Genomic DNA, 72,089 nt, shown 5'->3' on the forward strand with positions numbered 1-72,089 from the left:
TCGTTACAAAATCTTTTGGATAAATTACTTGGAACTTGTGTATTTAGTGACAGCTTTGGTGCCTTCGCTCACAGCATGCTTGGCCAATTCACCGGGCAAAAGTAGACGTACAGCTGTTTGGATTTCCCGACTAGTGATAGTTGAACGTTTGTTGTAGTGAGCTAAACGCGATGCTTCGGCAGCAATACGTTCAAAAATATCATTTACGAAACTGTTCATGATACTCATGGCTTTTGATGAAATACCAGTATCGGGATGTACTTGCTTCAATACTTTATAAATGTAAATTGCATAACTTTCCTTCCTCTTGCGCTTCTTCTTCTTGTCATTTTTGGTAATATTCTTCTGGGCCTTACCAGCCTTCTTCGCTGCTTTTCCACTAGTTTTAGGAGGCATTTTTTTTTTCACTATTTATTTTCCTTCACTTTGCACACTTCACACTTCACACTTCACTTGATTATAATATAGTGTAAAAGTGACACGCTTAAGTACTATTTTGCTGGCAAAGAGTTCGTTTATTCGGTCAATTAGGCACGAAGCGCCATCGGCCCGAGTGTGCGCAGCTGTCTGTACAACAAAAAAGTATATATACAGCGACTGTGTTAGCATGAATGGCATATAGTGCTAGTGTGCAGTGCAGTTCATAGTGTAATATTCTTTGTGTGAAATAATAATTGTGCTAAATCAAAAATGTCCGGTCGCGGTAAAGGTGGTAAAGTGAAGGGAAAGGCAAAGTCGCGGTCAAACCGTGCTGGTCTTCAATTTCCCGTCGGTCGTATACACCGTTTGTTGCGCAAAGGCAATTATGCCGAACGTGTTGGTGCCGGTGCTCCAGTATATTTAGCTGCTGTTATGGAATATTTGGCAGCTGAAGTTTTGGAATTGGCCGGTAATGCTGCCCGCGATAACAAAAAAACAAGAATTATTCCTCGTCACTTACAATTGGCCATCCGAAATGACGAAGAATTAAATAAATTATTGTCGGGAGTGACCATTGCTCAAGGTGGTGTTTTGCCCAACATTCAAGCTGTACTTTTACCAAAGAAGACGGAGAAGAAAGCATAAATACATATACATACACAGTATACATCGCTAAAGTAAAAAAGTGTAAATCGACAAAACCGTCCTTTTCAGGACGACAAAATTCCCATACAAAGAGGTTAATAATATTATTTTGTTAAAAATTTACAAAAATAAATATTTATTTGATGCATTATTAATACACAATATATATATGTATATATGTATATGTATGTGGGTTCCATACGTTTATATGTATGCAGATATGTATATATGTATAGAGGATACATATGAATGTACATGTATACTAGAAACAGTCATCTACGTACAGTACAGTTTGTAGACGCTAAGTGTGTAGGGTAGATATGTACATATGTATATGTTGTGTGCATCTACATATGTACATTAAATACATATTAAAAATTATTTGATGTGAATTTTTGATCATATTGTTTTAGAAATTGTGGTCCTGAAAAGGACCGTTTTGGGTATTTATTTGATTTAATACAATTAAGCACGTTCTCCACGAATACGTCTGGCCAATTGGATATCTTTTGGCATAATTGTTACACGTTTTGCATGAATGGCACACAAATTGGTATCCTCAAACAGTCCAACCAAATATGCTTCACTAGCTTCTTGTAGAGCCATAACAGCTGAACTTTGGAAACGTAAATCAGTTTTGAAATCTTGAGCAATTTCTCGAACTAATCGTTGGAATGGCAATTTGCGGATTAATAATTCGGTACTTTTTTGATAACGACGAATTTCACGCAATGCCACTGTACCAGGACGATAACGATGAGGCTTCTTAACACCACCAGTTGCCGGAGCACTCTTACGTGCTGCTTTTGTTGCCAATTGTTTACGAGGTGCTTTACCACCGGTCGACTTACGGGCTGTTTGCTTTGTACGAGCCATTTTTCTCACTGCACTATATTTTACTATTTAACACTCACTGTACTACACTATTCACTGCACTAATATTTCCATGCAAAATAAACGCTTAAGTAAGAAAATGCCTAAAATTGTTCCATAAGTTCATAAAATCGGGGTGTGTGTTAGAAAGAGATAAAAATCATTGATTGCTGTAGATTTTTTGTATAAATACACGTGCGTTCGCTAGAGCACAACACAGTGAATAGTGAACAGTGAGTGAGTGAACATACTTGGTGCAAACAAAAAAATAAGTGAATAAAAATGAGCGTCATCGTAAGGTTTTACGTGATAACATCCAGGGTATCACTAAACCAGCTATTCGGCGTTTGGCACGTCGTGGAGGTGTAAAACGTATATCTGGCTTGATATATGAAGAAACTCGTGGTGTTTTAAAAGTATTTTTGGAGAATGTTATTCGTGATGCAGTTACTTATACTGAACACGCCAAAAGGAAAACAGTTACAGCAATGGATGTTGTATATGCTTTGAAGAGACAGGGACGTACCTTGTATGGATTCGGCGGTTAAACAATTTTTACTAACATATGTATGTACGTGTACAGCATAAACAAAACGGTCCTTTTCAGGACCACGATATACATTCAACGAAGATTCAAAATAATTTTGATTTAACATATATGTATTATATATATATATATATAATTTAAAAATTTTTGCGTATACTTATGTAATATTATATCTTTAAAATTCTTAATTTGACAGTACTTGACATTCAATCAAATGATAAATATTAATTTTTAACGATATTCTATTTTAATATATATTTCTATTTTATTATACTTTAATAATTTAAAATAATGAATGACGGAAAAAAACCAAAACCACTATATTAAGTACGTATATGCACATATAAGATGGGGTTAAATTTTTTCATGCGCCAGTAATTAGCATTATATCCAATTGAATATTAGTTATTAAATATGTAAATACTCGAATACGTTAATCATTTTCATAATTTTTCGTCGTTTATACCTAACCTAACCCTGATTATACGAAATTAGGTTTCAAATTAATGAAATATTAGTTGATATACAAATTTCATCATATATACACACATGCATATGTATGTATGTATGTATATATGTATTTAATAATTTACTATAAATATATTATTTTGGTATACATTTATGCAATAATATATATATAAATTGTATATTTAACTAGTAATCATTATAGTCTTATTATTATTTTCATTTTGTGTTGAAAATTTGAGTCTATCGCCTGTATACACTTCATAGTTAATGAATAACAGCAAAATGGCCCCAGTGATAACCACTAGAAATTTATTAAATTTTATTTTTATTTATTTCTTAAAAAAATCTTGTTGTAACTTGTTTAGATCATTAATTATATGAATTATTTATAATTTGTAAAATAATATTAGGAATTAATTTGAAAATTCTTGAGAAAATCGAAATTTAAGAGGAAATTTTTGACTTTTAGAGCACAAAGTTTGGACAAAATCTCATTTTACATGAAAAATATATATTGCAAAGAAAAATGTGTAATAGATTATCAAAGCAACACATTTAGGCTATATAATTACATTTAAAACATTTTGATAAATTCAATATTCGATTTTTAGTCAATTAAATAAACTTCAAAGTTTGTCATATTGAGATGTTAATTTGCACTGGATCAGAAATTTTTGTCACACATCTTTTCTACTGGCGTCTCAAATTTTAAAGGGATAACAATTTTAAGATGTACATGGAAATTTTAGTGCTTAAAGTGTGTATATTATTATAACATCAATATCAATAAAGTGAAAATGTCTGATACAATTGCTGTTGCGAGTGTTGGTTCTCCGGTAGCGGGCTCCTCTGCTATTTCTGAGAAAAAAGTTCCTGCCAAAAAGGTAGTTAAGCCAAAAAAGCCTTCCGTTGCTCCTACTCATCCGCCGACACAACAAATGGTCGATGCATCAATTAAGAACTTAAAGGAACGTGGTGGCTCATCACTTTTGGCAATTAAGAAATACATCAGTGCTACATACAAATGTGATGCCCAAAAATTAGCACCATTCATCAAGCGGTATTTGAAGTCGGCTGTTACTAGTGGTAAATTGATTCAAACTAAAGGAAAGGGCGCATCCGGTTCTTTCAAACTATCAGTGGCGGCTAGTAAATCCAGTAAATCTGGAGAAGGTAAATCAAAGGCACAACAGAAAGCAGTGAAATCCACCGAGAAGAAGCCCAAAAAGAAATTGGCGAAATCGGCAGATGGTGTGGTGTCAAAGAAGAAGGCAGCGGTTGGTGGTAAGAAAGTTAGTGGCGAGAAAAAAGTGAAGAAAGCTGTTGCCAGTAAGAAAACAGCGGAGAAGAAGAAAAGTGAAGAGGTTAAAGCGAAAGATGCGAAAAAGACTGGATCAGTTAAAGCCAAACCAGCTAAAGCTAAATCGACTCCAAGCAAATCAAAGGCATTAAAAGCGAAAACGCCTAGTGTGAAAACCAAGAAAGCCGCGGCCAATAAAAAACCAGTCGCCAAGAAAGCGCCAGCCAAAAAGTAAACTATACAAAACAAAACTAAAGTGGCGTATAAGAAGTAAATAAGCCCTTTTCAGGGCTACAAAAAACCTTAACATATCGATCAAAAAATTATATTTAACAAAATCATTCGAAAAATTATATATATTTTAGAAATCCAATTAATTCATAATGTTCAAATTGTATTTTGCGCTCTCCACATATCACATCTAGGGATGGCAAAAAAATTTTTTTAATCGATTAAATAATCAAATGATTAATTGCAAGATATAAAAAAATAATTGCAATTAATTGCAATTAATGTAAAAAAATCGATTAATCTATTAATTCCAATGATTTCAAATAATACTAAATTGCATAAAGACCACCACCAGTTTCAGCGCCGAATCTTCTATTATAATGCTCTATCACAGAGTCCCAGACATATCCAAAAAGAGAAAATGGCCTACATTTGAAGTTAAGTAGCACAATGCCATTAAATTTTTCAAAATATGCACAGAAATCTTAAAGTAAAATAATTGCCTCTTGCTTGAAATACTATGTTTTGCAACTTTGCGTAAAAATAAAACCAATAAAATATAGGAGACTATATTCTTATTTCAGACATTCAAATTGTGTTGGTATATACACAAAAACAAAAACGGAAATAAAATTCAAATATCGTATTAAAAATTCATTTGTCTTAGCATAAAGGAAAATATATTTATTGAAGTCAAGAAAATTTAGAAGTCTGTTCAACCAAGTTTGAAGAAAAAGCAATTTCGATAAACGTTTTGTTGTCAAAAGATTGCGTTTTTCGGTCGCAGTTGCACCCGCTTTTGATATTTGAGTTGATATTTAACGTAGTTATTGCTTATTTTATTAAAAAATGTCCATACTTCGCTTTTAACTGGCGCCATTGCACTTCAAACAACTGAACGTAAAATGCGTTTGACTTAACTGTAAATGCAGTGTTACCAGACTTTCATTTGTTGATATTAAACTACCATGACATATTAGAATTTAACTATGTTTACAACGTTTGCAGTCATTAATGACTGATGTGACCAATTTCGACCCTTGCAAGGTAACTTAGATGAACATAAAATGTATTATATTTCAAAATACTGTTTGCGATTATTTTGCAATTACTCGAGTAATAGTCGAGTAATTAGAAAAGGTGTTTCGATGCAATTAAATCGTAAATTGAATGAAAATAATCGATTAATTTAATCAAATGATTAATCGTTGCCATCCCTAATCACATCACCTATATATATGTACATATATGTATATTATATGTTATTAAATTATATCGCTATACGTAACAGTCATTCCATTCATTCATAATATGTACATATATAGGTATTGTATAATAAATTAGCTATATCTCTTTGTTGATTTATATATTGTGGCCCTGAAAAGGGCCTTTTTGCCATTCGTTACAAAATCTTTTGGATAAATTACTTGGAACTTGTGTATTTAGTGACAGCTTTGGTGCCTTCGCTCACAGCATGCTTGGCCAATTCACCGGGCAAAAGTAGACGTACAGCTGTTTGGATTTCCCGACTAGTGATAGTTGAACGTTTGTTGTAGTGAGCTAAACGCGATGCTTCGGCAGCAATACGTTCAAAAATATCATTTACGAAACTGTTCATGATACTCATGGCTTTTGATGAAATACCAGTATCGGGATGTACTTGCTTCAATACTTTATAAATGTAAATTGCATAACTTTCCTTCCTCTTGCGCTTCTTCTTCTTGTCATTTTTGGTAATATTCTTCTGGGCCTTACCAGCCTTCTTCGCTGCTTTTCCACTAGTTTTAGGAGGCATTTTTTTTTTCACTATTTATTTTCCTTCACTTTGCACACTTCACACTTCACACTTCACTTGATTATAATATAGTGTAAAAGTGACACGCTTAAGTACTATTTTGCTGGCAAAGAGTTCGTTTATTCGGTCAATTAGGCACGAAGCGCCATCGGCCCGAGTGTGCGCAGCTGTCTGTACAACAAAAAAGTATATATACAGCGACTGTGTTAGCATGAATGGCATATAGTGCTAGTGTGCAGTGCAGTTCATAGTGTAATATTCTTTGTGTGAAATAATAATTGTGCTAAATCAAAAATGTCCGGTCGCGGTAAAGGTGGTAAAGTGAAGGGAAAGGCAAAGTCGCGGTCAAACCGTGCTGGTCTTCAATTTCCCGTCGGTCGTATACACCGTTTGTTGCGCAAAGGCAATTATGCCGAACGTGTTGGTGCCGGTGCTCCAGTATATTTAGCTGCTGTTATGGAATATTTGGCAGCTGAAGTTTTGGAATTGGCCGGTAATGCTGCCCGCGATAACAAAAAAACAAGAATTATTCCTCGTCACTTACAATTGGCCATCCGAAATGACGAAGAATTAAATAAATTATTGTCGGGAGTGACCATTGCTCAAGGTGGTGTTTTGCCCAACATTCAAGCTGTACTTTTACCAAAGAAGACGGAGAAGAAAGCATAAATACATATACATACACAGTATACATCGCTAAAGTAAAAAAGTGTAAATCGACAAAACCGTCCTTTTCAGGACGACAAAATTCCCATACAAAGAGGTTAATAATATTATTTTGTTAAAAATTTACAAAAATAAATATTTATTTGATGCATTATTAATACACAATATATATATGTATATATGTATATGTATGTGGGTTCCATACGTTTATATGTATGCAGATATGTATATATGTATAGAGGATACATATGAATGTACATGTATACTAGAAACAGTCATCTACGTACAGTACAGTTTGTAGACGCTAAGTGTGTAGGGTAGATATGTACATATGTATATGTTGTGTGCATCTACATATGTACATTAAATACATATTAAAAATTATTTGATGTGAATTTTTGATCATATTGTTTTAGAAATTGTGGTCCTGAAAAGGACCGTTTTGGGTATTTATTTGATTTAATACAATTAAGCACGTTCTCCACGAATACGTCTGGCCAATTGGATATCTTTTGGCATAATTGTTACACGTTTTGCATGAATGGCACACAAATTGGTATCCTCAAACAGTCCAACCAAATATGCTTCACTAGCTTCTTGTAGAGCCATAACAGCTGAACTTTGGAAACGTAAATCAGTTTTGAAATCTTGAGCAATTTCTCGAACTAATCGTTGGAATGGCAATTTGCGGATTAATAATTCGGTACTTTTTTGATAACGACGAATTTCACGCAATGCCACTGTACCAGGACGATAACGATGAGGCTTCTTAACACCACCAGTTGCCGGAGCACTCTTACGTGCTGCTTTTGTTGCCAATTGTTTACGAGGTGCTTTACCACCGGTCGACTTACGGGCTGTTTGCTTTGTACGAGCCATTTTTCTCACTGCACTATATTTTACTATTTAACACTCACTGTACTACACTATTCACTGCACTAATATTTCCATGCAAAATAAACGCTTAAGTAAGAAAATGCCTAAAATTGTTCCATAAGTTCATAAAATCGGGGTGTGTGTTAGAAAGAGATAAAAATCATTGATTGCTGTAGATTTTTTGTATAAATACACGTGCGTTCGCTAGAGCACAACACAGTGAATAGTGAACAGTGAGTGAGTGAACATACTTGGTGCAAACAAAAAAATAAGTGAATAAAAATGACTGGTCGCGGCAAAGGTGGAAAAGGCTTGGGTAAAGGTGGTGCTAAGCGTCATCGTAAGGTTTTACGTGATAACATCCAGGGTATCACTAAACCAGCTATTCGGCGTTTGGCACGTCGTGGAGGTGTAAAACGTATATCTGGCTTGATATATGAAGAAACTCGTGGTGTTTTAAAAGTATTTTTGGAGAATGTTATTCGTGATGCAGTTACTTATACTGAACACGCCAAAAGGAAAACAGTTACAGCAATGGATGTTGTATATGCTTTGAAGAGACAGGGACGTACCTTGTATGGATTCGGCGGTTAAACAATTTTTACTAACATATGTATGTACGTGTACAGCATAAACAAAACGGTCCTTTTCAGGACCACGATATACATTCAACGAAGATTCAAAATAATTTTGATTTAACATATATGTATTATATATATATATATATAATTTAAAAATTTTTGCGTATACTTATGTAATATTATATCTTTAAAATTCTTAATTTGACAGTAATTGACATTCAATCAAATGATAAATATTAATTTTTAACGATATTCTATTTTAATATATATTTCTATTTTATTATACTTTAATAATTTAAAATAATGAATGACGGAAAAAAACCAAAACCACTATATTAAGTACGTATATGCACATATAAGATGGGGTTAAATTTTTTCATGCGCCAGTAATTAGCATTATATCCAATTGAATATTAGTTATTAAATATGTAAATACTCGAATACGTTAATCATTTTCATAATTTTTCGTCGTTTATACCTAACCTAACCCTGATTATACGAAATTAGGTTTCAAATTAATGAAATATTAGTTGATATACAAATTTCATCATATATACACACATGCATATGTATGTATGTATGTATATATGTATTTAATAATTTACTATAAATATATTATTTTGGTATACATTTATGCAATAATATATATATAAATTGTATATTTAACTAGTAATCATTATAGTCTTATTATTATTTTCATTTTGTGTTGAAAATTTGAGTCTATCGACTGTATACACTTCATAGTTAATGAATAACAGCAAAATGGCCCCAGTGATAACCACTAGAAATTTATTAAATTTTATTTTTATTTATTTCTTAAAAAAATCTTGTTGTAACTTGTTTAGATCATTAATTATATGAATTATTTATAATTTGTAAAATAATATTAGGAATTAATTTGAAAATTCTTGAGAAAATCGAAATTTAAGAGGAAATTTTTGACTTTTAGAGCACAAAGTTTGGACAAAATCTCATTTTACATGAAAAATATATATTGCAAAGAAAAATGTGTAATAGATTATCAAAGCAACACATTTAGGCTATATAATTACATTTAAAACATTTTGATAAATTCAATATTCGATTTTTAGTCAATTAAATAAACTTCAAAGTTTGTCATATTGAGATGTTAATTTGCACTGGATCAGAAATTTTTGTCACACATCTTTTCTACTGGCGTCTCAAATTTTAAAGGGATAACAATTTTAAGATGTACATGGAAATTTTAGTGCTTAAAGTGTGTATATTATTATAACATCAATATCAATAAAGTGAAAATGTCTGATACAATTGCTGTTGCGAGTGTTGGTTCTCCGGTAGCGGGCTCCTCTGCTATTTCTGAGAAAAAAGTTCCTGCCAAAAAGGTAGTTAAGCCAAAAAAGCCTTCCGTTGCTCCTACTCATCCGCCGACACAACAAATGGTCGATGCATCAATTAAGAACTTAAAGGAACGTGGTGGCTCATCACTTTTGGCAATTAAGAAATACATCAGTGCTACATACAAATGTGATGCCCAAAAATTAGCACCATTCATCAAGCGGTATTTGAAGTCGGCTGTTACTAGTGGTAAATTGATTCAAACTAAAGGAAAGGGCGCATCCGGTTCTTTCAAACTATCAGTGGCGGCTAGTAAATCCAGTAAATCTGGAGAAGGTAAATCAAAGGCACAACAGAAAGCAGTGAAATCCACCGAGAAGAAGCCCAAAAAGAAATTGGCGAAATCGGCAGATGGTGTGGTGTCAAAGAAGAAGGCAGCGGTTGGTGGTAAGAAAGTTAGTGGCGAGAAAAAAGTGAAGAAAGCTGTTGCCAGTAAGAAAACAGCGGAGAAGAAGAAAAGTGAAAAGGTTAAAGCGAAAGATGCGAAAAAGACTGGATCAGTTAAAGCCAAACCAGCTAAAGCTAAATCGACTCCAAGCAAATCAAAGGCATTAAAAGCGAAAACGCCTAGTGTGAAAACCAAGAAAGCCGCGGCCAATAAAAAACCAGTCGCCAAGAAAGCGCCAGCTAAAAAGTAAACTATACAAAACAAAACTAAAGTGGCGTATAAGAAGTAAATAAGCCCTTTTCAGGGCTACAAAAAACCTTAACATATCGATCAAAAAATTATATTTAACAAAATCATTCGAAAAATTATATATATTTTAGAAATCCAATTAATTCATAATGTTCAAATTGTATTTTGCGCTCTCCACATATCACATCACCTATATATATGTACATATATGTATATTATATGTTATTAAATTATATCGCTATACGTAACAGTCATTCCATTCATTCATAATATGTACATATATAGGTATTGTATAATAAATTAGCTATATCTCTTTGTTGATTTATATATTGTGGCCCTGAAAAGGGCCTTTTTGCCATTCGTTACAAAATCTTTTGGATAAATTACTTGGAACTTGTGTATTTAGTGACAGCTTTGGTGCCTTCGCTCACAGCATGCTTGGCCAATTCACCGGGCAAAAGTAGACGTACAGCTGTTTGGATTTCCCGACTAGTGATAGTTGAACGTTTGTTGTAGTGAGCTAAACGCGATGCTTCGGCAGCAATACGTTCAAAAATATCATTTACGAAACTGTTCATGATACTCATGGCTTTTGATGAAATACCAGTATCGGGATGTACTTGCTTCAATACTTTATAAATGTAAATTGCATAACTTTCCTTCCTCTTGCGCTTCTTCTTCTTGTCATTTTTGGTAATATTCTTCTGGGCCTTACCAGCCTTCTTCGCTGCTTTTCCACTAGTTTTACTAGATCACGTTGTGATAGACGGAAGACATGTCTCCAGTGTTTTAGACGTGCGTACGCTCCGAGGACCAAACATTGACTCGGACCATTATCTAGTAGCAGCAAAGATACGCACTCGCCTCTGTGCAGCAAAGAACGCCCGTCAACAAACACAAGGAAGGTTCGACGTCGAAAAGCTGCAATCACAACCGACAGCCGAACGATTTTCTACTCGACTTGCACTCCTGCTCTCGGAGAGCACTCATCAGCATCTCGATATAAGGGAGCTGTGGAACGGCATCTCAAACTCATTGCATACCGCTGCAGCCGAAACAATTGGTCTCCGGCAACGCCAAAAAACCAGTTGGTACGATGAGAATTGTCGTTCCGCAGTGGAGAGAAAACAGACTGCCTACCTCGCAACGTTGCGATCGACCACAACACGTTCGGGGTGGGATAGATATCGAGAACTGAAGAGGGAAGCGAGACGCATTTGCAGACGTAAAAAGAAAGAGGCCGAAATGCGTGAGTATGAAAAGCTTGAAAAGCTGGCCGACATGGGTAATGCTCGAAAATTTTATGAAAAGATGAGGCGATTAACAGAAGGTTTCAAGACCGGAGCATTATCATGTAGGGACCGAGAAGGTAATCTGGTAACGGATGTCCAGAGCACACTGGGATTATGGAGGGAACACTTCTCCGACCTGCTCAATGGCAGTGAAAGTACAACACCAGGAGATGGCGAACCCGATTCCCCAATCGATGACGATGGAATAGATGTTCCATTACCCGACCATGAAGAAATTCGAATAGCAATTACCCGCTTGAAGAACAACAAAGCGGCGGGGGCCGATGGATTACCGGCCGAGCTATTCAAATACGGCGGCGAAGAACTGATAAGGTGCATGCATCAGCTTCTTTGTAGAATATGGTCGGAAGAAAGCATGCCTGACGATTGGAATCTTAGTGTGCTCTGCCCAATCCATAAGAAGGGAGACCCCACAATCTGCGCCAACTACCGTGGTATAAGTCTCCTCAATATCGCATATAAGGTTTTGTCGAGCGTATTGTGTGAAAGACTAAAGCCCACCGTCAACGAACTGATTGGACCTTATCAGTGTGGCTTTAGACCTGGAAAATCTACAATGGACCAGATATTCACCATGCGCCAAATCTTGGAAAAGACCCGAGAGAGAAGAATCGATACCCACCATCTTTTTATCGATTTTAAAGCTGCCTTCGATAGCACGAAAAGGAGCTGCCTTTATGCCGCGATGTCTGAATTTGGTATCCCTGCAAAACTAATACGGCTATGTAAGCTGACGTTGAGCAACACCAAAAGCTCCGTCAGGATCGGGAAGGACCTCTCCGAGCCGTTCGATACCAAACGAGGCTTCAGACAGGGTGACTCACTATCGTGCGACTTCTTCAATCTATTGCTGGAAAAAATAATACGAGCTGCAGAACTAAATAGAGAGGGTACAATCTTCTACAAGAGTATACAGCTCCTGGCGTATGCCGATGATATTGATATCATCGGAAGCAACAACCGCGCCGTTTGTTCTGCGTTTTCCAGACTAGATAAAGAAGCGAAGCGTATGGGTCTGGTGGTGAATGAGGACAAGACGAAATATCTCCTGTCATCAAACAAACAGTCGGCGCACTCGCGTCTTGGCTCCCACGTCACTGTTGACAGTCATAACTTTGAAGTTGTAGATAATTTCGTTTATCTGGGAACCAGCATTAACAACACCAACAATGTCAGCCTTGAAATCCAACGCAGAATCACTCTTGCCAACAGGTGCTACTTTGGACTGAGTAGGCAATTGAAAAGTAAAGTCCTCTCTCGACGAACCAAAATCAAACTCTATAAGTCGCTCATTATTCCCGTCCTGATGTATGGCGCTGAAGCGTGGACGATGACGACATCCGATGAGACGACTCTTGGGGTTTTCGAGAGAAAGGTTTTGCGCAAGATTTATGGTCCTCTAAACATTGGCAACGGCGAATACCGCAGACGATGGAACGATGAGCTGTACGATTTATACGACGACATTGACATAGTTCAGCGAATAAAAAGACAGCGGCTACGCTGGCTAGGTCATGTTGTACGGATGGAAGAAAACACTCCAGCTCTGAAAGTATTCGATGCAGTACCCGCTGGAGGAAGCCGCGGAAGAGGACGACCTCCACTCCGGTGGAAAGACCAAGTGCAAAGTGACCTGGCTTCACTTGGTGTTTCCAGTTGGCGCCAAAAAGCAAAAAGGAGGAATGAGTGGCGCGCTCTGGTGGATTCGGCTATAATCGCTTAAAGCGGTTCCTACGCCAAATATATATAATTAATTCATAATGTTCAAATTGTATTTTGCGCTCTCCACATATCACATCACCTATATATATGTACATATATGTATATTATATGTTATTAAATTATATCGCTATACGTAACAGTCATTCCATTCATTCATAATATGTACATATATAGGTATTGTATAATAAATTAGCTATATCTCTTTGTTGATTTATATATTGTGGCCCTGAAAAGGGCCTTTTTGCCATTCGTTACAAAATCTTTTGGATAAATTACTTGGAACTTGTGTATTTAGTGACAGCTTTGGTGCCTTCGCTCACAGCATGCTTGGCCAATTCACCGGGCAAAAGTAGACGTACAGCTGTTTGGATTTCCCGACTAGTGATAGTTGAACGTTTGTTGTAGTGAGCTAAACGCGATGCTTCGGCAGCAATACGTTCAAAAATATCATTTACGAAACTGTTCATGATACTCATGGCTTTTGATGAAATACCAGTATCGGGATGTACTTGCTTCAATACTTTATAAATGTAAATTGCATAACTTTCCTTCCTCTTGCGCTTCTTCTTCTTGTCATTTTTGGTAATATTCTTCTGGGCCTTACCAGCCTTCTTCGCTGCTTTTCCACTAGTTTTAGGAGGCATTTTTTTTTTTCACTATTTATTTTCCTTCACTTTGCACACTTCACACTTCACACTTCACTTGATTATAATATAGTGTAAAAGTGACACGCTTAAGTACTATTTTGCTGGCAAAGAGTTCGTTTATTCGGTCAATTAGGCACGAAGCGCCATCGGCCCGAGTGTGCGCAGCTGTCTGTACAACAAAAAAGTATATATACAGCGACTGTGTTAGCATGAATGGCATATAGTGCTAGTGTGCAGTGCAGTTCATAGTGTAATATTCTTTGTGTGAAATAATAATTGTGCTAAATCAAAAATGTCCGGTCGCGGTAAAGGTGGTAAAGTGAAGGGAAAGGCAAAGTCGCGGTCAAACCGTGCTGGTCTTCAATTTCCCGTCGGTCGTATACACCGTTTGTTGCGCAAAGGCAATTATGCCGAACGTGTTGGTGCCGGTGCTCCAGTATATTTAGCTGCTGTTATGGAATATTTGGCAGCTGAAGTTTTGGAATTGGCCGGTAATGCTGCCCGCGATAACAAAAAAACAAGAATTATTCCTCGTCACTTACAATTGGCCATCCGAAATGACGAAGAATTAAATAAATTATTGTCGGGAGTGACCATTGCTCAAGGTGGTGTTTTGCCCAACATTCAAGCTGTACTTTTACCAAAGAAGACGGAGAAGAAAGCATAAATACATATACATACACAGTATACATCGCTAAAGTAAAAAAGTGTAAATCGACAAAACCGTCCTTTTCAGGACGACAAAATTCCCATACAAAGAGGTTAATAATATTTTGTTAAAAATTTACAAAAATAAATATTTATTTGATGCATTATTAATACACAATATATATATGTATATATGTATATGTATGTGGGTTCCATACGTTTATATGTATGCAGATATGTATATATGTATAGAGGATACATATGAATGTACATGTATACTAGAAACAGTCATCTACGTACAGTACAGTTTGTAGACGCTAAGTGTGTAGGGTAGATATGTACATATGTATATGTTGTGTGCATCTACATATGTACATTAAATACATATTAAAAATTATTTGATGTGAATTTTTGATCATATTGTTTTAGAAATTGTGGTCCTGAAAAGGACCGTTTTGGGTATTTATTTGATTTAATACAATTAAGCACGTTCTCCACGAATACGTCTGGCCAATTGGATATCTTTTGGCATAATTGTTACACGTTTTGCATGAATGGCACACAAATTGGTATCCTCAAACAGTCCAACCAAATATGCTTCACTAGCTTCTTGTAGAGCCATAACAGCTGAACTTTGGAAACGTAAATCAGTTTTGAAATCTTGAGCAATTTCTCGAACTAATCGTTGGAATGGCAATTTGCGGATTAATAATTCGGTACTTTTTTGATAACGACGAATTTCACGCAATGCCACTGTACCAGGACGATAACGATGAGGCTTCTTAACACCACCAGTTGCCGGAGCACTCTTACGTGCTGCTTTTGTTGCCAATTGTTTACGAGGTGCTTTACCACCGGTCGACTTACGGGCTGTTTGCTTTGTACGAGCCATTTTTCTCACTGCACTATATTTTACTATTTAACACTCACTGTACTACACTATTCACTGCACTAATATTTCCATGCAAAATAAACGCTTAAGTAAGAAAATGCCTAAAATTGTTCCATAAGTTCATAAAATCGGGGTGTGTGTTAGAAAGAGATAAAAATCATTGATTGCTGTAGATTTTTTGTATAAATACACGTGCGTTCGCTAGAGCACAACACAGTGAATAATGAACAGTGAGTGAGTGAACATACTTGGTGCAAACAAAAAAATAAGTGAATAAAAATGACTGGTCGCGGCAAAGGTGGAAAAGGCTTGGGTAAAGGTGGTGCTAAGCGTCATCGTAAGGTTTTACGTGATAACATCCAGGGTATCACTAAACCAGCTATTCGGCGTTTGGCACGTCGTGGAGGTGTAAAACGTATATCTGGCTTGATATATGAAGAAACTCGTGGTGTTTTAAAAGTATTTTTGGAGAATGTTATTCGTGATGCAGTTACTTATACTGAACACGCCAAAAGGAAAACAGTTACAGCAATGGATGTTGTATATGCTTTGAAGAGACAGGGACGTACCTTGTATGGATTCGGCGGTTAAACAATTTTTACTAACATATGTATGTACGTGTACAGCATAAACAAAACGGTCCTTTTCAGGACCACGATATACATTCAACGAAGATTCAAAATAATTTTGATTTAACATATATGTATTATATATATATATATATAATTTAAAAATTTTTGCGTATACTTATGTAATATTATATCTTTAAAATTCTTAATTTGACAGTAATTGACATTCAATCAAATGATAAATATTAATTTTTAACGATATTCTATTTTAATATATATTTCTATTTTATTATACTTTAATAATTTAAAATAATGAATGACGGAAAAAAACCAAAACCACTATATTAAGTACGTATATGCACATATAAGATGGGGTTAAATTTTTTCATGCGCCAGTAATTAGCATTATATCTAATTGAATATTAGTTATTAAATATGTAAATACTCGAATACGTTAATCATTTTCATAATTTTTCGTCGTTTATACCTAACCTAACCCTGATTATACGAAATTAGGTTTCAAATTAATGAAATATTAGTTGATATACAAATTTCATCATATATACACACATGCATATGTATGTATGTATGTATATATGTATTTAATAATTTACTATAAATATATTATTTTGGTATACATTTATGCAATAATATATATATAAATTGTATATTTAACTAGTAATCATTATAGTCTTATTATTATTTTCATTTTGTGTTGAAAATTTGAGTCTATCGACTGTATACACTTCATAGTTAATGAATAACAGCAAAATGGCCCCAGTGATAACCACTAGAAATTTATTAAATTTTATTTTTATTTATTTCTTAAAAAAATCTTGTTGTAACTTGTTTAGATCATTAATTATATGAATTATTTATAATTTGTAAAATAATATTAGGAATTAATTTGAAAATTCTTGAGAAAATCGAAATTTAAGAGGAAATTTTTGACTTTTAGAGCACAAAGTTTGGACAAAATCTCATTTTACATGAAAAATATATATTGCAAAGAAAAATGTGTAATAGATTATCAAAGCAACACATTTAGGCTATATAATTACATTTAAAACATTTTGATAAATTCAATATTCGATTTTTAGTCAATTAAATAAACTTCAAAGTTTGTCATATTGAGATGTTAATTTGCACTGGATCAGAAATTTTTGTCACACATCTTTTCTACTGGCGTCTCAAATTTTAAAGGGATAACAATTTTAAGATGTACATGGAAATTTTAGTGCTTAAAGTGTGTATATTATTATAACATCAATATCAATAAAGTGAAAATGTCTGATACAATTGCTGTTGCGAGTGTTGGTTCTCCGGTAGCGGGCTCCTCTGCTATTTCTGAGAAAAAAGTTCCTGCCAAAAAGGTAGTTAAGCCAAAAAAGCCTTCCGTTGCTCCTACTCATCCGCCGACACAACAAATGGTCGATGCATCAATTAAGAACTTAAAGGAACGTGGTGGCTCATCACTTTTGGCAATTAAGAAATACATCAGTGCTACATACAAATGTGATGCCCAAAAATTAGCACCATTCATCAAGCGGTATTTGAAGTCGGCTGTTACTAGTGGTAAATTGATTCAAACTAAAGGAAAGGGCGCATCCGGTTCTTTCAAACTATCAGTGGCGGCTAGTAAATCCAGTAAATCTGGAGAAGGTAAATCAAAGGCACAACAGAAAGCAGTGAAATCCACCGAGAAGAAGCCCAAAAAGAAATTGGCGAAATCGGCAGATGGTGTGGTGTCAAAGAAGAAGGCAGCGGTTGGTGGTAAGAAAGTTAGTGGCGAGAAAAAAGTGAAGAAAGCTGTTGCCAGTAAGAAAACAGCGGAGAAGAAGAAAAGTGAAAAGGTTAAAGCGAAAGATGCGAAAAAGACTGGATCAGTTAAAGCCAAACCAGCTAAAGCTAAATCGACTCCAAGCAAATCAAAGGCATTAAAAGCGAAAACGCCTAGTGTGAAAACCAAGAAAGCCGCGGCCAATAAAAAACCAGTCGCCAAGAAAGCGCCAGCTAAAAAGTAAACTATACAAAACAAAACTAAAGTGGCGTATAAGAAGTAAATAAGCCCTTTTCAGGGCTACAAAAAACCTTAACATATCGATCAAAAAATTATATTTAACAAAATCATTCGAAAAATTATATATATTTTAGAAATCCAATTAATTCATAATGTTCAAATTGTATTTTGCGCTCTCCACATATCACATCACCTATATATATGTACATATATGTATATTATATGTTATTAAATTATATCGCTATACGTAACAGTCATTCCATTCATTCATAATATGTACATATATAGGTATTGTATAATAAATTAGCTATATCTCTTTGTTGATTTATATATTGTGGCCCTGAAAAGGGCCTTTTTGCCATTCGTTACAAAATCTTTTGGATAAATTACTTGGAACTTGTGTATTTAGTGACAGCTTTGGTGCCTTCGCTCACAGCATGCTTGGCCAATTCACCGGGCAAAAGTAGACGTACAGCTGTTTGGATTTCCCGACTAGTGATAGTTGAACGTTTGTTGTAGTGAGCTAAACGCGATGCTTCGGCAGCAATACGTTCAAAAATATCATTTACGAAACTGTTCATGATACTCATGGCTTTTGATGAAATACCAGTATCGGGATGTACTTGCTTCAATACTTTATAAATGTAAATTGCATAACTTTCCTTCCTCTTGCGCTTCTTCTTCTTGTCATTTTTGGTAATATTCTTCTGGGCCTTACCAGCCTTCTTCGCTGCTTTTCCACTAGTTTTAGGAGGCATTTTTTTTTTTCACTATTTATTTTCCTTCACTTTGCACACTTCACACTTCACACTTCACTTGATTATAATATAGTGTAAAAGTGACACGCTTAAGTACTATTTTGCTGGCAAAGAGTTCGTTTATTCGGTCAATTAGGCACGAAGCGCCATCGGCCCGAGTGTGCGCAGCTGTCTGTACAACAAAAAAGTATATATACAGCGACTGTGTTAGCATGAATGGCATATAGTGCTAGTGTGCAGTGCAGTTCATAGTGTAATATTCTTTGTGTGAAATAATAATTGTGCTAAATCAAAAATGTCCGGTCGCGGTAAAGGTGGTAAAGTGAAGGGAAAGGCAAAGTCGCGGTCAAACCGTGCTGGTCTTCAATTTCCCGTCGGTCGTATACACCGTTTGTTGCGCAAAGGCAATTATGCCGAACGTGTTGGTGCCGGTGCTCCAGTATATTTAGCTGCTGTTATGGAATATTTGGCAGCTGAAGTTTTGGAATTGGCCGGTAATGCTGCCCGCGATAACAAAAAAACAAGAATTATTCCTCGTCACTTACAATTGGCCATCCGAAATGACGAAGAATTAAATAAATTATTGTCGGGAGTGACCATTGCTCAAGGTGGTGTTTTGCCCAACATTCAAGCTGTACTTTTACCAAAGAAGACGGAGAAGAAAGCATAAATACATATACATACACAGTATACATCGCTAAAGTAAAAAAGTGTAAATCGACAAAACCGTCCTTTTCAGGACGACAAAATTCCCATACAAAGAGGTTAATAATATTATTTTGTTAAAAATTTACAAAAATAAATATTTATTTGATGCATTATTAATACACAATATATATATGTATATATGTATATGTATGTGGGTTCCATACGTTTATATGTATGCAGATATGTATATATGTATAGAGGATACATATGAATGTACATGTATACTAGAAACAGTCATCTACGTACAGTACAGTTTGTAGACGCTAAGTGTGTAGGGTAGATATGTACATATGTATATGTTGTGTGCATCTACATATGTACATTAAATACATATTAAAAATTATTTGATGTGAATTTTTGATCATATTGTTTTAGAAATTGTGGTCCTGAAAAGGACCGTTTTGGGTATTTATTTGATTTAATACAATTAAGCACGTTCTCCACGAATACGTCTGGCCAATTGGATATCTTTTGGCATAATTGTTACACGTTTTGCATGAATGGCACACAAATTGGTATCCTCAAACAGTCCAACCAAATATGCTTCACTAGCTTCTTGTAGAGCCATAACAGCTGAACTTTGGAAACGTAAATCAGTTTTGAAATCTTGAGCAATTTCTCGAACTAATCGTTGGAATGGCAATTTGCGGATTAATAATTCGGTACTTTTTTGATAACGACGAATTTCACGCAATGCCACTGTACCAGGACGATAACGATGAGGCTTCTTAACACCACCAGTTGCCGGAGCACTCTTACGTGCTGCTTTTGTTGCCAATTGTTTACGAGGTGCTTTACCACCGGTCGACTTACGGGCTGTTTGCTTTGTACGAGCCATTTTTCTCACTGCACTATATTTTACTATTTAACACTCACTGTACTACACTATTCACTGCACTAATATTTCCATGCAAAATAAACGCTTAAGTAAGAAAATGCCTAAAATTGTTCCATAAGTTCATAAAATCGGGGTGTGTGTTAGAAAGAGATAAAAATCATTGATTGCTGTAGATTTTTTGTATAAATACACGTGCGTTCGCTAGAGCACAACACAGTGAATAATGAACAGTGAGTGAGTGAACATACTTGGTGCAAACAAAAAAATAAGTGAATAAAAATGACTGGTCGCGGCAAAGGTGGAAAAGGCTTGGGTAAAGGTGGTGCTAAGCGTCATCGTAAGGTTTTACGTGATAACATCCAGGGTATCACTAAACCAGCTATTCGGCGTTTGGCACGTCGTGGAGGTGTAAAACGTATATCTGGCTTGATATATGAAGAAACTCGTGGTGTTTTAAAAGTATTTTTGGAGAATGTTATTCGTGATGCAGTTACTTATACTGAACACGCCAAAAGGAAAACAGTTACAGCAATGGATGTTGTATATGCTTTGAAGAGACAGGGACGTACCTTGTATGGATTCGGCGGTTAAACAATTTTTACTAACATATGTATGTACGTGTACAGCATAAACAAAACGGTCCTTTTCAGGACCACGATATACATTCAACGAAGATTCAAAATAATTTTGATTTAACATATATGTATTATATATATATATATATAATTTAAAAATTTTTGCGTATACTTATGTAATATTATATCTTTAAAATTCTTAATTTGACAGTAATTGACATTCAATCAAATGATAAATATTAATTTTTAACGATATTCTATTTTAATATATATTTCTATTTTATTATACTTTAATAATTTAAAATAATGAATGACGGAAAAAAACCAAAACCACTATATTAAGTACGTATATGCACATATAAGATGGGGTTAAATTTTTTCATGCGCCAGTAATTAGCATTATATCCAATTGAATATTAGTTATTAAATATGTAAATACTCGAATACGTTAATCATTTTCATAATTTTTCGTCGTTTATACCTAACCTAACCCTGATTATACGAAATTAGGTTTCAAATTAATGAAATATTAGTTGATATACAAATTTCATCATATATACACACATGCATATGTATGTATGTATGTATATATGTATTTAATAATTTACTATAAATATATTATTTTGGTATACATTTATGCAATAATATATATATAAATTGTATATTTAACTAGTAATCATTATAGTCTTATTATTATTTTCATTTTGTGTTGAAAATTTGAGTCTATCGACTGTATACACTTCATAGTTAATGAATAACAGCAAAATGGCCCCAGTGATAACCACTAGAAATTTATTAAATTTTATTTTTATTTATTTCTTAAAAAAATCTTGTTGTAACTTGTTTAGATCATTAATTATATGAATTATTTATAATTTGTAAAATAATATTAGGAATTAATTTGAAAATTCTTGAGAAAATCGAAATTTAAGAGGAAATTTTTGACTTTTAGAGCACAAAGTTTGGACAAAATCTCATTTTACATGAAAAATATATATTGCAAAGAAAAATGTGTAATAGATTATCAAAGCAACACATTTAGGCTATATAATTACATTTAAAACATTTTGATAAATTCAATATTCGATTTTTAGTCAATTAAATAAACTTCAAAGTTTGTCATATTGAGATGTTAATTTGCACTGGATCAGAAATTTTTGTCACACATCTTTTCTACTGGCGTCTCAAATTTTAAAGGGATAACAATTTTAAGATGTACATGGAAATTTTAGTGCTTAAAGTGTGTATATTATTATAACATCAATATCAATAAAGTGAAAATGTCTGATACAATTGCTGTTGCGAGTGTTGGTTCTCCGGTAGCGGGCTCCTCTGCTATTTCTGAGAAAAAAGTTCCTGCCAAAAAGGTAGTTAAGCCAAAAAAGCCTTCCGTTGCTCCTACTCATCCGCCGACACAACAAATGGTCGATGCATCAATTAAGAACTTAAAGGAACGTGGTGGCTCATCACTTTTGGCAATTAAGAAATACATCAGTGCTACATACAAATGTGATGCCCAAAAATTAGCACCATTCATCAAGCGGTATTTGAAGTCGGCTGTTACTAGTGGTAAATTGATTCAAACTAAAGGAAAGGGCGCATCCGGTTCTTTCAAACTATCAGTGGCGGCTAGTAAATCCAGTAAATCTGGAGAAGGTAAATCAAAGGCACAACAGAAAGCAGTGAAATCCACCGAGAAGAAGCCCAAAAAGAAATTGGCGAAATCGGCAGATGGTGTGGTGTCAAAGAAGAAGGCAGCGGTTGGTGGTAAGAAAGTTAGTGGCGAGAAAAAAGTGAAGAAAGCTGTTGCCAGTAAGAAAACAGCGGAGAAGAAGAAAAGTGAAAAGGTTAAAGCGAAAGATGCGAAAAAGACTGGATCAGTTAAAGCCAAACCAGCTAAAGCTAAATCGACTCCAAGCAAATCAAAGGCATTAAAAGCGAAAACGCCTAGTGTGAAAACCAAGAAAGCCGCGGCCAATAAAAAACCAGTCGCCAAGAAAGCGCCAGCTAAAAAGTAAACTATACAAAACAAAACTAAAGTGGCGTATAAGAAGTAAATAAGCCCTTTTCAGGGCTACAAAAAACCTTAACATATCGATCAAAAAATTATATTTAACAAAATCATTCGAAAAATTATATATATTTTAGAAATCCAATTAATTCATAATGTTCAAATTGTATTTTGCGCTCTCCACATATCACATCACCTATATATATGTACATATATGTATATTATATGTTATTAAATTATATCGCTATACGTAACAGTCATTCCATTCATTCATAATATGTACATATATAGGTATTGTATAATAAATTAGCTATATCTCTTTGTTGATTTATATATTGTGGCCCTGAAAAGGGCCTTTTTGCCATTCGTTACAAAATCTTTTGGATAAATTACTTGGAACTTGTGTATTTAGTGACAGCTTTGGTGCCTTCGCTCACAGCATGCTTGGCCAATTCACCGGGCAAAAGTAGACGTACAGCTGTTTGGATTTCCCGACTAGTGATAGTTGAACGTTTGTTGTAGTGAGCTAAACGCGATGCTTCGGCAGCAATACGTTCAAAAATATCATTTACGAAACTGTTCATGATACTCATGGCTTTTGATGAAATACCAGTATCGGGATGTACTTGCTTCAATACTTTATAAATGTAAATTGCATAACTTTCCTTCCTCTTGCGCTTCTTCTTCTTGTCATTTTTGGTAATATTCTTCTGGGCCTTACCAGCCTTCTTCGCTGCTTTTCCACTAGTTTTAGGAGGCATTTTTTTTTTTCACTATTTATTTTCCTTCACTTTGCACACTTCACACTTCACACTTCACTTGATTATAATATAGTGTAAAAGTGACACGCTTAAGTACTATTTTGCTGGCAAAGAGTTCGTTTATTCGGTCAATTAGGCACGAAGCGCCATCGGCCCGAGTGTGCGCAGCTGTCTGTACAACAAAAAAGTATATATACAGCGACTGTGTTAGCATGAATGGCATATAGTGCTAGTGTGCAGTGCAGTTCATAGTGTAATATTCTTTGTGTGAAATAATAATTGTGCTAAATCAAAAATGTCCGGTCGCGGTAAAGGTGGTAAAGTGAAGGGAAAGGCAAAGTCGCGGTCAAACCGTGCTGGTCTTCAATTTCCCGTCGGTCGTATACACCGTTTGTTGCGCAAAGGCAATTATGCCGAACGTGTTGGTGCCGGTGCTCCAGTATATTTAGCTGCTGTTATGGAATATTTGGCAGCTGAAGTTTTGGAATTGGCCGGTAATGCTGCCCGCGATAACAAAAAAACAAGAATTATTCCTCGTCACTTACAATTGGCCATCCGAAATGACGAAGAATTAAATAAATTATTGTCGGGAGTGACCATTGCTCAAGGTGGTGTTTTGCCCAACATTCAAGCTGTACTTTTACCAAAGAAGACGGAGAAGAAAGCATAAATACATATACATACACAGTATACATCGCTAAAGTAAAAAAGTGTAAATCGACAAAACCGTCCTTTTCAGGACGACAAAATTCCCATACAAAGAGGTTAATAATATTATTTTGTTAAAAATTTACAAAAATAAATATTTATTTGATGCATTATTAATACACAATATATATATGTATATATGTATATGTATGTGGGTTCCATACGTTTATATGTATGCAGATATGTATATATGTATAGAGGATACATATGAATGTACATGTATACTAGAAACAGTCATCTACGTACAGTACAGTTTGTAGACGCTAAGTGTGTAGGGTAGATATGTACATATGTATATGTTGTGTGCATCTACATATGTACATTAAATACATATTAAAAATTATTTGATGTGAATTTTTGATCATATTGTTTTAGAAATTGTGGTCCTGAAAAGGACCGTTTTGGGTATTTATTTGATTTAATACAATTAAGCACGTTCTCCACGAATACGTCTGGCCAATTGGATATCTTTTGGCATAATTGTTACACGTTTTGCATGAATGGCACACAAATTGGTATCCTCAAACAGTCCAACCAAATATGCTTCACTAGCTTCTTGTAGAGCCATAACAGCTGAACTTTGGAAACGTAAATCAGTTTTGAAATCTTGAGCAATTTCTCGAACTAATCGTTGGAATGGCAATTTGCGGATTAATAATTCGGTACTTTTTTGATAACGACGAATTTCACGCAATGCCACTGTACCAGGACGATAACGATGAGGCTTCTTAACACCACCAGTTGCCGGAGCACTCTTACGTGCTGCTTTTGTTGCCAATTGTTTACGAGGTGCTTTACCACCGGTCGACTTACGGGCTGTTTGCTTTGTACGAGCCATTTTTCTCACTGCACTATATTTTACTATTTAACACTCACTGTACTACACTATTCACTGCACTAATATTTCCATGCAAAATAAACGCTTAAGTAAGAAAATGCCTAAAATTGTTCCATAAGTTCATAAAATCGGGGTGTGTGTTAGAAAGAGATAAAAATCATTGATTGCTGTAGATTTTTTGTATAAATACACGTGCGTTCGCTAGAGCACAACACAGTGAATAGTGAACAGTGAGTGAGTGAACATACTTGGTGCAAACAAAAAAATAAGTGAATAAAAATGACTGGTCGCGGCAAAGGTGGAAAAGGCTTGGGTAAAGGTGGTGCTAAGCGTCATCGTAAGGTTTTACGTGATAACATCCAGGGTATCACTAAACCAGCTATTCGGCGTTTGGCACGTCGTGGAGGTGTAAAACGTATATCTGGCTTGATATATGAAGAAACTCGTGGTGTTTTAAAAGTATTTTTGGAGAATGTTATTCGTGATGCAGTTACTTATACTGAACACGCCAAAAGGAAAACAGTTACAGCAATGGATGTTGTATATGCTTTGAAGAGACAGGGACGTACCTTGTATGGATTCGGCGGTTAAACAATTTTTACTAACATATGTATGTACGTGTACAGCATAAACAAAACGGTCCTTTTCAGGACCACGATATACAGTCAACGAAGATTCAAAATAATTTTGATTTAACATATATGTATTATATATATATATATATAATTTAAAAATTTTTGCGTATACTTATGTAATATTATATCTTTAAAATTCTTAATTTGACAGTAATTGACATTCAATCAAATGATAAATATTAATTTTTAACGATATTCTATTTTAATATATATTTCTATTTTATTATACTTTAATAATTTAAAATAATGAATGACGGAAAAAAACCAAAACCACTATATTAAGTACGTATATGCACATATAAGATGGGGTTAAATTTTTTCATGCGCCAGTAATTAGCATTATATCCAATTGAATATTAGTTATTAAATATGTAAATACTCGAATACGTTAATCATTTTCATAATTTTTCGTCGTTTATACCTAACCTAACCCTGATTATACGAAATTAGGTTTCAAATTAATGAAATATTAGTTGATATACAAATTTCATCATATATACACACATGCATATGTATGTATGTATGTATATATGTATTTAATAATTTACTATAAATATATTATTTTGGTATACATTTATGCAATAATATATATATAAATTGTATATTTAACTAGTAATCATTATAGTCTTATTATTATTTTCATTTTGTGTTGAAAATTTGAGTCTATCGACTGTATACACTTCATAGTTAATGAATAACAGCAAAATGGCCCCAGTGATAACCACTAGAAATTTATTAAATTTTATTTTTATTTATTTCTTAAAAAAATCTTGTTGTAACTTGTTTAGATCATTAATTATATGAATTATTTATAATTTGTAAAATAATATTAGGAATTAATTTGAAAATTCTTGAGAAAATCGAAATTTAAGAGGAAATTTTTGACTTTTAGAGCACAAAGTTTGGACAAAATCTCATTTTACATGAAAAATATATATTGCAAAGAAAAATGTGTAATAGATTATCAAAGCAACACATTTAGGCTATATAATTACATTTAAAACATTTTGATAAATTCAATATTCGATTTTTAGTCAATTAAATAAACTTCAAAGTTTGTCATATTGAGATGTTAATTTGCACTGGATCAGAAATTTTTGTCACACATCTTTTCTACTGGCGTCTCAAATTTTAAAGGGATAACAATTTTAAGATGTACATGGAAATTTTAGTGCTTAAAGTGTGTATATTATTATAACATCAATATCAATAAAGTGAAAATGTCTGATACAATTGCTGTTGCGAGTGTTGGTTCTCCGGTAGCGGGCTCCTCTGCTATTTCTGAGAAAAAAGTTCCTGCCAAAAAGGTAGTTAAGCCAAAAAAGCCTTCCGTTGCTCCTACTCATCCGCCGACACAACAAATGGTCGATGCATCAATTAAGAACTTAAAGGAACGTGGTGGCTCATCACTTTTGGCAATTAAGAAATACATCAGTGCTACATACAAATGTGATGCCCAAAAATTAGCACCATTCATCAAGCGGTATTTGAAGTCGGCTGTTACTAGTGGTAAATTGATTCAAACTAAAGGAAAGGGCGCATCCGGTTCTTTCAAACTATCAGTGGCGGCTAGTAAATCCAGTAAATCTGGAGAAGGTAAATCAAAGGCACAACAGAAAGCAGTGAAATCCACCGAGAAGAAGCCCAAAAAGAAATTGGCGAAATCGGCAGATGGTGTGGTGTCAAAGAAGAAGGCAGCGGTTGGTGGTAAGAAAGTTAGTGGCGAGAAAAAAGTGAAGAAAGCTGTTGCCAGTAAGAAAACAGCGGAGAAGAAGAAAAGTGAAAAGGTTAAAGCGAAAGATGCGAAAAAGACTGGATCAGTTAAAGCCAAACCAGCTAAAGCTAAATCGACTCCAAGCAAATCAAAGGCATTAAAAGCGAAAACGCCTAGTGTGAAAACCAAGAAAGCCGCGGCCAATAAAAAACCAGTCGCCAAGAAAGCGCCAGCTAAAAAGTAAACTATACAAAACAAAACTAAAGTGGCGTATAAGAAGTAAATAAGCCCTTTTCAGGGCTACAAAAAACCTTAACATATCGATCAAAAAATTATATTTAACAAAATCATTCGAAAAATTATATATATTTTAGAAATCCAATTAATTCATAATGTTCAAATTGTATTTTGCGCTCTCCACATATCACATCACCTATATATATGTATATTATATGTTATTAAATTATATCGCTATACGTAACAGTCATTCCATTCATTCATAATATGTACATATATAGGTATTGTATAATAAATTAGCTATATCTCTTTGTTGATTTATATATTGTGGCCCTGAAAAGGGCCTTTTTGCCATTCGTTACAAAATCTTTTGGATAAATTACTTGGAACTTGTGTATTTAGTGACAGCTTTGGTGCCTTCGCTCACAGCATGCTTGGCCAATTCACCGGGCAAAAGTAGACGTACAGCTGTTTGGATTTCCCGACTAGTGATAGTTGAACGTTTGTTGTAGTGAGCTAAACGCGATGCTTCGGCAGCAATACGTTCAAAAATATCATTTACGAAACTGTTCATGATACTCATGGCTTTTGATGAAATACCAGTATCGGGATGTACTTGCTTCAATACTTTATAAATGTAAATTGCATAACTTTCCTTCCTCTTGCGCTTCTTCTTCTTGTCATTTTTGGTAATATTCTTCTGGGCCTTACCAGCCTTCTTCGCTGCTTTTCCACTAGTTTTAGGAGGCATTTTTTTTTTCACTATTTATTTTCCTTCACTTTGCACACTTCACACTTCACACTTCACTTGATTATAATATAGTGTAAAAGTGACACGCTTAAGTACTATTTTGCTGGCAAAGAGTTCGTTTATTCGGTCAATTAGGCACGAAGCGCCATCGGCCCGAGTGTGCGCAGCTGTCTGTACAACAAAAAAGTATATATACAGCGACTGTGTTAGCATGAATGGCATATAGTGCTAGTGTGCAGTGCAGTTCATAGTGTAATATTCTTTGTGTGAAATAATAATTGTGCTAAATCAAAAATGTCCGGTCGCGGTAAAGGTGGTAAAGTGAAGGGAAAGGCAAAGTCGCGGTCAAACCGTGCTGGTCTTCAATTTCCCGTCGGTCGTATACACCGTTTGTTGCGCAAAGGCAATTATGCCGAACGTGTTGGTGCCGGTGCTCCAGTATATTTAGCTGCTGTTATGGAATATTTGGCAGCTGAAGTTTTGGAATTGGCCGGTAATGCTGCCCGCGATAACAAAAAAACAAGAATTATTCCTCGTCACTTACAATTGGCCATCCGAAATGACGAAGAATTAAATAAATTATTGTCGGGAGTGACCATTGCTCAAGGTGGTGTTTTGCCCAACATTCAAGCTGTACTTTTACCAAAGAAGACGGAGAAGAAAGCATAAATACATATACATACACAGTATACATCGCTAAAGTAAAAAAGTGTAAATCGACAAAACCGTCCTTTTCAGGACGACAAAATTCCCATACAAAGAGGTTAATAATATTATTTTGTTAAAAATTTACAAAAATAAATATTTATTTGATGCATTATTAATACACAATATATATATGTATATATGTATATGTATGTGGGTTCCATACGTTTATATGTATGCAGATATGTATATATGTATAGAGGATACATATGAATGTACATGTATACTAGAAACAGTCATCTACGTACAGTACAGTTTGTAGACGCTAAGTGTGTAGGGTAGATATGTACATATGTATATGTTGTGTGCATCTACATATGTACATTAAATACATATTAAAAATTATTTGATGTGAATTTTTGATCATATTGTTTTAGAAATTGTGGTCCTGAAAAGGACCGTTTTGGGTATTTATTTGATTTAATACAATTAAGCACGTTCTCCACGAATACGTCTGGCCAATTGGATATCTTTTGGCATAATTGTTACACGTTTTGCATGAATGGCACACAAATTGGTATCCTCAAACAGTCCAACCAAATATGCTTCACTAGCTTCTTGTAGAGCCATAACAGCTGAACTTTGGAAACGTAAATCAGTTTTGAAATCTTGAGCAATTTCTCGAACTAATCGTTGGAATGGCAATTTGCGGATTAATAATTCGGTACTTTTTTGATAACGACGAATTTCACGCAATGCCACTGTACCAGGACGATAACGATGAGGCTTCTTAACACCACCAGTTGCCGGAGCACTCTTACGTGCTGCTTTTGTTGCCAATTGTTTACGAGGTGCTTTACCACCGGTCGACTTACGGGCTGTTTGCTTTGTACGAGCCATTTTTCTCACTGCACTATATTTTACTATTTAACACTCACTGTACTACACTATTCACTGCACTAATATTTCCATGCAAAATAAACGCTTAAGTAAGAAAATGCCTAAAATTGTTCCATAAGTTCATAAAATCGGGGTGTGTGTTAGAAAGAGATAAAAATCATTGATTGCTGTAGATTTTTTGTATAAATACACGTGCGTTCGCTAGAGCACAACACAGTGAATAGTGAACAGTGAGTGAGTGAACATACTTGGTGCAAACAAAAAAATAAGTGAATAAAAATGACTGGTCGCGGCAAAGGTGGAAAAGGCTTGGGTAAAGGTGGTGCTAAGCGTCATCGTAAGGTTTTACGTGATAACATCCAGGGTATCACTAAACCAGCTATTCGGCGTTTGGCACGTCGTGGAGGTGTAAAACGTATATCTGGCTTGATATATGAAGAAACTCGTGGTGTTTTAAAAGTATTTTTGGAGAATGTTATTCGTGATGCAGTTACTTATACTGAACACGCCAAAAGGAAAACAGTTACAGCAATGGATGTTGTATATGCTTTGAAGAGACAGGGACGTACCTTGTATGGATTCGGCGGTTAAACAATTTTTACTAACATATGTATGTACGTGTACAGCATAAACAAAACGGTCCTTTTCAGGACCACGATATACAGTCAACGAAGATTCAAAATAATTTTGATTTAACATATATGTATTATATATATATATATATAATTTAAAAATTTTTGCGTATACTTATGTAATATTATATCTTTAAAATTCTTAATTTGACAGTAATTGACATTCAATCAAATGATAAATATTAATTTTTAACGATATTCTATTTTAATATATATTTCTATTTTATTATACTTTAATAATTTAAAATAATGAATGACGGAAAAAAACCAAAACCACTATATTAAGTACGTATATGCACATATAAGATGGGGTTAAATTTTTTCATGCGCCAGTAATTAGCATTATATCCAATTGAATATTAGTTATTAAATATGTAAATACTCGAATACGTTAATCATTTTCATAATTTTTCGTCGTTTATACCTAACCTAACCCTGATTATACGAAATTAGGTTTCAAATTAATGAAATATTAGTTGATATACAAATTTCATCATATATACACACATGCATATGTATGTATGTATGTATATATGTATTTAATAATTTACTATAAATATATTATTTTGGTATACATTTATGCAATAATATATATATAAATTGTATATTTAACTAGTAATCATTATAGTCTTATTATTATTTTCATTTTGTGTTGAAAATTTGAGTCTATCGACTGTATACACTTCATAGTTAATGAATAACAGCAAAATGGCCCCAGTGATAACCACTAGAAATTTATTAAATTTTATTTTTATTTATTTCTTAAAAAAATCTTGTTGTAACTTGTTTAGATCATTAATTATATGAATTATTTATAATTTGTAAAATAATATTAGGAATTAATTTGAAAATTCTTGAGAAAATCGAAATTTAAGAGGAAATTTTTGACTTTTAGAGCACAAAGTTTGGACAAAATCTCATTTTACATGAAAAATATATATTGCAAAGAAAAATGTGTAATAGATTATCAAAGCAACACATTTAGGCTATATAATTACATTTAAAACATTTTGATAAATTCAATATTCGATTTTTAGTCAATTAAATAAACTTCAAAGTTTGTCATATTGAGATGTTAATTTGCACTGGATCAGAAATTTTTGTCACACATCTTTTCTACTGGCGTCTCAAATTTTAAAGGGATAACAATTTTAAGATGTACATGGAAATTTTAGTGCTTAAAGTGTGTATATTATTATAACATCAATATCAATAAAGTGAAAATGTCTGATACAATTGCTGTTGCGAGTGTTGGTTCTCCGGTAGCGGGCTCCTCTGCTATTTCTGAGAAAAAAGTTCCTGCCAAAAAGGTAGTTAAGCCAAAAAAGCCTTCCGTTGCTCCTACTCATCCGCCGACACAACAAATGGTCGATGCATCAATTAAGAACTTAAAGGAACGTGGTGGCTCATCACTTTTGGCAATTAAGAAATACATCAGTGCTACATACAAATGTGATGCCCAAAAATTAGCACCATTCATCAAGCGGTATTTGAAGTCGGCTGTTACTAGTGGTAAATTGATTCAAACTAAAGGAAAGGGCGCATCCGGTTCTTTCAAACTATCAGTGGCGGCTAGTAAATCCAGTAAATCTGGAGAAGGTAAATCAAAGGCACAACAGAAAGCAGTGAAATCCACCGAGAAGAAGCCCAAAAAGAAATTGGCGAAATCGGCAGATGGTGTGGTGTCAAAGAAGAAGGCAGCGGTTGGTGGTAAGAAAGTTAGTGGCGAGAAAAAAGTGAAGAAAGCTGTTGCCAGTAAGAAAACAGCGGAGAAGAAGAAAAGTGAAAAGGTTAAAGCGAAAGATGCGAAAAAGACTGGATCAGTTAAAGCCAAACCAGCTAAAGCTAAATCGACTCCAAGCAAATCAAAGGCATTAAAAGCGAAAACGCCTAGTGTGAAAACCAAGAAAGCCGCGGCCAATAAAAAACCAGTCGCCAAGAAAGCGCCAGCTAAAAAGTAAACTATACAAAACAAAACTAAAGTGGCGTATAAGAAGTAAATAAGCCCTTTTCAGGGCTACAAAAAACCTTAACATATCGATCAAAAAATTATATTTAACAAAATCATTCGAAAAATTATATATATTTTAGAAATCCAATTAATTCATAATGTTCAAATTGTATTTTGCGCTCTCCACATATCACATCACCTATATATATGTATATTATATGTTATTAAATTATATCGCTATACGTAACAGTCATTCCATTCATTCATAATATGTACATATATAGGTATTGTATAATAAATTAGCTATATCTCTTTGTTGATTTATATATTGTGGCCCTGAAAAGGGCCTTTTTGCCATTCGTTACAAAATCTTTTGGATAAATTACTTGGAACTTGTGTATTTAGTGACAGCTTTGGTGCCTTCGCTCACAGCATGCTTGGCCAATTCACCGGGCAAAAGTAGACGTACAGCTGTTTGGATTTCCCGACTAGTGATAGTTGAACGTTTGTTGTAGTGAGCTAAACGCGATGCTTCGGCAGCAATACGTTCAAAAATATCATTTACGAAACTGTTCATGATACTCATGGCTTTTGATGAAATACCAGTATCGGGATGTACTTGCTTCAATACTTTATAAATGTAAATTGCATAACTTTCCTTCCTCTTGCGCTTCTTCTTCTTGTCATTTTTGGTAATATTCTTCTGGGCCTTACCAGCCTTCTTCGCTGCTTTTCCACTAGTTTTAGGAGGCATTTTTTTTTTCACTATTTATTTTCCTTCACTTTGCACACTTCACACTTCACACTTCACTTGATTATAATATAGTGTAAAAGTGACACGCTTAAGTACTATTTTGCTGGCAAAGAGTTCGTTTATTCGGTCAATTAGGCACGAAGCGCCATCGGCCCGAGTGTGCGCAGCTGTCTGTACAACAAAAAAGTATATATACAGCGACTGTGTTAGCATGAATGGCATATAGTGCTAGTGTGCAGTGCAGTTCATAGTGTAATATTCTTTGTGTGAAATAATAATTGTGCTAAATCAAAAATGTCCGGTCGCGGTAAAGGTGGTAAAGTGAAGGGAAAGGCAAAGTCGCGGTCAAACCGTGCTGGTCTTCAATTTCCCGTCGGTCGTATACACCGTTTGTTGCGCAAAGGCAATTATGCCGAACGTGTTGGTGCCGGTGCTCCAGTATATTTAGCTGCTGTTATGGAATATTTGGCAGCTGAAGTTTTGGAATTGGCCGGTAATGCTGCCCGCGATAACAAAAAAACAAGAATTATTCCTCGTCACTTACAATTGGCCATCCGAAATGACGAAGAATTAAATAAATTATTGTCGGGAGTGACCATTGCTCAAGGTGGTGTTTTGCCCAACATTCAAGCTGTACTTTTACCAAAGAAGACGGAGAAGAAAGCATAAATACATATACATACACAGTATACATCGCTAAAGTAAAAAAGTGTAAATCGACAAAACCGTCCTTTTCAGGACGACAAAATTCCCATACAAAGAGGTTAATAATATTATTTTGTTAAAAATTTACAAAAATAAATATTTATTTGATGCATTATTAATACACAATATATATATGTATATATGTATATGTATGTGGGTTCCATACGTTTATATGTATGCAGATATGTATATATGTATAGAGGATACATATGAATGTACATGTATACTAGAAACAGTCATCTACGTACAGTACAGTTTGTAGACGCTAAGTGTGTAGGGTAGATATGTACATATGTATATGTTGTGTGCATCTACATATGTACATTAAATACATATTAAAAATTATTTGATGTGAATTTTTGATCATATTGTTTTAGAAATTGTGGTCCTGAAAAGGACCGTTTTGGGTATTTATTTGATTTAATACAATTAAGCACGTTCTCCACGAATACGTCTGGCCAATTGGATATCTTTTGGCATAATTGTTACACGTTTTGCATGAATGGCACACAAATTGGTATCCTCAAACAGTCCAACCAAATATGCTTCACTAGCTTCTTGTAGAGCCATAACAGCTGAACTTTGGAAACGTAAATCAGTTTTGAAATCTTGAGCAATTTCTCGAACTAATCGTTGGAATGGCAATTTGCGGATTAATAATTCGGTACTTTTTTGATAACGACGAATTTCACGCAATGCCACTGTACCAGGACGATAACGATGAGGCTTCTTAACACCACCAGTTGCCGGAGCACTCTTACGTGCTGCTTTTGTTGCCAATTGTTTACGAGGTGCTTTACCACCGGTCGACTTACGGGCTGTTTGCTTTGTACGAGCCATTTTTCTCACTGCACTATATTTTACTATTTAACACTCACTGTACTACACTATTCACTGCACTAATATTTCCATGCAAAATAAACGCTTAAGTAAGAAAATGCCTAAAATTGTTCCATAAGTTCATAAAATCGGGGTGTGTGTTAGAAAGAGATAAAAATCATTGATTGCTGTAGATTTTTTGTATAAATACACGTGCGTTCGCTAGAGCACAACACAGTGAATAGTGAACAGTGAGTGAGTGAACATACTTGGTGCAAACAAAAAAATAAGTGAATAAAAATGACTGGTCGCGGCAAAGGTGGAAAAGGCTTGGGTAAAGGTGGTGCTAAGCGTCATCGTAAGGTTTTACGTGATAACATCCAGGGTATCACTAAACCAGCTATTCGGCGTTTGGCACGTCGTGGAGGTGTAAAACGTATATCTGGCTTGATATATGAAGAAACTCGTGGTGTTTTAAAAGTATTTTTGGAGAATGTTATTCGTGATGCAGTTACTTATACTGAACACGCCAAAAGGAAAACAGTTACAGCAATGGATGTTGTATATGCTTTGAAGAGACAGGGACGTACCTTGTATGGATTCGGCGGTTAAACAATTTTTACTAACATATGTATGTACGTGTACAGCATAAACAAAACGGTCCTTTTCAGGACCACGATATACATTCAACGAAGATTCAAAATAATTTTGATTTAACATATATGTATTATATATATATATATATAATTTAAAAATTTTTGCGTATACTTATGTAATATTATATCTTTAAAATTCTTAATTTGACAGTAATTGACATTCAATCAAATGATAAATATTAATTTTTAACGATATTCTATTTTAATATATATTTCTATTTTATTATACTTTAATAATTTAAAATAATGAATGACGGAAAAAAACCAAAACCACTATATTAAGTACGTATATGCACATATAAGATGGGGTTAAATTTTTTCATGCGCCAGTAATTAGCATTATATCCAATTGAATATTAGTTATTAAATATGTAAATACTCGAATACGTTAATCATTTTCATAATTTTTCGTCGTTTATACCTAACCTAACCCTGATTATACGAAATTAGGTTTCAAATTAATGAAATATTAGTTGATATACAAATTTCATCATATATACACACATGCATATGTATGTATGTATGTATATATGTATTTAATAATTTACTATAAATATATTATTTTGGTATACATTTATGCAATAATATATATATAAATTGTATATTTAACTAGTAATCATTATAGTCTTATTATTATTTTCATTTTGTGTTGAAAATTTGAGTCTATCGACTGTATACACTTCATAGTTAATGAATAACAGCAAAATGGCCCCAGTGATAACCACTAGAAATTTATTAAATTTTATTTTTATTTATTTCTTAAAAAAATCTTGTTGTAACTTGTTTAGATCATTAATTATATGAATTATTTATAATTTGTAAAATAATATTAGGAATTAATTTGAAAATTCTTGAGAAAATCGAAATTTAAGAGGAAATTTTTGACTTTTAGAGCACAAAGTTTGGACAAAATCTCATTTTACATGAAAAATATATATTGCAAAGAAAAATGTGTAATAGATTATCAAAGCAACACATTTAGGCTATATAATTACATTTAAAACATTTTGATAAATTCAATATTCGATTTTTAGTCAATTAAATAAACTTCAAAGTTTGTCATATTGAGATGTTAATTTGCACTGGATCAGAAATTTTTGTCACACATCTTTTCTACTGGCGTCTCAAATTTTAAAGGGATAACAATTTTAAGATGTACATGGAAATTTTAGTGCTTAAAGTGTGTATATTATTATAACATCAATATCAATAAAGTGAAAATGTCTGATACAATTGCTGTTGCGAGTGTTGGTTCTCCGGTAGCGGGCTCCTCTGCTATTTCTGAGAAAAAAGTTCCTGCCAAAAAGGTAGTTAAGCCAAAAAAGCCTTCCGTTGCTCCTACTCATCCGCCGACACAACAAATGGTCGATGCATCAATTAAGAACTTAAAGGAACGTGGTGGCTCATCACTTTTGGCAATTAAGAAATACATCAGTGCTACATACAAATGTGATGCCCAAAAATTAGCACCATTCATCAAGCGGTATTTGAAGTCGGCTGTTACTAGTGGTAAATTGATTCAAACTAAAGGAAAGGGCGCATCCGGTTCTTTCAAACTATCAGTGGCGGCTAGTAAATCCAGTAAATCTGGAGAAGGTAAATCAAAGGCACAACAGAAAGCAGTGAAATCCACCGAGAAGAAGCCCAAAAAGAAATTGGCGAAATCGGCAGATGGTGTGGTGTCAAAGAAGAAGGCAGCGGTTGGTGGTAAGAAAGTTAGTGGCGAGAAAAAAGTGAAGAAAGCTGTTGCCAGTAAGAAAACAGCGGAGAAGAAGAAAAGTGAAAAGGTTAAAGCGAAAGATGCGAAAAAGACTGGATCAGTTAAAGCCAAACCAGCTAAAGCTAAATCGACTCCAAGCAAATCAAAGGCATTAAAAGCGAAAACGCCTAGTGTGAAAACCAAGAAAGCCGCGGCCAATAAAAAACCAGTCGCCAAGAAAGCGCCAGCTAAAAAGTAAACTATACAAAACAAAACTAAAGTGGCGTATAAGAAGTAAATAAGCCCTTTTCAGGGCTACAAAAAACCTTAACATATCGATCAAAAAATTATATTTAACAAAATCATTCGAAAAATTATATATATTTTAGAAATCCAATTAATTCATAATGTTCAAATTGTATTTTGCGCTCTCCACATATCACATCACCTATATATATGTACATATATGTATATTATATGTTATTAAATTATATCGCTATACGTAACAGTCATTCCATTCATTCATAATATGTACATATATAGGTATTGTATAATAAATTAGCTATATCTCTTTGTTGATTTATATATTGTGGCCCTGAAAAGGGCCTTTTTGCCATTCGTTACAAAATCTTTTGGATAAATTACTTGGAACTTGTGTATTTAGTGACAGCTTTGGTGCCTTCGCTCACAGCATGCTTGGCCAATTCACCGGGCAAAAGTAGACGTACAGCTGTTTGGATTTCCCGACTAGTGATAGTTGAACGTTTGTTGTAGTGAGCTAAACGCGATGCTTCGGCAGCAATACGTTCAAAAATATCATTTACGAAACTGTTCATGATACTCATGGCTTTTGATGAAATACCAGTATCGGGATGTACTTGCTTCAATACTTTATAAATGTAAATTGCATAACTTTCCTTCCTCTTGCGCTTCTTCTTCTTGTCATTTTTGGTAATATTCTTCTGGGCCTTACCAGCCTTCTTCGCTGCTTTTCCACTAGTTTTAGGAGGCATTTTTTTTTCACTATTTATTTTCCTTCACTTTGCACACTTCACACTTCACACTTCACTTGATTATAATATAGTGTAAAAGTGACACGCTTAAGTACTATTTTGCTGGCAAAGAGTTCGTTTATTCGGTCAATTAGGCACGAAGCGCCATCGGCCCGAGTGTGCGCAGCTGTCTGTACAACAAAAAAGTATATATACAGCGACTGTGTTAGCATGAATGGCATATAGTGCTAGTGTGCAGTGCAGTTCATAGTGTAATATTCTTTGTGTGAAATAATAATTGTGCTAAATCAAAAATGTCCGGTCGCGGTAAAGGTGGTAAAGTGAAGGGAAAGGCAAAGTCGCGGTCAAACCGTGCTGGTCTTCAATTTCCCGTCGGTCGTATACACCGTTTGTTGCGCAAAGGCAATTATGCCGAACGTGTTGGTGCCGGTGCTCCAGTATATTTAGCTGCTGTTATGGAATATTTGGCAGCTGAAGTTTTGGAATTGGCCGGTAATGCTGCCCGCGATAACAAAAAAACAAGAATTATTCCTCGTCACTTACAATTGGCCATCCGAAATGACGAAGAATTAAATAAATTATTGTCGGGAGTGACCATTGCTCAAGGTGGTGTTTTGCCCAACATTCAAGCTGTACTTTTACCAAAGAAGACGGAGAAGAAAGCATAAATACATATACATACACAGTATACATCGCTAAAGTAAAAAAGTGTAAATCGACAAAACCGTCCTTTTCAGGACGACAAAATTCCCATACAAAGAGGTTAATAATATTATTTTGTTAAAAATTTACAAAAATAAATATTTATTTGATGCATTATTAATACACAATATATATATGTATATATGTATATGTATGTGGGTTCCATACGTTTATATGTATGCAGATATGTATATATGTATAGAGGATACATATGAATGTACATGTATACTAGAAACAGTCATCTACGTACAGTACAGTTTGTAGACGCTAAGTGTGTAGGGTAGATATGTACATATGTATATGTTGTGTGCATCTACATATGTACATTAAATACATATTAAAAATTATTTGATGTGAATTTTTGATCATATTGTTTTAGAAATTGTGGTCCTGAAAAGGACCGTTTTGGGTATTTATTTGATTTAATACAATTAAGCACGTTCTCCACGAATACGTCTGGCCAATTGGATATCTTTTGGCATAATTGTTACACGTTTTGCATGAATGGCACACAAATTGGTATCCTCAAACAGTCCAACCAAATATGCTTCACTAGCTTCTTGTAGAGCCATAACAGCTGAACTTTGGAAACGTAAATCAGTTTTGAAATCTTGAGCAATTTCTCGAACTAATCGTTGGAATGGCAATTTGCGGATTAATAATTCGGTACTTTTTTGATAACGACGAATTTCACGCAATGCCACTGTACCAGGACGATAACGATGAGGCTTCTTAACACCACCAGTTGCCGGAGCACTCTTACGTGCTGCTTTTGTTGCCAATTGTTTACGAGGTGCTTTACCACCGGTCGACTTACGGGCTGTTTGCTTTGTACGAGCCATTTTTCTCACTGCACTATATTTTACTATTTAACACTCACTGTACTACACTATTCACTGCACTAATATTTCCATGCAAAATAAACGCTTAAGTAAGAAAATGCCTAAAATTGTTCCATAAGTTCATAAAATCGGGGTGTGTGTTAGAAAGAGATAAAAATCATTGATTGCTGTAGATTTTTTGTATAAATACACGTGCGTTCGCTAGAGCACAACACAGTGAATAGTGAACAGTGAGTGAGTGAACATACTTGGTGCAAACAAAAAAATAAGTGAATAAAAATGACTGGTCGCGGCAAAGGTGGAAAAGGCTTGGGTAAAGGTGGTGCTAAGCGTCATCGTAAGGTTTTACGTGATAACATCCAGGGTATCACTAAACCAGCTATTCGGCGTTTGGCACGTCGTGGAGGTGTAAAACGTATATCTGGCTTGATATATGAAGAAACTCGTGGTGTTTTAAAAGTATTTTTGGAGAATGTTATTCGTGATGCAGTTACTTATACTGAACACGCCAAAAGGAAAACAGTTACAGCAATGGATGTTGTATATGCTTTGAAGAGACAGGGACGTACCTTGTATGGATTCGGCGGTTAAACAATTTTTACTAACATATGTATGTACGTGTACAGCATAAACAAAACGGTCCTTTTCAGGACCACGATATACATTCAACGAAGATTCAAAATAATTTTGATTTAACATATATGTATTATATATATATATATATAATTTAAAAATTTTTGCGTATACTTATGTAATATTATATCTTTAAAATTCTTAATTTGACAGTAATTGACATTCAATCAAATGATAAATATTAATTTTTAACGATATTCTATTTTAATATATATTTCTATTTTATTATACTTTAATAATTTAAAATAATGAATGACGGAAAAAAACCAAAACCACTATATTAAGTACGTATATGCACATATAAGATGGGGTTAAATTTTTTCATGCGCCAGTAATTAGCATTATATCCAATTGAATATTAGTTATTAAATATGTAAATACTCGAATACGTTAATCATTTTCATAATTTTTCGTCGTTTATACCTAACCTAACCCTGATTATACGAAATTAGGTTTCAAATTAATGAAATATTAGTTGATATACAAATTTCATCATATATACACACATGCATATGTATGTATGTATGTATATATGTATTTAATAATTTACTATAAATATATTATTTTGGTATACATTTATGCAATAATATATATATAAATTGTATATTTAACTAGTAATCATTATAGTCTTATTATTATTTTCATTTTGTGTTGAAAATTTGAGTCTATCGACTGTATACACTTCATAGTTAATGAATAACAGCAAAATGGCCCCAGTGATAACCACTAGAAATTTATTAAATTTTATTTTTATTTATTTCTTAAAAAAATCTTGTTGTAACTTGTTTAGATCATTAATTATATGAATTATTTATAATTTGTAAAATAATATTAGGAATTAATTTGAAAATTCTTGAGAAAATCGAAATTTAAGAGGAAATTTTTGACTTTTAGAGCACAAAGTTTGGACAAAATCTCATTTTACATGAAAAATATATATTGCAAAGAAAAATGTGTAATAGATTATCAAAGCAACACATTTAGGCTATATAATTACATTTAAAACATTTTGATAAATTCAATATTCGATTTTTAGTCAATTAAATAAACTTCAAAGTTTGTCATATTGAGATGTTAATTTGCACTGGATCAGAAATTTTTGTCACACATCTTTTCTACTGGCGTCTCAAATTTTAAAGGGATAACAATTTTAAGATGTACATGGAAATTTTAGTGCTTAAAGTGTGTATATTATTATAACATCAATATCAATAAAGTGAAAATGTCTGATACAATTGCTGTTGCGAGTGTTGGTTCTCCGGTAGCGGGCTCCTCTGCTATTTCTGAGAAAAAAGTTCCTGCCAAAAAGGTAGTTAAGCCAAAAAAGCCTTCCGTTGCTCCTACTCATCCGCCGACACAACAAATGGTCGATGCATCAATTAAGAACTTAAAGGAACGTGGTGGCTCATCACTTTTGGCAATTAAGAAATACATCAGTGCTACATACAAATGTGATGCCCAAAAATTAGCACCATTCATCAAGCGGTATTTGAAGTCGGCTGTTACTAGTGGTAAATTGATTCAAACTAAAGGAAAGGGCGCATCCGGTTCTTTCAAACTATCAGTGGCGGCTAGTAAATCCAGTAAATCTGGAGAAGGTAAATCAAAGGCACAACAGAAAGCAGTGAAATCCACCGAGAAGAAGCCCAAAAAGAAATTGGCGAAATCGGCAGATGGTGTGGTGTCAAAGAAGAAGGCAGCGGTTGGTGGTAAGAAAGTTAGTGGCGAGAAAAAAGTGAAGAAAGCTGTTGCCAGTAAGAAAACAGCGGAGAAGAAGAAAAGTGAAAAGGTTAAAGCGAAAGATGCGAAAAAGACTGGATCAGTTAAAGCCAAACCAGCTAAAGCTAAATCGACTCCAAGCAAATCAAAGGCATTAAAAGCGAAAACGCCTAGTGTGAAAACCAAGAAAGCCGCGGCCAATAAAAAACCAGTCGCCAAGAAAGCGCCAGCTAAAAAGTAAACTATACAAAACAAAACTAAAGTGGCGTATAAGAAGTAAATAAGCCCTTTTCAGGGCTACAAAAAACCTTAACATATCGATCAAAAAATTATATTTAACAAAATCATTCGAAAAATTATATATATTTTAGAAATCCAATTAATTCATAATGTTCAAATTGTATTTTGCGCTCTCCACATATCACATCACCTATATATATGTACATATATGTATATTATATGTTATTAAATTATATCGCTATACGTAACAGTCATTCCATTCATTCATAATATGTACATATATAGGTATTGTATAATAAATTAGCTATATCTCTTTGTTGATTTATATATTGTGGCCCTGAAAAGGGCCTTTTTGCCATTCGTTACAAAATCTTTTGGATAAATTACTTGGAACTTGTGTATTTAGTGACAGCTTTGGTGCCTTCGCTCACAGCATGCTTGGCCAATTCACCGGGCAAAAGTAGACGTACAGCTGTTTGGATTTCCCGACTAGTGATAGTTGAACGTTTGTTGTAGTGAGCTAAACGCGATGCTTCGGCAGCAATACGTTCAAAAATATCATTTACGAAACTGTTCATGATACTCATGGCTTTTGATGAAATACCAGTATCGGGATGTACTTGCTTCAATACTTTATAAATGTAAATTGCATAACTTTCCTTCCTCTTGCGCTTCTTCTTCTTGTCATTTTTGGTAATATTCTTCTGGGCCTTACCAGCCTTCTTCGCTGCTTTTCCACTAGTTTTAGGAGGCATTTTTTTTTCACTATTTATTTTCCTTCACTTTGCACACTTCACACTTCACACTTCACTTGATTATAATATAGTGTAAAAGTGACACGCTTAAGTACTATTTTGCTGGCAAAGAGTTCGTTTATTCGGTCAATTAGGCACGAAGCGCCATCGGCCCGAGTGTGCGCAGCTGTCTGTACAACAAAAAAGTATATATACAGCGACTGTGTTAGCATGAATGGCATATAGTGCTAGTGTGCAGTGCAGTTCATAGTGTAATATTCTTTGTGTGAAATAATAATTGTGCTAAATCAAAAATGTCCGGTCGCGGTAAAGGTGGTAAAGTGAAGGGAAAGGCAAAGTCGCGGTCAAACCGTGCTGGTCTTCAATTTCCCGTCGGTCGTATACACCGTTTGTTGCGCAAAGGCAATTATGCCGAACGTGTTGGTGCCGGTGCTCCAGTATATTTAGCTGCTGTTATGGAATATTTGGCAGCTGAAGTTTTGGAATTGGCCGGTAATGCTGCCCGCGATAACAAAAAAACAAGAATTATTCCTCGTCACTTACAATTGGCCATCCGAAATGACGAAGAATTAAATAAATTATTGTCGGGAGTGACCATTGCTCAAGGTGGTGTTTTGCCCAACATTCAAGCTGTACTTTTACCAAAGAAGACGGAGAAGAAAGCATAAATACATATACATACACAGTATACATCGCTAAAGTAAAAAAGTGTAAATCGACAAAACCGTCCTTTTCAGGACGACAAAATTCCCATACAAAGAGGTTAATAATATTATTTTGTTAAAAATTTACAAAAATAAATATTTATTTGATGCATTATTAATACACAATATATATATGTATATATGTATATGTATGTGGGTTCCATACGTTTATATGTATGCAGATATGTATATATGTATAGAGGATACATATGAATGTACATGTATACTAGAAACAGTCATCTACGTACAGTACAGTTTGTAGACGCTAAGTGTGTAGGGTAGATATGTACATATGTATATGTTGTGTGCATCTACATATGTACATTAAATACATATTAAAAATTATTTGATGTGAATTTTTGATCATATTGTTTTAGAAATTGTGGTCCTGAAAAGGACCGTTTTGGGTATTTATTTGATTTAATACAATTAAGCACGTTCTCCACGAATACGTCTGGCCAATTGGATATCTTTTGGCATAATTGTTACACGTTTTGCATGAATGGCACACAAATTGGTATCCTCAAACAGTCCAACCAAATATGCTTCACTAGCTTCTTGTAGAGCCATAACAGCTGAACTTTGGAAACGTAAATCAGTTTTGAAATCTTGAGCAATTTCTCGAACTAATCGTTGGAATGGCAATTTGCGGATTAATAATTCGGTACTTTTTTGATAACGACGAATTTCACGCAATGCCACTGTACCAGGACGATAACGATGAGGCTTCTTAACACCACCAGTTGCCGGAGCACTCTTACGTGCTGCTTTTGTTGCCAATTGTTTACGAGGTGCTTTACCACCGGTCGACTTACGGGCTGTTTGCTTTGTACGAGCCATTTTTCTCACTGCACTATATTTTACTATTTAACACTCACTGTACTACACTATTCACTGCACTAATATTTCCATGCAAAATAAACGCTTAAGTAAGAAAATGCCTAAAATTGTTCCATAAGTTCATAAAATCGGGGTGTGTGTTAGAAAGAGATAAAAATCATTGATTGCTGTAGATTTTTTGTATAAATACACGTGCGTTCGCTAGAGCACAACACAGTGAATAGTGAACAGTGAGTGAGTGAACATACTTGGTGCAAACAAAAAAATAAGTGAATAAAAATGACTGGTCGCGGCAAAGGTGGAAAAGGCTTGGGTAAAGGTGGTGCTAAGCGTCATCGTAAGGTTTTACGTGATAACATCCAGGGTATCACTAAACCAGCTATTCGGCGTTTGGCACGTCGTGGAGGTGTAAAACGTATATCTGGCTTGATATATGAAGAAACTCGTGGTGTTTTAAAAGTATTTTTGGAGAATGTTATTCGTGATGCAGTTACTTATACTGAACACGCCAAAAGGAAAACAGTTACAGCAATGGATGTTGTATATGCTTTGAAGAGACAGGGACGTACCTTGTATGGATTCGGCGGTTAAACAATTTTTACTAACATATGTATGTACGTGTACAGCATAAACAAAACGGTCCTTTTCAGGACCACGATATACATTCAACGAAGATTCAAAATAATTTTGATTTAACATATATGTATTATATATATATATATATATAATTTAAAAATTTTTGCGTATACTTATGTAATATTATATCTTTAAAATTCTTAATTTGACAGTAATTGACATTCAATCAAATGATAAATATTAATTTTTAACGATATTCTATTTTAATATATATTTCTATTTTATTATACTTTAATAATTTAAAATAATGAATGACGGAAAAAAACCAAAACCACTATATTAAGTACGTATATGCACATATAAGATGGGGTTAAATTTTTTCATGCGCCAGTAATTAGCATTATATCCAATTGAATATTAGTTATTAAATATGTAAATACTCGAATACGTTAATCATTTTCATAATTTTTCGTCGTTTATACCTAACCTAACCCTGATTATACGAAATTAGGTTTCAAATTAATGAAATATTAGTTGATATACAAATTTCATATATGTATGTATGTATGTATATATGTATTTAATAATTTACTATAAATATATTATTTTGGTATACATTTATGCAATAATATATATATAAATTGTATATTTAACTAGTAATCATTATAGTCTTATTATTATTTTCATTTTGTGTTGAAAATTTGAGTCTATCGACTGTATACACTTCATAGTTAATGAATAACAGCAAAATGGCCCCAGTGATAACCACTAGAAATTTATTAAATTTTATTTTTATTTATTTCTTAAAAAAATCTTGTTGTAACTTGTTTAGATCATTAATTATATGAATTATTTATAATTTGTAAAATAATATTAGGAATTAATTTGAAAATTCTTGAGAAAATCGAAATTTAAGAGGAAATTTTTGACTTTTAGAGCACAAAGTTTGGACAAAATCTCATTTTACATGAAAAATATATATTGCAAAGAAAAATGTGTAATAGATTATCAAAGCAACACATTTAGGCTATATAATTACATTTAAAACATTTTGATAAATTCAATATTCGATTTTTAGTCAATTAAATAAACTTCAAAGTTTGTCATATTGAGATGTTAATTTGCACTGGATCAGAAATTTTTGTCACACATCTTTTCTACTGGCGTCTCAAATTTTAAAGGGATAACAATTTTAAGATGTACATGGAAATTTTAGTGCTTAAAGTGTGTATATTATTATAACATCAATATCAATAAAGTGAAAATGTCTGATACAATTGCTGTTGCGAGTGTTGGTTCTCCGGTAGCGGGCTCCTCTGCTATTTCTGAGAAAAAAGTTCCTGCCAAAAAGGTAGTTAAGCCAAAAAAGCCTTCCGTTGCTCCTACTCATCCGCCGACACAACAAATGGTCGATGCATCAATTAAGAACTTAAAGGAACGTGGTGGCTCATCACTTTTGGCAATTAAGAAATACATCAGTGCTACATACAAATGTGATGCCCAAAAATTAGCACCATTCATCAAGCGGTATTTGAAGTCGGCTGTTACTAGTGGTAAATTGATTCAAACTAAAGGAAAGGGCGCATCCGGTTCTTTCAAACTATCAGTGGCGGCTAGTAAATCCAGTAAATCTGGAGAAGGTAAATCAAAGGCACAACAGAAAGCAGTGAAATCCACCGAGAAGAAGCCCAAAAAGAAATTGGCGAAATCGGCAGATGGTGTGGTGTCAAAGAAGAAGGCAGCGGTTGGTGGTAAGAAAGTTAGTGGCGAGAAAAAAGTGAAGAAAGCTGTTGCCAGTAAGAAAACAGCGGAGAAGAAGAAAAGTGAAGAGGTTAAAGCGAAAGATGCGAAAAAGACTGGATCAGTTAAAGCCAAACCAGCTAAAGCTAAATCGACTCCAAGCAAATCAAAGGCATTAAAAGCGAAAACGCCTAGTGTGAAAACCAAGAAAGCCGCGGCCAATAAAAAACCAGTCGCCAAGAAAGCGCCAGCTAAAAAGTAAACTATACAAAACAAAACTAAAGTGGCGTATAAGAAGTAAATAAGCCCTTTTCAGGGCTACAAAAAACCTTAACATATCGATCAAAAAATTATATTTAACAAAATCATTCGAAAAATTATATATATTTTAGAAATCCAATTAATTCATAATGTTCAAATTGTATTTTGCGCTCTCCACATATCACATCTAGGGATGGCAAAAAAATTTTTTTAATCGATTAAATAATCAAATGATTAATTGCAAGATATAAAAAAATAATTGCAATTAATTGCAATTAATGTAAAAAAATCGATTAATCTATTAATTCCAATGATTTCAAATAATACTAAATTGCATAAAGACCACCACCAGTTTCAGCGCCGAATCTTCTATTATAATGCTCTATCACAGAGTCCCAGACATATCCAAAAAGAGAAAATGGCCTACATTTGAAGTTAAGTAGCACAATGCCATTAAATTTTTCAAAATATGCACAGAAATCTTAAAGTAAAATAATTGCCTCTTGCTTGAAATACTATGTTTTGCAACTTTGCGTAAAAATAAAACCAATAAAATATAGGAGACTATATTCTTATTTCAGACATTCAAATTGTGTTGGTATATACACAAAAACAAAAACGGAAATAAAATTCAAATATCGTATTAAAAATTCATTTGTCTTAGCATAAAGGAAAATATATTTATTGAAGTCAAGAAAATTTAGAAGTCTGTTCAACCAAGTTTGAAGAAAAAGCAATTTCGATAAACGTTTTGTTGTCAAAAGATTGCGTTTTTCGGTCGCAGTTGCACCCGCTTTTGATATTTGAGTTGATATTTAACGTAGTTATTGCTTATTTTATTAAAAAATGTCCATACTTCGCTTTTAACTGGCGCCATTGCACTTCAAACAACTGAACGTAAAATGCGTTTGACTTAACTGTAAATGCAGTGTTACCAGACTTTCATTTGTTGATATTAAACTACCATGACATATTAGAATTTAACTATGTTTACAACGTTTGCAGTCATTAATGACTGATGTGACCAATTTCGACCCTTGCAAGGTAACTTAGATGAACATAAAATGTATTATATTTCAAAATACTGTTTGCGATTATTTTGCAATTACTCGAGTAATAGTCGAGTAATTAGAAAAGGTGTTTCGATGCAATTAAATCGTAAATTGAATGAAAATAATCGATTAATTTAATCAAATGATTAATCGTTGCCATCCCTAATCACATCACCTATATATATGTACATATATGTATATTATATGTTATTAAATTATATCGCTATACGTAACAGTCATTCCATTCATTCATAATATGTACATATATAGGTATTGTATAATAAATTAGCTATATCTCTTTGTTGATTTATATATTGTGGCCCTGAAAAGGGCCTTTTTGCCATTCGTTACAAAATCTTTTGGATAAATTACTTGGAACTTGTGTATTTAGTGACAGCTTTGGTGCCTTCGCTCACAGCATGCTTGGCCAATTCACCGGGCAAAAGTAGACGTACAGCTGTTTGGATTTCCCGACTAGTGATAGTTGAACGTTTGTTGTAGTGAGCTAAACGCGATGCTTCGGCAGCAATACGTTCAAAAATATCATTTACGAAACTGTTCATGATACTCATGGCTTTTGATGAAATACCAGTATCGGGATGTACTTGCTTCAATACTTTATAAATGTAAATTGCATAACTTTCCTTCCTCTTGCGCTTCTTCTTCTTGTCATTTTTGGTAATATTCTTCTGGGCCTTACCAGCCTTCTTCGCTGCTTTTCCACTAGTTTTAGGAGGCATTTTTTTTTCACTATTTATTTTCCTTCACTTTGCACACTTCACACTTCACACTTCACTTGATTATAATATAGTGTAAAAGTGACACGCTTAAGTACTATTTTGCTGGCAAAGAGTTCGTTTATTCGGTCAATTAGGCACGAAGCGCCATCGGCCCGAGTGTGCGCAGCTGTCTGTACAACAAAAAAGTATATATACAGCGACTGTGTTAGCATGAATGGCATATAGTGCTAGTGTGCAGTGCAGTTCATAGTGTAATATTCTTTGTGTGAAATAATAATTGTGCTAAATCAAAAATGTCCGGTCGCGGTAAAGGTGGTAAAGTGAAGGGAAAGGCAAAGTCGCGGTCAAACCGTGCTGGTCTTCAATTTCCCGTCGGTCGTATACACCGTTTGTTGCGCAAAGGCAATTATGCCGAACGTGTTGGTGCCGGTGCTCCAGTATATTTAGCTGCTGTTATGGAATATTTGGCAGCTGAAGTTTTGGAATTGGCCGGTAATGCTGCCCGCGATAACAAAAAAACAAGAATTATTCCTCGTCACTTACAATTGGCCATCCGAAATGACGAAGAATTAAATAAATTATTGTCGGGAGTGACCATTGCTCAAGGTGGTGTTTTGCCCAACATTCAAGCTGTACTTTTACCAAAGAAGACGGAGAAGAAAGCATAAATACATATACATACACAGTATACATCGCTAAAGTAAAAAAGTGTAAATCGACAAAACCGTCCTTTTCAGGACGACAAAATTCCCATACAAAGAGGTTAATAATATTATTTTGTTAAAAATTTACAAAAATAAATATTTATTTGATGCATTATTAATACACAATATATATATGTATATATGTATATGTATGTGGGTTCCATACGTTTATATGTATGCAGATATGTATATATGTATAGAGGATACATATGAATGTACATGTATACTAGAAACAGTCATCTACGTACAGTACAGTTTGTAGACGCTAAGTGTGTAGGGTAGATATGTACATATGTATATGTTGTGTGCATCTACATATGTACATTAAATACATATTAAAAATTATTTGATGTGAATTTTTGATCATATTGTTTTAGAAATTGTGGTCTTGAAAAGGACCGTTTTGGGTATTTATTTGATTTAATACAATTAAGCACGTTCTCCACGAATACGTCTGGCCAATTGGATATCTTTTGGCATAATTGTTACACGTTTTGCATGAATGGCACACAAATTGGTATCCTCAAACAGTCCAACCAAATATGCTTCACTAGCTTCTTGTAGAGCCATAACAGCTGAACTTTGGAAACGTAAATCAGTTTTGAAATCTTGAGCAATTTCTCGAACTAATCGTTGGAATGGCAATTTGCGGATTAATAATTCGGTACTTTTTTGATAACGACGAATTTCACGCAATGCCACTGTACCAGGACGATAACGATGAGGCTTCTTAACACCACCAGTTGCCGGAGCACTCTTACGTGCTGCTTTTGTTGCCAATTGTTTACGAGGTGCTTTACCACCGGTCGACTTACGGGCTGTTTGCTTTGTACGAGCCATTTTTCTCACTGCACTATATTTTACTATTTAACACTCACTGTACTACACTATTCACTGCACTAATATTTCCATGCAAAATAAACGCTTAAGTAAGAAAATGCCTAAAATTGTTCCATAAGTTCATAAAATCGGGGTGTGTGTTAGAAAGAGATAAAAATCATTGATTGCTGTAGATTTTTTGTATAAATACACGTGCGTTCGCTAGAGCACAACACAGTGAATAGTGAACAGTGAGTGAGTGAACATACTTGGTGCAAACAAAAAAATAAGTGAATAAAAATGACTGGTCGCGGCAAAGGTGGAAAAGGCTTGGGTAAAGGTGGTGCTAAGCGTCATCGTAAGGTTTTACGTGATAACATCCAGGGTATCACTAAACCAGCTATTCGGCGTTTGGCACGTCGTGGAGGTGTAAAACGTATATCTGGCTTGATATATGAAGAAACTCGTGGTGTTTTAAAAGTATTTTTGGAGAATGTTATTCGTGATGCAGTTACTTATACTGAACACGCCAAAAGGAAAACAGTTACAGCAATGGATGTTGTATATGCTTTGAAGAGACAGGGACGTACCTTGTATGGATTCGGCGGTTAAACAATTTTTACTAACATATGTATGTACGTGTACAGCATAAACAAAACGGTCCTTTTCAGGACCACGATATACATTCAACGAAGATTCAAAATAATTTTGATTTAACATATATGTATTATATATATATATATATAATTTAAAAATTTTTGCGTATACTTATGTAATATTATATCTTTAAAATTCTTAATTTGACAGTAATTGACATTCAATCAAATGATAAATATTAATTTTTAACGATATTCTATTTTAATATATATTTCTATTTTATTATACTTTAATAATTTAAAATAATGAATGACGGAAAAAAACCAAAACCACTATATTAAGTACGTATATGCACATATAAGATGGGGTTAAATTTTTTCATGCGCCAGTAATTAGCATTATATCCAATTGAATATTAGTTATTAAATATGTAAATACTCGAATACGTTAATCATTTTCATAATTTTTCGTCGTTTATACCTAACCTAACCCTGATTATACGAAATTAGGTTTCAAATTAATGAAATATTAGTTGATATACAAATTTCATCATATATACACACATGCATATGTATGTATGTATGTATATATGTATTTAATAATTTACTATAAATATATTATTTTGGTATACATTTATGCAATAATATATATATAAATTGTATATTTAACTAGTAATCATTATAGTCTTATTATTATTTTCATTTTGTGTTGAAAATTTGAGTCTATCGACTGTATACACTTCATAGTTAATGAATAACAGCAAAATGGCCCCAGTGATAACCACTAGAAATTTATTAAATTTTATTTTTATTTATTTCTTAAAAAAATCTTGTTGTAACTTGTTTAGATCATTAATTATATGAATTATTTATAATTTGTAAAATAATATTAGGAATTAATTTGAAAATTCTTGAGAAAATCGAAATTTAAGAGGAAATTTTTGACTTTTAGAGCACAAAGTTTGGACAAAATCTCATTTTACATGAAAAATATATATTGCAAAGAAAAATGTGTAATAGATTATCAAAGCAACACATTTAGGCTATATAATTACATTTAAAACATTTTGATAAATTCAATATTCGATTTTTAGTCAATTAAATAAACTTCAAAGTTTGTCATATTGAGATGTTAATTTGCACTGGATCAGAAATTTTTGTCACACATCTTTTCTACTGGCGTCTCAAATTTTAAAGGGATAACAATTTTAAGATGTACATGGAAATTTTAGTGCTTAAAGTGTGTATATTATTATAACATCAATATCAATAAAGTGAAAATGTCTGATACAATTGCTGTTGCGAGTGTTGGTTCTCCGGTAGCGGGCTCCTCTGCTATTTCTGAGAAAAAAGTTCCTGCCAAAAAGGTAGTTAAGCCAAAAAAGCCTTCCGTTGCTCCTACTCATCCGCCGACACAACAAATGGTCGATGCATCAATTAAGAACTTAAAGGAACGTGGTGGCTCATCACTTTTGGCAATTAAGAAATACATCAGTGCTACATACAAATGTGATGCCCAAAAATTAGCACCATTCATCAAGCGGTATTTGAAGTCGGCTGTTACTAGTGGTAAATTGATTCAAACTAAAGGAAAGGGCGCATCCGGTTCTTTCAAACTATCAGTGGCGGCTAGTAAATCCAGTAAATCTGGAGAAGGTAAATCAAAGGCACAACAGAAAGCAGTGAAATCCACCGAGAAGAAGCCCAAAAAGAAATTGGCGAAATCGGCAGATGGTGTGGTGTCAAAGAAGAAGGCAGCGGTTGGTGGTAAGAAAGTTAGTGGCGAGAAAAAAGTGAAGAAAGCTGTTGCCAGTAAGAAAACAGCGGAGAAGAAGAAAAGTGAAAAGGTTAAAGCGAAAGATGCGAAAAAGACTGGATCAGTTAAAGCCAAACCAGCTAAAGCTAAATCGACTCCAAGCAAATCAAAGGCATTAAAAGCGAAAACGCCTAGTGTGAAAACCAAGAAAGCCGCGGCCAATAAAAAACCAGTCGCCAAGAAAGCGCCAGCTAAAAAGTAAACTATACAAAACAAAACTAAAGTGGCGTATAAGAAGTAAATAAGCCCTTTTCAGGGCTACAAAAAACCTTAACATATCGATCAAAAAATTATATTTAACAAAATCATTCGAAAAATTATATATATTTTAGAAATCCAATTAATTCATAATGTTCAAATTGTATTTTGCGCTCTCCACATATCACATCACCTATATATATGTACATATATGTATATTATATGTTATTAAATTATATCGCTATACGTAACAGTCATTCCATTCATTCATAATATGTACATATATAGGTATTGTATAATAAATTAGCTATATCTCTTTGTTGATTTATATATTGTGGCCCTGAAAAGGGCCTTTTTGCCATTCGTTACAAAATCTTTTGGATAAATTACTTGGAACTTGTGTATTTAGTGACAGCTTTGGTGCCTTCGCTCACAGCATGCTTGGCCAATTCACCGGGCAAAAGTAGACGTACAGCTGTTTGGATTTCCCGACTAGTGATAGTTGAACGTTTGTTGTAGTGAGCTAAACGCGATGCTTCGGCAGCAATACGTTCAAAAATATCATTTACGAAACTGTTCATGATACTCATGGCTTTTGATGAAATACCAGTATCGGGATGTACTTGCTTCAATACTTTATAAATGTAAATTGCATAACTTTCCTTCCTCTTGCGCTTCTTCTTCTTGTCATTTTTGGTAATATTCTTCTGGGCCTTACCAGCCTTCTTCGCTGCTTTTCCACTAGTTTTAGGAGGCATTTTTTTTTTTCACTATTTATTTTCCTTCACTTTGCACACTTCACACTTCACACTTCACTTGATTATAATATAGTGTAAAAGTGACACGCTTAAGTACTATTTTGCTGGCAAAGAGTTCGTTTATTCGGTCAATTAGGCACGAAGCGCCATCGGCCCGAGTGTGCGCAGCTGTCTGTACAACAAAAAAGTATATATACAGCGACTGTGTTAGCATGAATGGCATATAGTGCTAGTGTGCAGTGCAGTTCATAGTGTAATATTCTTTGTGTGAAATAATAATTGTGCTAAATCAAAAATGTCCGGTCGCGGTAAAGGTGGTAAAGTGAAGGGAAAGGCAAAGTCGCGGTCAAACCGTGCTGGTCTTCAATTTCCCGTCGGTCGTATACACCGTTTGTTGCGCAAAGGCAATTATGCCGAACGTGTTGGTGCCGGTGCTCCAGTATATTTAGCTGCTGTTATGGAATATTTGGCAGCTGAAGTTTTGGAATTGGCCGGTAATGCTGCCCGCGATAACAAAAAAACAAGAATTATTCCTCGTCACTTACAATTGGCCATCCGAAATGACGAAGAATTAAATAAATTATTGTCGGGAGTGACCATTGCTCAAGGTGGTGTTTTGCCCAACATTCAAGCTGTACTTTTACCAAAGAAGACGGAGAAGAAAGCATAAATACATATACATACACAGTATACATCGCTAAAGTAAAAAAGTGTAAATCGACAAAACCGTCCTTTTCAGGACGACAAAATTCCCATACAAAGAGGTTAATAATATTATTTTGTTAAAAATTTACAAAAATAAATATTTATTTGATGCATTATTAATACACAATATATATATGTATATATGTATATGTATGTGGGTTCCATACGTTTATATGTATGCAGATATGTATATATGTATAGAGGATACATATGAATGTACATGTATACTAGAAACAGTCATCTACGTACAGTACAGTTTGTAGACGCTAAGTGTGTAGGGTAGATATGTACATATGTATATGTTGTGTGCATCTACATATGTACATTAAATACATATTAAAAATTATTTGATGTGAATTTTTGATCATATTGTTTTAGAAATTGTGGTCTTGAAAAGGACCGTTTTGGGTATTTATTTGATTTAATACAATTAAGCACGTTCTCCACGAATACGTCTGGCCAATTGGATATCTTTTGGCATAATTGTTACACGTTTTGCATGAATGGCACACAAATTGGTATCCTCAAACAGTCCAACCAAATATGCTTCACTAGCTTCTTGTAGAGCCATAACAGCTGAACTTTGGAAACGTAAATCAGTTTTGAAATCTTGAGCAATTTCTCGAACTAATCGTTGGAATGGCAATTTGCGGATTAATAATTCGGTACTTTTTTGATAACGACGAATTTCACGCAATGCCACTGTACCAGGACGATAACGATGAGGCTTCTTAACACCACCAGTTGCCGGAGCACTCTTACGTGCTGCTTTTGTTGCCAATTGTTTACGAGGTGCTTTACCACCGGTCGACTTACGGGCTGTTTGCTTTGTACGAGCCATTTTTCTCACTGCACTATATTTTACTATTTAACACTCACTGTACTACACTATTCACTGCACTAATATTTCCATGCAAAATAAACGCTTAAGTAAGAAAATGCCTAAAATTGTTCCATAAGTTCATAAAATCGGGGTGTGTGTTAGAAAGAGATAAAAATCATTGATTGCTGTAGATTTTTTGTATAAATACACGTGCGTTCGCTAGAGCACAACACAGTGAATAGTGAACAGTGAGTGAGTGAACATACTTGGTGCAAACAAAAAAATAAGTGAATAAAAATGACTGGTCGCGGCAAAGGTGGAAAAGGCTTGGGTAAAGGTGGTGCTAAGCGTCATCGTAAGGTTTTACGTGATAACATCCAGGGTATCACTAAACCAGCTATTCGGCGTTTGGCACGTCGTGGAGGTGTAAAACGTATATCTGGCTTGATATATGAAGAAACTCGTGGTGTTTTAAAAGTATTTTTGGAGAATGTTATTCGTGATGCAGTTACTTATACTGAACACGCCAAAAGGAAAACAGTTACAGCAATGGATGTTGTATATGCTTTGAAGAGACAGGGACGTACCTTGTATGGATTCGGCGGTTAAACAATTTTTACTAACATATGTATGTACGTGTACAGCATAAACAAAACGGTCCTTTTCAGGACCACGATATACATTCAACGAAGATTCAAAATAATTTTGATTTAACATATATGTATTATATATATATATATATAATTTAAAAATTTTTGCGTATACTTATGTAATATTATATCTTTAAAATTCTTAATTTGACAGTAATTGACATTCAATCAAATGATAAATATTAATTTTTAACGATATTCTATTTTAATATATATTTCTATTTTATTATACTTTAATAATTTAAAATAATGAATGACGGAAAAAAACCAAAACCACTATATTAAGTACGTATATGCACATATAAGATGGGGTTAAATTTTTTCATGCGCCAGTAATTAGCATTATATCCAATTGAATATTAGTTATTAAATATGTAAATACTCGAATACGTTAATCATTTTCATAATTTTTCGTCGTTTATACCTAACCTAACCCTGATTATACGAAATTAGGTTTCAAATTAATGAAATATTAGTTGATATACAAATTTCATCATATATACACACATGCATATGTATGTATGTATGTATATATGTATTTAATAATTTACTATAAATATATTATTTTGGTATACATTTATGCAATAATATATATATAAATTGTATATTTAACTAGTAATCATTATAGTCTTATTATTATTTTCATTTTGTGTTGAAAATTTGAGTCTATCGACTGTATACACTTCATAGTTAATGAATAACAGCAAAATGGCCCCAGTGATAACCACTAGAAATTTATTAAATTTTATTTTTATTTATTTCTTAAAAAAATCTTGTTGTAACTTGTTTAGATCATTAATTATATGAATTATTTATAATTTGTAAAATAATATTAGGAATTAATTTGAAAATTCTTGAGAAAATCGAAATTTAAGAGGAAATTTTTGACTTTTAGAGCACAAAGTTTGGACAAAATCTCATTTTACATGAAAAATATATATTGCAAAGAAAAATGTGTAATAGATTATCAAAGCAACACATTTAGGCTATATAATTACATTTAAAACATTTTGATAAATTCAATATTCGATTTTTAGTCAATTAAATAAACTTCAAAGTTTGTCATATTGAGATGTTAATTTGCACTGGATCAGAAATTTTTGTCACACATCTTTTCTACTGGCGTCTCAAATTTTAAAGGGATAACAATTTTAAGATGTACATGGAAATTTTAGTGCTTAAAGTGTGTATATTATTATAACATCAATATCAATAAAGTGAAAATGTCTGATACAATTGCTGTTGCGAGTGTTGGTTCTCCGGTAGCGGGCTCCTCTGCTATTTCTGAGAAAAAAGTTCCTGCCAAAAAGGTAGTTAAGCCAAAAAAGCCTTCCGTTGCTCCTACTCATCCGCCGACACAACAAATGGTCGATGCATCAATTAAGAACTTAAAGGAACGTGGTGGCTCATCACTTTTGGCAATTAAGAAATACATCAGTGCTACATACAAATGTGATGCCCAAAAATTAGCACCATTCATCAAGCGGTATTTGAAGTCGGCTGTTACTAGTGGTAAATTGATTCAAACTAAAGGAAAGGGCGCATCCGGTTCTTTCAAACTATCAGTGGCGGCTAGTAAATCCAGTAAATCTGGAGAAGGTAAATCAAAGGCACAACAGAAAGCAGTGAAATCCACCGAGAAGAAGCCCAAAAAGAAATTGGCGAAATCGGCAGATGGTGTGGTGTCAAAGAAGAAGGCAGCGGTTGGTGGTAAGAAAGTTAGTGGCGAGAAAAAAGTGAAGAAAGCTGTTGCCAGTAAGAAAACAGCGGAGAAGAAGAAAAGTGAAAAGGTTAAAGCGAAAGATGCGAAAAAGACTGGATCAGTTAAAGCCAAACCAGCTAAAGCTAAATCGACTCCAAGCAAATCAAAGGCATTAAAAGCGAAAACGCCTAGTGTGAAAACCAAGAAAGCCGCGGCCAATAAAAAACCAGTCGCCAAGAAAGCGCCAGCTAAAAAGTAAACTATACAAAACAAAACTAAAGTGGCGTATAAGAAGTAAATAAGCCCTTTTCAGGGCTACAAAAAACCTTAACATATCGATCAAAAAATTATATTTAACAAAATCATTCGAAAAATTATATATATTTTAGAAATCCAATTAATTCATAATGTTCAAATTGTATTTTGCGCTCTCCACATATCACATCACCTATATATATGTACATATATGTATATTATATGTTATTAAATTATATCGCTATACGTAACAGTCATTCCATTCATTCATAATATGTACATATATAGGTATTGTATAATAAATTAGCTATATCTCTTTGTTGATTTATATATTGTGGCCCTGAAAAGGGCCTTTTTGCCATTCGTTACAAAATCTTTTGGATAAATTACTTGGAACTTGTGTATTTAGTGACAGCTTTGGTGCCTTCGCTCACAGCATGCTTGGCCAATTCACCGGGCAAAAGTAGACGTACAGCTGTTTGGATTTCCCGACTAGTGATAGTTGAACGTTTGTTGTAGTGAGCTAAACGCGATGCTTCGGCAGCAATACGTTCAAAAATATCATTTACGAAACTGTTCATGATACTCATGGCTTTTGATGAAATACCAGTATCGGGATGTACTTGCTTCAATACTTTATAAATGTAAATTGCATAACTTTCCTTCCTCTTGCGCTTCTTCTTCTTGTCATTTTTGGTAATATTCTTCTGGGCCTTACCAGCCTTCTTCGCTGCTTTTCCACTAGTTTTAGGAGGCATTTTTTTTTTCACTATTTATTTTCCTTCACTTTGCACACTTCACACTTCACACTTCACTTGATTATAATATAGTGTAAAAGTGACACGCTTAAGTACTATTTTGCTGGCAAAGAGTTCGTTTATTCGGTCAATTAGGCACGAAGCGCCATCGGCCCGAGTGTGCGCAGCTGTCTGTACAACAAAAAAGTATATATACAGCGACTGTGTTAGCATGAATGGCATATAGTGCTAGTGTGCAGTGCAGTTCATAGTGTAATATTCTTTGTGTGAAATAATAATTGTGCTAAATCAAAAATGTCCGGTCGCGGTAAAGGTGGTAAAGTGAAGGGAAAGGCAAAGTCGCGGTCAAACCGTGCTGGTCTTCAATTTCCCGTCGGTCGTATACACCGTTTGTTGCGCAAAGGCAATTATGCCGAACGTGTTGGTGCCGGTGCTCCAGTATATTTAGCTGCTGTTATGGAATATTTGGCAGCTGAAGTTTTGGAATTGGCCGGTAATGCTGCCCGCGATAACAAAAAAACAAGAATTATTCCTCGTCACTTACAATTGGCCATCCGAAATGACGAAGAATTAAATAAATTATTGTCGGGAGTGACCATTGCTCAAGGTGGTGTTTTGCCCAACATTCAAGCTGTACTTTTACCAAAGAAGACGGAGAAGAAAGCATAAATACATATACATACACAGTATACATCGCTAAAGTAAAAAAGTGTAAATCGACAAAACCGTCCTTTTCAGGACGACAAAAGTTCCCATACAAAGAGGTTAATAATATTATTTTGTTAAAAATTTACAAAAATAAATATTTATTTGATGCATTATTAATACACAATATATATATGTATATATGTATATGTATGTGGGTTCCATACGTTTATATGTATGCAGATATGTATATATGTATAGAGGATACATATGAATGTACATGTATACTAGAAACAGTCATCTACGTACAGTACAGTTTGTAGACGCTAAGTGTGTAGGGTAGATATGTACATATGTATATGTTGTGTGCATCTACATATGTACATTAAATACATATTAAAAATTATTTGATGTGAATTTTTGATCATATTGTTTTAGAAATTGTGGTCCTGAAAAGGACCGTTTTGGGTATTTATTTGATTTAATACAATTAAGCACGTTCTCCACGAATACGTCTGGCCAATTGGATATCTTTTGGCATAATTGTTACACGTTTTGCATGAATGGCACACAAATTGGTATCCTCAAACAGTCCAACCAAATATGCTTCACTAGCTTCTTGTAGAGCCATAACAGCTGAACTTTGGAAACGTAAATCAGTTTTGAAATCTTGAGCAATTTCTCGAACTAATCGTTGGAATGGCAATTTGCGGATTAATAATTCGGTACTTTTTTGATAACGACGAATTTCACGCAATGCCACTGTACCAGGACGATAACGATGAGGCTTCTTAACACCACCAGTTGCCGGAGCACTCTTACGTGCTGCTTTTGTTGCCAATTGTTTACGAGGTGCTTTACCACCGGTCGACTTACGGGCTGTTTGCTTTGTACGAGCCATTTTTCTCACTGCACTATATTTTACTATTTAACACTCACTTTACTACACTATTCACTGCACTTATATTTCCATGCAAAATAAACGCTTAAGTAAGAAAATGCCTAAAATTGTTCCATAAGTTCATAAAATCGTGGTGTGTGTTAGAAAGAGATAAAAATCATTGATTGCTGTAGATTTTTTGTATAAATACACGTGCGTTCGCTAGAGCACAACACAGTGAATAGTGAACAGTGAGTGAGTGAACATACTTGGTGCAAACAAAAAAATAAGTGAATAAAAATGACTGGTCGCGGCAAAGGTGGAAAAGGCTTGGGTAAAGGTGGTGCTAAGCGTCATCGTAAGGTTTTACGTGATAACATCCAGGGTATCACTAAACCAGCTATTCGGCGTTTGGCACGTCGTGGAGGTGTAAAACGTATATCTGGCTTGATATATGAAGAAACTCGTGGTGTTTTAAAAGTATTTTTGGAGAATGTTATTCGTGATGCAGTTACTTATACTGAACACGCCAAAAGGAAAACAGTTACAGCAATGGATGTTGTATATGCTTTGAAGAGACAGGGACGTACCTTGTATGGATTCGGCGGTTAAACAATTTTTACTAACATATGTATGTACGTGTACAGCATAAACAAAACGGTCCTTTTCAGGACCACGATATACATTCAACGAAGATTCAAAATAATTTTGATTTAACATATATGTATTATATATATATATATATAATTTAAAAATTTTTGCGTATACTTATGTAATATTATATCTTTAAAATTCTTAATTTGACAGTAATTGACATTCAATCAAATGATAAATATTAATTTTTAACGATATTCTATTTTAATATATATTTCTATTTTATTATACTTTAATAATTTAAAATAATGAATGACGGAAAAAAACCAAAACCACTATATTAAGTACGTATATGCACATATAAGATGGGGTTAAATTTTTTCATGCGCCAGTAATTAGCATTATATCCAATTGAATATTAGTTATTAAATATGTAAATACTCGAATACGTTAATCATTTTCATAATTTTTCGTCGTTTATACCTAACCTAACCCTGATTATACGAAATTAGGTTTCAAATTAATGAAATATTAGTTGATATACAAATTTCATCATATATACACACATGCATATGTATGTATGTATGTATATATGTATTTAATAATTTACTATAAATATATTATTTTGGTATACATTTATGCAATAATATATATATAAATTGTATATTTAACTAGTAATCATTATAGTCTTATTATTATTTTCATTTTGTGTTGAAAATTTGAGTCTATCGACTGTATACACTTCATAGTTAATGAATAACAGCAAAATGGCCCCAGTGATAACCACTAGAAATTTATTAAATTTTATTTTTATTTATTTCTTAAAAAAATCTTGTTGTAACTTGTTTAGATCATTAATTATATGAATTATTTATAATTTGTAAAATAATATTAGGAATTAATTTGAAAATTCTTGAGAAAATCGAAATTTAAGAGGAAATTTTTGACTTTTAGAGCACAAAGTTTGGACAAAATCTCATTTTACATGAAAAATATATATTGCAAAGAAAAATGTGTAATAGATTATCAAAGCAACACATTTAGGCTATATAATTACATTTAAAACATTTTGATAAATTCAATATTCGATTTTTAGTCAATTAAATAAACTTCAAAGTTTGTCATATTGAGATGTTAATTTGCACTGGATCAGAAATTTTTGTCACACATCTTTTCTACTGGCGTCTCAAATTTTAAAGGGATAACAATTTTAAGATGTACATGGAAATTTTAGTGCTTAAAGTGTGTATATTATTATAACATCAATATCAATAAAGTGAAAATGTCTGATACAATTGCTGTTGCGAGTGTTGGTTCTCCGGTAGCGGGCTCCTCTGCTATTTCTGAGAAAAAAGTTCCTGCCAAAAAGGTAGTTAAGCCAAAAAAGCCTTCCGTTGCTCCTACTCATCCGCCGACACAACAAATGGTCGATGCATCAATTAAGAACTTAAAGGAACGTGGTGGCTCATCACTTTTGGCAATTAAGAAATACATCAGTGCTACATACAAATGTGATGCCCAAAAATTAGCACCATTCATCAAGCGGTATTTGAAGTCGGCTGTTACTAGTGGTAAATTGATTCAAACTAAAGGAAAGGGCGCATCCGGTTCTTTCAAACTATCAGTGGCGGCTAGTAAATCCAGTAAATCTGGAGAAGGTAAATCAAAGGCACAACAGAAAGCAGTGAAATCCACCGAGAAGAAGCCCAAAAAGAAATTGGCGAAATCGGCAGATGGTGTGGTGTCAAAGAAGAAGGCAGCGGTTGGTGGTAAGAAAGTTAGTGGCGAGAAAAAAGTGAAGAAAGCTGTTGCCAGTAAGAAAACAGCGGAGAAGAAGAAAAGTGAAAAGGTTAAAGCGAAAGATGCGAAAAAGACTGGATCAGTTAAAGCCAAACCAGCTAAAGCTAAATCGACTCCAAGCAAATCAAAGGCATTAAAAGCGAAAACGCCTAGTGTGAAAACCAAGAAAGCCGCGGCCAATAAAAAACCAGTCGCCAAGAAAGCGCCAGCTAAAAAGTAAACTATACAAAACAAAACTAAAGTGGCGTATAAGAAGTAAATAAGCCCTTTTCAGGGCTACAAAAAACCTTAACATATCGATCAAAAAATTATATTTAACAAAATCATTCGAAAAATTATATATATTTTAGAAATCCAATTAATTCATAATGTTCAAATTGTATTTTGCGCTCTCCACATATCACATCACCTATATATATGTACATATATGTATATTATATGTTATTAAATTATATCGCTATACGTAACAGTCATTCCATTCATTCATAATATGTACATATATAGGTATTGTATAATAAATTAGCTATATCTCTTTGTTGATTTATATATTGTGGCCCTGAAAAGGGCCTTTTTGCCATTCGTTACAAAATCTTTTGGATAAATTACTTGGAACTTGTGTATTTAGTGACAGCTTTGGTGCCTTCGCTCACAGCATGCTTGGCCAATTCACCGGGCAAAAGTAGACGTACAGCTGTTTGGATTTCCCGACTAGTGATAGTTGAACGTTTGTTGTAGTGAGCTAAACGCGATGCTTCGGCAGCAATACGTTCAAAAATATCATTTACGAAACTGTTCATGATACTCATGGCTTTTGATGAAATACCAGTATCGGGATGTACTTGCTTCAATACTTTATAAATGTAAATTGCATAACTTTCCTTCCTCTTGCGCTTCTTCTTCTTGTCATTTTTGGTAATATTCTTCTGGGCCTTACCAGCCTTCTTCGCTGCTTTTCCACTAGTTTTAGGAGGCATTTTTTTTTTCACTATTTATTTTCCTTCACTTTGCACACTTCACACTTCACACTTCACTTGATTATAATATAGTGTAAAAGTGACACGCTTAAGTACTATTTTGCTGGCAAAGAGTTCGTTTATTCGGTCAATTAGGCACGAAGCGCCATCGGCCCGAGTGTGCGCAGCTGTCTGTACAACAAAAAAGTATATATACAGCGACTGTGTTAGCATGAATGGCATATAGTGCTAGTGTGCAGTGCAGTTCATAGTGTAATATTCTTTGTGTGAAATAATAATTGTGCTAAATCAAAAATGTCCGGTCGCGGTAAAGGTGGTAAAGTGAAGGGAAAGGCAAAGTCGCGGTCAAACCGTGCTGGTCTTCAATTTCCCGTCGGTCGTATACACCGTTTGTTGCGCAAAGGCAATTATGCCGAACGTGTTGGTGCCGGTGCTCCAGTATATTTAGCTGCTGTTATGGAATATTTGGCAGCTGAAGTTTTGGAATTGGCCGGTAATGCTGCCCGCGATAACAAAAAAACAAGAATTATTCCTCGTCACTTACAATTGGCCATCCGAAATGACGAAGAATTAAATAAATTATTGTCGGGAGTGACCATTGCTCAAGGTGGTGTTTTGCCCAACATTCAAGCTGTACTTTTACCAAAGAAGACGGAGAAGAAAGCATAAATACATATACATACACAGTATACATCGCTAAAGTAAAAAAGTGTAAATCGACAAAACCGTCCTTTTCAGGACGACAAAAGTTCCCATACAAAGAGGTTAATAATATTATTTTGTTAAAAATTTACAAAAATAAATATTTATTTGATGCATTATTAATACACAATATATATATGTATATATGTATATGTATGTGGGTTCCATACGTTTATATGTATGCAGATATGTATATATGTATAGAGGATACATATGAATGTACATGTATACTAGAAACAGTCATCTACGTACAGTACAGTTTGTAGACGCTAAGTGTGTAGGGTAGATATGTACATATGTATATGTTGTGTGCATCTACATATGTACATTAAATACATATTAAAAATTATTTGATGTGAATTTTTGATCATATTGTTTTAGAAATTGTGGTCCTGAAAAGGACCGTTTTGGGTATTTATTTGATTTAATACAATTAAGCACGTTCTCCACGAATACGTCTGGCCAATTGGATATCTTTTGGCATAATTGTTACACGTTTTGCATGAATGGCACACAAATTGGTATCCTCAAACAGTCCAACCAAATATGCTTCACTAGCTTCTTGTAGAGCCATAACAGCTGAACTTTGGAAACGTAAATCAGTTTTGAAATCTTGAGCAATTTCTCGAACTAATCGTTGGAATGGCAATTTGCGGATTAATAATTCGGTACTTTTTTGATAACGACGAATTTCACGCAATGCCACTGTACCAGGACGATAACGATGAGGCTTCTTAACACCACCAGTTGCCGGAGCACTCTTACGTGCTGCTTTTGTTGCCAATTGTTTACGAGGTGCTTTACCACCGGTCGACTTACGGGCTGTTTGCTTTGTACGAGCCATTTTTCTCACTGCACTATATTTTACTATTTAACACTCACTTTACTACACTATTCACTGCACTTATATTTCCATGCAAAATAAACGCTTAAGTAAGAAAATGCCTAAAATTGTTCCATAAGTTCATAAAATCGTGGTGTGTGTTAGAAAGAGATAAAAATCATTGATTGCTGTAGATTTTTTGTATAAATACACGTGCGTTCGCTAGAGCACAACACAGTGAATAGTGAACAGTGAGTGAGTGAACATACTTGGTGCAAACAAAAAAATAAGTGAATAAAAATGACTGGTCGCGGCAAAGGTGGAAAAGGCTTGGGTAAAGGTGGTGCTAAGCGTCATCGTAAGGTTTTACGTGATAACATCCAGGGTATCACTAAACCAGCTATTCGGCGTTTGGCACGTCGTGGAGGTGTAAAACGTATATCTGGCTTGATATATGAAGAAACTCGTGGTGTTTTAAAAGTATTTTTGGAGAATGTTATTCGTGATGCAGTTACTTATACTGAACACGCCAAAAGGAAAACAGTTACAGCAATGGATGTTGTATATGCTTTGAAGAGACAGGGACGTACCTTGTATGGATTCGGCGGTTAAACAATTTTTACTAACATATGTATGTACGTGTACAGCATAAACAAAACGGTCCTTTTCAGGACCACGATATACATTCAACGAAGATTCAAAATAATTTTGATTTAACATATATGTATTATATATATATATATATAATTTAAAAATTTTTGCGTATACTTATGTAATATTATATCTTTAAAATTCTTAATTTGACAGTAATTGACATTCAATCAAATGATAAATATTAATTTTTAACGATATTCTATTTTAATATATATTTCTATTTTATTATACTTTAATAATTTAAAATAATGAATGACGGAAAAAAACCAAAACCACTATATTAAGTACGTATATGCACATATAAGATGGGGTTAAATTTTTTCATGCGCCAGTAATTAGCATTATATCCAATTGAATATTAGTTATTAAATATGTAAATACTCGAATACGTTAATCATTTTCATAATTTTTCGTCGTTTATACCTAACCTAACCCTGATTATACGAAATTAGGTTTCAAATTAATGAAATATTAGTTGATATACAAATTTCATCATATATACACACATGCATATGTATGTATGTATGTATATATGTATTTAATAATTTACTATAAATATATTATTTTGGTATACATTTATGCAATAATATATATATAAATTGTATATTTAACTAGTAATCATTATAGTCTTATTATTATTTTCATTTTGTGTTGAAAATTTGAGTCTATCGACTGTATACACTTCATAGTTAATGAATAACAGCAAAATGGCCCCAGTGATATTTATTTCTTAAAAAAATCTTGTTGTAACTTGTTTAGATCATTAATTATATGAATTATTTATAATTTGTAAAATAATATTAGGAATTAATTTGAAAATTCTTGAGAAAATCGAAATTTAAGAGGAAATTTTTGACTTTTAGAGCACAAAGTTTGGACAAAATCTCATTTTACATGAAAAATATATATTGCAAAGAAAAATGTGTAATAGATTATCAAAGCAACACATTTAGGCTATATAATTACATTTAAAACATTTTGATAAATTCAATATTCGATTTTTAGTCAATTAAATAAACTTCAAAGTTTGTCATATTGAGATGTTAATTTGCACTGGATCAGAAATTTTTGTCACACATCTTTTCTACTGGCGTCTCAAATTTTAAAGGGATAACAATTTTAAGATGTACATGGAAATTTTAGTGCTTAAAGTGTGTATATTATTATAACATCAATATCAATAAAGTGAAAATGTCTGATACAATTGCTGTTGCGAGTGTTGGTTCTCCGGTAGCGGGCTCCTCTGCTATTTCTGAGAAAAAAGTTCCTGCCAAAAAGGTAGTTAAGCCAAAAAAGCCTTCCGTTGCTCCTACTCATCCGCCGACACAACAAATGGTCGATGCATCAATTAAGAACTTAAAGGAACGTGGTGGCTCATCACTTTTGGCAATTAAGAAATACATCAGTGCTACATACAAATGTGATGCCCAAAAATTAGCACCATTCATCAAGCGGTATTTGAAGTCGGCTGTTACTAGTGGTAAATTGATTCAAACTAAAGGAAAGGGCGCATCCGGTTCTTTCAAACTATCAGTGGCGGCTAGTAAATCCAGTAAATCTGGAGAAGGTAAATCAAAGGCACAACAGAAAGCAGTGAAATCCACCGAGAAGAAGCCCAAAAAGAAATTGGCGAAATCGGCAGATGGTGTGGTGTCAAAGAAGAAGGCAGCGGTTGGTGGTAAGAAAGTTAGTGGCGAGAAAAAAGTGAAGAAAGCTGTTGCCAGTAAGAAAACAGCGGAGAAGAAGAAAAGTGAAAAGGTTAAAGCGAAAGATGCGAAAAAGACTGGATCAGTTAAAGCCAAACCAGCTAAAGCTAAATCGACTCCAAGCAAATCAAAGGCATTAAAAGCGAAAACGCCTAGTGTGAAAACCAAGAAAGCCGCGGCCAATAAAAAACCAGTCGCCAAGAAAGCGCCAGCTAAAAAGTAAACTATACAAAACAAAACTAAAGTGGCGTATAAGAAGTAAATAAGCCCTTTTCAGGGCTACAAAAAACCTTAACATATCGATCAAAAAATTATATTTAACAAAATCATTCGAAAAATTATATATATTTTAGAAATCCAATTAATTCATAATGTTCAAATTGTATTTTGCGCTCTCCACATATCACATCACCTATATATATGTACATATATGTATATTATATGTTATTAAATTATATCGCTATACGTAACAGTCATTCCATTCATTCATAATATGTACATATATAGGTATTGTATAATAAATTAGCTATATCTCTTTGTTGATTTATATATTGTGGCCCTGAAAAGGGCCTTTTTGCCATTCGTTACAAAATCTTTTGGATAAATTACTTGGAACTTGTGTATTTAGTGACAGCTTTGGTGCCTTCGCTCACAGCATGCTTGGCCAATTCACCGGGCAAAAGTAGACGTACAGCTGTTTGGATTTCCCGACTAGTGATAGTTGAACGTTTGTTGTAGTGAGCTAAACGCGATGCTTCGGCAGCAATACGTTCAAAAATATCATTTACGAAACTGTTCATGATACTCATGGCTTTTGATGAAATACCAGTATCGGGATGTACTTGCTTCAATACTTTATAAATGTAAATTGCATAACTTTCCTTCCTCTTGCGCTTCTTCTTCTTGTCATTTTTGGTAATATTCTTCTGGGCCTTACCAGCCTTCTTCGCTGCTTTTCCACTAGTTTTAGGAGGCATTTTTTTTTTCACTATTTATTTTCCTTCACTTTGCACACTTCACACTTCACACTTCACTTGATTATAATATAGTGTAAAAGTGACACGCTTAAGTACTATTTTGCTGGCAAAGAGTTCGTTTATTCGGTCAATTAGGCACGAAGCGCCATCGGCCCGAGTGTGCGCAGCTGTCTGTACAACAAAAAAGTATATATACAGCGACTGTGTTAGCATGAATGGCATATAGTGCTAGTGTGCAGTGCAGTTCATAGTGTAATATTCTTTGTGTGAAATAATAATTGTGCTAAATCAAAAATGTCCGGTCGCGGTAAAGGTGGTAAAGTGAAGGGAAAGGCAAAGTCGCGGTCAAACCGTGCTGGTCTTCAATTTCCCGTCGGTCGTATACACCGTTTGTTGCGCAAAGGCAATTATGCCGAACGTGTTGGTGCCGGTGCTCCAGTATATTTAGCTGCTGTTATGGAATATTTGGCAGCTGAAGTTTTGGAATTGGCCGGTAATGCTGCCCGCGATAACAAAAAAACAAGAATTATTCCTCGTCACTTACAATTGGCCATCCGAAATGACGAAGAATTAAATAAATTATTGTCGGGAGTGACCATTGCTCAAGGTGGTGTTTTGCCCAACATTCAAGCTGTACTTTTACCAAAGAAGACGGAGAAGAAAGCATAAATACATATACATACACAGTATACATCGCTAAAGTAAAAAAGTGTAAATCGACAAAACCGTCCTTTTCAGGACGACAAAAGTTCCCATACAAAGAGGTTAATAATATTATTTTGTTAAAAATTTACAAAAATAAATATTTATTTGATGCATTATTAATACACAATATATATATGTATATATGTATATGTATGTGGGTTCCATACGTTTATATGTATGCAGATATGTATATATGTATAGAGGATACATATGAATGTACATGTATACTAGAAACAGTCATCTACGTACAGTACAGTTTGTAGACGCTAAGTGTGTAGGGTAGATATGTACATATGTATATGTTGTGTGCATCTACATATGTACATTAAATACATATTAAAAATTATTTGATGTGAATTTTTGATCATATTGTTTTAGAAATTGTGGTCCTGAAAAGGACCGTTTTGGGTATTTATTTGATTTAATACAATTAAGCACGTTCTCCACGAATACGTCTGGCCAATTGGATATCTTTTGGCATAATTGTTACACGTTTTGCATGAATGGCACACAAATTGGTATCCTCAAACAGTCCAACCAAATATGCTTCACTAGCTTCTTGTAGAGCCATAACAGCTGAACTTTGGAAACGTAAATCAGTTTTGAAATCTTGAGCAATTTCTCGAACTAATCGTTGGAATGGCAATTTGCGGATTAATAATTCGGTACTTTTTTGATAACGACGAATTTCACGCAATGCCACTGTACCAGGACGATAACGATGAGGCTTCTTAACACCACCAGTTGCCGGAGCACTCTTACGTGCTGCTTTTGTTGCCAATTGTTTACGAGGTGCTTTACCACCGGTCGACTTACGGGCTGTTTGCTTTGTACGAGCCATTTTTCTCACTGCACTATATTTTACTATTTAACACTCACTTTACTACACTATTCACTGCACTTATATTTCCATGCAAAATAAACGCTTAAGTAAGAAAATGCCTAAAATTGTTCCATAAGTTCATAAAATCGTGGTGTGTGTTAGAAAGAGATAAAAATCATTGATTGCTGTAGATTTTTTGTATAAATACACGTGCGTTCGCTAGAGCACAACACAGTGAATAGTGAACAGTGAGTGAGTGAACATACTTGGTGCAAACAAAAAAATAAGTGAATAAAAATGACTGGTCGCGGCAAAGGTGGAAAAGGCTTGGGTAAAGGTGGTGCTAAGCGTCATCGTAAGGTTTTACGTGATAACATCCAGGGTATCACTAAACCAGCTATTCGGCGTTTGGCACGTCGTGGAGGTGTAAAACGTATATCTGGCTTGATATATGAAGAAACTCGTGGTGTTTTAAAAGTATTTTTGGAGAATGTTATTCGTGATGCAGTTACTTATACTGAACACGCCAAAAGGAAAACAGTTACAGCAATGGATGTTGTATATGCTTTGAAGAGACAGGGACGTACCTTGTATGGATTCGGCGGTTAAACAATTTTTACTAACATATGTATGTACGTGTACAGCATAAACAAAACGGTCCTTTTCAGGACCACGATATACATTCAACGAAGATTCAAAATAATTTTGATTTAACATATATGTATTATATATATATATATATAATTTAAAAATTTTTGCGTATACTTATGTAATATTATATCTTTAAAATTCTTAATTTGACAGTAATTGACATTCAATCAAATGATAAATATTAATTTTTAACGATATTCTATTTTAATATATATTTCTATTTTATTATACTTTAATAATTTAAAATAATGAATGACGGAAAAAAACCAAAACCACTATATTAAGTACGTATATGCACATATAAGATGGGGTTAAATTTTTTCATGCGCCAGTAATTAGCATTATATCCAATTGAATATTAGTTATTAAATATGTAAATACTCGAATACGTTAATCATTTTCATAATTTTTCGTCGTTTATACCTAACCTAACCCTGATTATACGAAATTAGGTTTCAAATTAATGAAATATTAGTTGATATACAAATTTCATCATATATACACACATGCATATGTATGTATGTATGTATATATGTATTTAATAATTTACTATAAATATATTATTTTGGTATACATTTATGCAATAATATATATATAAATTGTATATTTAACTAGTAATCATTATAGTCTTATTATTATTTTCATTTTGTGTTGAAAATTTGAGTCTATCGACTGTATACACTTCATAGTTAATGAATAACAGCAAAATGGCCCCAGTGATAACCACTAGAAATTTATTAAATTTTATTTTTATTTATTTCTTAAAAAAATCTTGTTGTAACTTGTTTAGATCATTAATTATATGAATTATTTATAATTTGTAAAATAATATTAGGAATTAATTTGAAAATTCTTGAGAAAATCGAAATTTAAGAGGAAATTTTTGACTTTTAGAGCACAAAGTTTGGACAAAATCTCATTTTACATGAAAAATATATATTGCAAAGAAAAATGTGTAATAGATTATCAAAGCAACACATTTAGGCTATATAATTACATTTAAAACATTTTGATAAATTCAATATTCGATTT

Source organism: Zeugodacus cucurbitae, chromosome 3 (assembly GCF_028554725.1).
Source record: "Zeugodacus cucurbitae isolate PBARC_wt_2022May chromosome 3, idZeuCucr1.2, whole genome shotgun sequence".
Lineage (NCBI taxonomy): Eukaryota > Metazoa > Arthropoda > Insecta > Diptera > Tephritidae > Zeugodacus > Zeugodacus cucurbitae.